Raw genomic sequence first — 70998 nt, 5'->3', positions numbered from 1 at the left:
TTGATGAACATATCCAGGACATACTTTATAAACGGTTAACATCTTCAAATTTTCGAATCCAGTTGGAAAATGAAGAAAAAGAATATATTTTTCATTATTTTATCCTTATTTTTGTCGAATTATAAGATTTTTTCATTTATTCAAAAAATACATAAATAATTTCCACATTCTATGAAATTTTCCATTTTATCATTTTTACAGCTCTATACATATCTGCTCTCTCTCAAAATATTTTAAAAGGATAAAAAATAACTAAAATAGATAAATTCTATATTAGAAAAAATAAGATTGAAGGTATAAAAATAAAAAAGAGGAATAAGATTTTATCCTTTAGGTTCACTCTTCTCGCGTCTCTCCTAAGGTATTATTTACACTATAATATTTATGGAATATCATCATACTATATGCATATATTTACACTAGAAAGAAATTTATTTGGCCTAACTTTTAGTCCAAACTAAAATTCAAGGACCAAAATTAAATTTATGAAAGGTTTAGAAAAAATTAAACCGTAAGCAAGAATAGTTTTAGTGACGTAACTTTGATTATCATAAATTTTGAATTTTCGTATAAATAGAACTGATTTATTCGTTATCAATAGTCTATTCAGTTGTCGGATGTTTCATCGAAGCTTTATCAGTCTTTCTGACGTCAATTTTGTATGGATCTGCACGTCGTTAGAACGTGTGTGGTTTAACCCTCAAAGGAAAATTGGTTAGGGATTTTCACCATCCACCATCTTGAATATGGGTTTTCGGTGTGAGAATAATGTGTGAGGCAATACTCGTAAATAAAAAATGAATCACATTTTTCTTTCCTTCTTGCTGTGATGTTGCGACAGGATTGCACTACACCGTCTCACGTTGTCCCATTCATGAGTATTATTGAATATTTTAAGAAAGATTACACCACGCTGTCAAGCTACCATTATGGAATCTTACATTGACTACAAGATGAGCTGTCAATACGTTTGTCATAAACACAAGGTTTCGAATGACATTTTGTTTTCGTGTATCTTTCTCATGTGATTTTCACGTCAAAATATCTCCATCATTTCTTTCATAGAAACTCTATTCTCCTTCAAACCAAACAACATTTTGCACTCTTGAATTTCTTATTTTTCTTCTTAGAATTTTTAGCCATTGCCGAACGAGCAGCCGTTTCAAATAAATCCATTACTCCTGCTTTTGTTAGCGCCGAGCATTCAACAAAAGAGACCGCATCGATCGCCCGCGCGGCTTGAATACCATCTTCAATTTGAACGGGAACTTGTTTATGTCCTTGTAACTTTAACTTAACATCTTCGTTATTCCTCAAGTCTTTTTTATTTCCGCATAAAATAATCGGTACTCCCGGACAGAAATGTTTGACTTCTGGAGCCCATTTTTCGACGACATTCATGAAACTGTCCGGACTATCAATGCTGTAACAGATAACGATAACGTCGGCATCCGGGTACATGAGTATACGGAGTTGGTCATATTCTTCTTGTCCCGCAGTGTCGAATAATGCAAGTTCAACCTATAAAGATAAAGAGAAAAATTGGAATCAGATATATAGAATTTTTTTTCATACAAAAATGTACTTGATATATATTTTTTATGATATTTCCCATGGTATTATAATAATTTTAGATTCAGTTATTTTTCCAGAGATATTTGAAATTTGTAACAAACAAATTAATTAAAATACTTCAAAACAATAATAAAACTGCAAAAAAACTTAAGCAAGGCTTCACTATCTTTTAACAAAATTGTCTCAATATAAAATGTCAAGATTTTTTGTAAAAGATAATGCATGAGTCACAGTTTGTTTGTTGAATATTATTGTTTTTTATAACTAGGGGTGTTTTGATTCCATTCGGAAATTCTTGTATTAGGGTTTTGCTACCGTTTTAATGCCTACTAGGTTCCTGTTTTTATTACTAAGAAAAATGTTGTTGTCTCTAACTGTCATTAACTAATAACGACATCGTATTCATAAGAGAGGAATATAGACAAAAGGATTGATTGCTTTTCAGCTCTTGTCAGATTTCTTTTCTAGACATTTCCATCGGAATGTCAGGAATTTCAATTTTTCGACTTCTTTCTCAGGTCTGTGTTTTTGATGTGGTACAGTAAGTAGTATTTTTTAATTGTCAGTTAAAGATTTTTTGAGAAACCTTTTTCTCAATTTTGTATGATTGTCTGATTTTTATTTGTTTTTATAACTTTAAAAATATAAACTGCTAGGTCATGACATTTCAAAATTTCTAATATTTATTTCTGTTGTCAAGTAATTTTCTCACGTTTGACTTTTTCTGTTTGAAATTTCTTCTTAAAATTTGTTTCGAATAAGGTCAGTGGGTTGCCAAAATATCAGTTCATTAGAAAACTCTCTATCTACCCTGTCTCTTTTAGTTTGAGGGCTGTGGTATTGAAACGTATGTTGCGAAAGGTCAACACAGCACTTTTGACAAAAAATAAGACTCTTGCTCAATCAACTTTAGGGGTTGCTCTTTAAAACCAAACCACCCAAAAACATATAAATACAAAACATAGTCTAGTTACCTGTTTGCCATTTTCAACTTCCATGTCAGCAACATAATTGTCAAAGATTGTTGGAACATAAGATGTTGGCATCTCATCTTTGGTGAAAACGTACAATAAACTTGTTTTACCACAAGCGCCGTCTCCTACCATAACCAACTTGCGTCGATGGACTGTAGGCTCTTTCACTAATTTTTGATCTTTACCCATTTCCAATGTATTCTTAAGTTATTCTTATTTGTAATTCACGTGGCTGTATATTTTATATGAGAATCACACAATTTGACTTGTTTCTCTCTCCGATGAACCGTTCGGTCAAAGTCGTACGCTAAATGATTTAGTTGGTTTTTGTTATCAAAGCTTTTAATCGATCGACGAAACGGAGTTGAATAAAACATTACATAATCTTCTCCTATTCATCTATTGAGAAAGGGGGATTCATTTTTCTTATAAGAAGATTTCAAAATTATATTTTTTTCAATAGAATTTTCAATTTTCCGAAATCAGATTCAGTGTTGTTCAAAATTTCGATGAAATTAAATATGATTTAGTGCGGCCTGAAAACAACATTAACAGAAAAAGGTAAAGTGGCGAAAACATAAAATTCCACCAATTTTCATACCTCTATTATAATAATTTTGTTTTTCTTATAAAAAAATAAATTGGGAGATCAATCAAAACATTGCTTAGCTCATGTCTCTTTTGAATATGTCTGGTTCGGTAAATTATTCATATTGATTGTCCAATCAGAAAGCGTGTTATTTTCGTAACAATAGTCGCTTTAAAAACACTTATCAAAGCATAGGAGACAAAATATTTCTCTGAAAGCCGACTTATCTAGTTGCCATGGTTACACGTTTCGAATTTCATGAAAGGAAAGAGGAGGAATTAAATATATTGTTGAGTTGGGAAAACACTCTGGCAAAGCAATTAAAAGCTAATTAAAACTAATTTCGCCAATATTTTGTAACATGTAGCATATTATTACTGTAGATGTGAATTTTCCCAAGGTGACGTCACATTATTTCCTTATTTTTGCTAATCAAGCTTTTTTCGGAGCTTTTGATTTTTTGCTGAATGTGGAAATGTGGGAAATCTCTCGCCGTCTAAAGTGACATCTTTTTATTTTCTCGGAAAGACAACATCAACTCCGAAAGAGGAAGAAAAACAACTTCTTAGAATGATATGAAATTTTATTTCCCAGTTTCCTTTTTGTATTGGGTTTTTTTACAAGAAAATAGAAATTGTCGAAGCTTTCGGTTGTCTTTAACCTTTCAAAGCCGCTAACTTTTTTGAAAAAGGCCAAAAATTTCATCATTTTTTTCTGGAAATTTATTCTTTCAAAGGCCATTTCTCGACCAGGACAAACGATTCAGGTATCAACTTTGGTATCGTTGGAAAGCCCTTTCTCTCAGCTACAAAAAATAGCCGATTTTTTTTCTCTAAATTTCAAGTGGTCAGGAGTTATGACCAAAAAACTGTGTATCGGTAAAATGGCCTTTTCAAAACGTATATATACGTATTCTGGCTTCTAAGGGTTAACATGGACTCAATTGTTTTTCATTTTTCATTTAAAATGCCTTTATCTACTTTCTCTTAGTACCAATAGTCATTTTAGACAGTTTGGACCAGTTTTAAGGATTTAAAAAATTCTTATTAAGCTTTCAAAGCCGCTAACTTTTTTGAAAACGGCCAAAAATTTCATCATTTTTTTCTGGAAATTTATTCTTTCAAAGGACATTTCTCGACCAGGACAAACGATTCAGGTATCAACTTTGGTATCGTTGGAAAGCCCTTTCTCTCAGCTACAAAAAATAGCCGATTTTTTTTCTCTGAATCTCAAGTGGTCAGGAGTTATGACCAAAAGACTGTGTATCGGTAAAATGGCCTTTTCAAAACGTATATATATACGTATTCTGGCTTCTAAGGGTTAATAACCTTTTGAATTTTAAGCCCTTTTAGGCCTAACAATGTTCTTCAGATACTATTTTCGCCATTTTGGAGTATTTGTGCGCATTAAATCGAATGTTTTAAATATTTAATTTGGTTATCAAAGCCTTGTGTTCTTATAAAGTTTACTGTTATAAAAAACGAAAAAAAACTTCTCATTAGAAGGATATATATAGATATAGACCTTAACATATATATAAATCACGATGGGGCCAGACCTACTGATCCAGACAATCTGTCTTTGATGTATAATTAAATGCAACAACGCTTTTTTGTTTTCGAAGAAATTGAGTCACATTGAAATGTCTGATTTACGAAATGCACTCTTAGCAAATTGTGTACAAAGCGGACCATAGCGGATAGTGTTCTGTAAAGTTTAGGTGCTTTGATTGCAGAAATTGATAAAATCCCGAAAAAAATAACAGGTTGACTTTACAGAACAGTCCTCCGAATAGTCAAGTAGATGGTCAGGTTAAATATATCAAAAAAATTCCGGACCGTCCCTTATTTTTCTAATTATTGCACATTTCAACTTTGCTCTTGCGAGTACTTCTTTATAGTTGAATTCGAGTTGATTGTCTGTTTTTTTAATCAAGCGGTTCTTATTGTCCTATGACCTTAACATCAACGTATGCCGGAGTACTTTGCAAATTGGAGGTATTTGCAATAAATTTCCAACTACTCAACTACTGTTGCCACTGCATATGTTGCAGATTTAGGGAAGGACTGAAAGAAGTCTCAATAAACAATCATTTATTTTCTCAAGGGTCATGATCACCATGGTAATTGTTTAAATACGAGGCAAGCGACGTTCGTGACGTAATTTAGAAAAAAAGTATTTGTGATAGAAATGCAAAGCCAAAGTTATCTCCAAACCAGACCCATTTTGAGCCTTTATAGATTGTAAAATTTTATCTTTGAAACTTTTTTGTTTGTATCACGTATCATTTCTAAATTAGGAGCTAAGAAGATACATTAAGTTAATCCTGGATTACTACTACGAATCAAACGGAATAAACCTCTGCTTCCTTTCCCTAATCTTCTCTACAACACGATATTGTATCGGTATTAACCAGAAATGGCTCCGGCGGAAGAAGAAGAGGCAGTTTGACGTCAAACTTGTATCACAGAATCCTGATTTTTGCAGTTGTTCGGATTGACTAATTGTCGAATGTCGCTTCTGTAGTGAAATATTACTGTACACTGTCCCTGTATCTCTCAACTTCTAAACTCAAACGAACATAGTTTCATTTTTACCATATTTTTAATCAATTTGTTTTCCAAGTAGGAGGACTGGTCTGTATCTGGAACGCTTCTATATACCTTATTGAAACACGCTGTGAAAGGCATCTTCTTAACCTTCACTTGTGAACTTTCGCAAAAATAATTTGGAATACGAATTAAAATTGAGACGACGAGCGTTAAATATTTGATTCGGTTCTTGGCATCTCTGTCGCCTTGGCAACATTATACACACATTTTAATAAACCGTGGTGATTTTAGTTTTAAACATCGATAAAAACGGTTCGTATACTTTATTAGTCACTTTCTTCATTTAATGGAAACTCGACTCATGGACATCTAGTCTAGAAACAATAATCAAATGCATGAGTAAACCTTGAAATAGCCATAGCATCAAAAGGGGTCACGACCAGTAGACATACCTGACGACTGAATAGAAAAAGCTTTGAAGATGGACCGCATGCGTCAAAATATACAACACATGCGTCAAGTATACAAATACTGCAGACAAACTTTATTCTGTTTTCTCAAGGTTCAAAAAGCTTCGTAAAGATCAATAGAAATAACGCCTACCTACCCAATACTAGGTACAGAAAGATGTAGTGGATTAGATCTTTTTCATTGTTGATTGCATTGATACTCCTACTAAATTCCCAGTGTGGTCTCAATTAAATCTTTAATGCATGCATTTTCTTGATTTGCGTAGTTATGATAATCTTTAGTTTCGTTTTCATCAATGGTCAGCAAACTTCTCTCTCCGATGGATGACTCACAAAATATGTAGCTCAAAACTCCTTCCTTTGTTATTGTTAGTTTTACTTGTTGTTTTTGAGTAACATGCATCTTCATGCTTTAACATGCATTGTTGCATTCACGACATATAACATTTTACTATTTGTGGGCTTCCGAGGGTAAAAAGTACCGAAATATCGGTAATTCTTTCGTAAAATACCGACGTACCGGTTTTATACTGTCTGTCGGGAGTTCCAAGCATAAAAACATATACCCAGAAGAAATTAGAATATAATGAGTGGCTAGAATTGACCAATTGACAGCTTTTCATCGAAAATGACACACTGCAAAAGAATTTGTAACGGTCCTTGTCTCTCTCTGTTCGGTTTCCCCCTAAAAAATCATCAATAAAAGAAAGGTTAAAAATGATGAGATAATCTAAAACGCTTTCATTTACTAAGTATTATTTCATTGAAGAGCTTGGCAATTTTGTTTTTTGGTGTCTTCAGATTTTACTGAACATAATACTAGCCAACAAAGAAAAATACCTCAACACTTAGTAATATCGTGGTGTAATACAGTTTTTCCTTCCCTATCATCAGAAAATTCACGATGTTTATTATTCTACTATGTGCCTCTGCACAATTTCCATCAAACGGCATTTACCGTTGAGGTTTCCCTTTCGCGTGTAGGTGTAGTGAATAATGTTTACACAAAAGATTTTCTAGCACGTAAAATTGCGTTGTTTCTTCTGCCGTTTTTCTACGTACTTCCATTACAACACGTTTTTTTATAAGAACAAAGGATATAAGAACATAAGGCTTCGATGGCCAAAATGTTAAGCACAAGTTGATAACATATATAAGGTTTGCGGGCTCTAGAACACCCAATTTCTTAGGAAAATGGACAGAAATACTCAAATGTTTCAATGGTGAAAATAAGACAATTTTTAGCTTAAAACTCAAAAAGCTCAGAGCATCCGAAGGCTTTACAAGATGTTCTTATAAAAAAAATGTGTATGCTTTGTTGTATGATACTTTGCATATTTCTTGGGATAAGGCTTTATAAGTGCGTCTCCAGCGCTTATGTGATTGGGAAGACTGCCTCTTTTTTGGCCCAGCGTTAGCGAACGGGCCTTTCAAAAGCAACTGTCTGTTTGTCCGTCCCACTTTCGTTTTCGTTTTCACAAAAACCGCGCTTCTTCTAAATTGTAGACTAGCAAGTATCCGTATTGCGTATTGTATTCAGTGAAGGGAGTGAGTCTGTTGCAAGCGGAGCTGCAGAGTGAAATACAACGATTAGTTACTAGTCTATCTAAGTTGTTGTTGTTGTAGATCTCGCGCTCTTTGCATTTTATAGCTCAAAATGGCGGATTAAGTGGAGACAAAGTTTTTTTCTCCTCCTGAAATATCAGACCAACTCTGACATTTTCAAACGCTGTTGTTTCATTGATTGTTGCTGTTTACAGATTTATTGATATACAATCGTTATTTTTCGTGATTATTCATCCTTTTACTGTGTTGTTTGCTGCTTGCTCATTTGTAAAACAAGAGGTATGTATTTTTTTTTGGAATAAAATTTTTCAGATCGAGTAGAATAGGCCACAAAACGTCTAATCCTGACCACCCCTTTCTAATCCCGACCTACCTCTAAAATAAACAATTTTTCCAAATTTAGATGGTATAGGGGACGACGCTTAATAGAGGGCGGTGCTTGATAGAGGGAATTCTGTGGTCGCGGCCTTGTCTGATCAAACACAATCAGTGTAGACCTAACTCTTCATACAAAAATTACGGGAAACGCATATTTGGACTTTGTACCCTATGCTGCACTCAAGCACTTGGGCCAAAATCCCGCAAAGGTGGGACAAAAATCAGTTTTTTGAAGTTTGCAAAAAAACGCCACATAGAAGATCTTTCAAATTCAGTATGTGAATAGAGCAGTAAAAAATACAACTTTTCTATTTTTCCTTTTTTTTGCAAAAGTTCTAGGAATGAAAATAAAGGGATAATAATGATTGAATACTATCCATTGATGATCCGCGGCACTATCGTAAAGCTAGAATCGCTTCGCGTACTTTTCGCTTGAGAAAATGATTGACAGATTGAAGTTTTTCATCCCCGCGGTGCGCGCCGCGCGGGAGCTCGGGCGCTCTGCGAGAGTTCTCGGCTCAATCCTCGGACCGCGCTAAAATGGTAGACTGAGCTGTGATAGATCATTTCGATGGAAGTTGTTGGAATGTTTACAAGGCTCTTGACAGAATATTGTTTGTTTTATTGTCAATGATGACAGTGCCGTTATGAATTTTGTTAGATCTGACAAATTGATGTTTGTAAGTGCACTTTATAGTTTTGATTCCCATTGAAGAATCATATTCTGGTTTTCATGTTATTAGATGTTGTTTTAAAGCTTTAGAGCTACACTGACAATCGAACATCATTGTCCATGAATCGAACGAATCAAACGTAATTGACAGTCAATCAAACCAATCATTAACGCACGTCCCTGGCAACCCCCAGAAATTTCCAGGGCGATATGGGGGTAGACATTAATTGCCCGGTTTTCCTCTTGCCTTTTCTTCTTATTACGATGATATGCATGATACAGTAATTATGCATCACAAGTGTTACGCGTAAGCCAAATCACGTATTACGAACAACCTCTAAATTGCCGAGTACAGGAGAAAAAAAATCGAAATTCAAAATGGCGGCCAAGGCCACGATGATAACTATCAAAAATCTTCGTTTTTCATTCAGCTATTGCAGCTCAATAAATCAATGAAATAATTTGAAATAAAAAGTAAACAAACCTTGAACCTTTCATGAATCCAAATAAATAAAAGTATTCATCTAAAGTGAAGATTACATTTCAAAATAAAACGATTTCCAAACCAACCTAAAGTAAGTCTCTGCCAACTAAAAACTTCTCTGCGGGGTCACTGACAAGGAGTTACGACTTCAGACTTTAGATTCCAATTCTTGTATAGGCTGCAACTACACTGCCAAATGATATGTATTACAAAGACTTCCAATTGGGTCCATAAGTTAAGAAAATGAGATTATCTTATAGCACGGGGGTTCTGTTTTTAAAAACAAACTTCAAAATAAAATTGTTAATGAGCTTGTTACTTAACATATCACTTAAACTTACATAATTCATTTATGATATAACACCCCTTTCTTAAATAAATGGCCTCTTAAAGTCTTTTATGTTTGCCGCAAGAAGGAAGAAAAATTTAACTTGACCCCCGGTTGTTTCTCTCGTTTTCTAGCCATTTCGCGCGTGTTAGTGTAGACACAACTTTAATCCGGGGAAATGAAGCGTTTTCATTGGTCTAAAATCACAGATGGTCACGTGACCAGAATTTTTATCCAGGGAAATGCCGTGGCCGCAATGTTTTGCTTTAGTGAGATTGACCATTTTGTTGTTTAGATTTGAGCGGGCGAAATTTCTGTACAAACCAAAATATGGCTTCGTTGGAATACCGGTTGAAACACTTGTGGCATGGCTTTATCATTGTTTTTATGGCTGGACTACATAATTATTCAACAGGACGTCCTCTTTGAAAAAAGGTCTATTCTCTTTTACATCTTTGGGGTCTTTGACGAAAGATTTTCGAATTTTTTATTGGCATTTGGCCGATTAGGGGGGGGGAGGAGTTCCAACTACGTGCCGATAAAAACGCAAGTATTGTGACGAAAATCTTTTTAGCCAATTTCTTTCTGATTTCGTCCACAAACTTCACTGAAAGCATACAATTTCACCTTTCACCTTTGCGCACAAATTCGCAACTTTAAAAGTACAGTTTTGAATTAGCTTTGATAAAAAAACTCTTTTTTTCATTGGCCAGCGCACTGCCTTTTCTTACAAAATGTTGGGAATTCATTGCGTCTTTTTTAAAACTTTTGGAACTAATTTTCACGGTTTTTCTCAAAAATTATTATTGTAATTTTTATGTGTTACACTTATATACGTTTCATAATAATTATGTTCCTTTTGTTCAAGTCAAAATCAACTGTTTTTTTTAATTTCCAAAATGTATATCTGCCATTTTTATGGATGGGAATACTTTAAAAGGTACAAGGCGTCTCAAAGGAGATTGTAGTATATTTGCTATGGTATTCAATTAAATTGTTACAAACGTTCCTTTCTGTGTTTCATTTAAGGACTCTATGATTCCTTTTTTACTAGAAATCGAAAGAAAATAAACGGTCCTTTGAGAGCATCTAATGAGGTCGTTTTCGTTCCTCTAAAAGTTATTGTCATTTATAAGAAAATCTTTGAATAAGAGTATTTTACCTAACGTTACTCCGTTTATGTCGAGTGAGCATTTTACTGACCGAAAAGGGGACGAATTAAGACTGTTTTGAAATATGTTCTTCTAAAAAACTTCATTTTATCTTTTACACCCTGGATGTTTTAATAGCCTCATATTAAAAGCTTGATTGCTTGAAAGAATTAGGGGGTTTTAGTTGACTTTGTAGTTCCCATTTATCTATAAGAAATTTCCCATCAAGTACCTCCGTTTTAAAAAGCTGAAACTAGTAATTCAAGCTGGAATTTTCGAAATTCAAGGGGGTCTCCTTTTTAAGAAAACATTTTCGTTCTTATAATTTCTTTCTAAAGAAAGCCCGGGGGTACAACCAACCGACTCGTTTACTGGATAGAGATTGGTTCAAATTTAAATTTTGCTAAATTATGCTAATTCATATTCAAAATTAATAAGCGATTGACTCTGACTGACTATCCCCGGAATTTCTTTGTTTTGAATACAAATCAGGGTGTTTTTGCTACGCTTTGAAACTTTATGCAATTTTCTTTTCAAACGGATGGATTCGGTCGACATTGGTTTTATTTGTATATTGTGCGTGGAAAAGGAATGCCAAAGAAACTGTTATTAAAGAAAATTTGGAAAGATGCTGTAGGAGCTGCGTCCAAGCCAAAACGCTTGAGTTTGGTTCCAGATAAAGATGGGTTATTTAATTGTCCTGTAAAAAGTTGTGACAGTGAATCGTACCAAACACAACGAGGTTGCAGGAAGCATGTTTATCAGAGACATGGGTGGTTTTATTTTTTTGACGCAAAGCCAAATGTAGAGGATGTTTTACCGAAACAGGTTGTGATATCTAGAACCCTAACAAGAACGAAGCGCAGCAGGACTACCGATATACCATCTTTTAATCGAGACTGTTCATTTGACATTTCCTTTAAATCCTGGCTGTGTAGTGCCGTCGGTGGCTCAAAAAGCTATAAACAGTCAAGTCAAGTTAGTTGCAGAGTTTTGAAATTCTTGAAATTTTGCTGTCAAGATTGCTACCCTGAGTGGGATATACCACTAACCATCGTAGATTATTGTGTCGGTTCAATTTCTTCTATCTCAGACTTTATTGAATACTTAAAAAAGGATTGGTATGTTGGCTATGCTGGTTTAATAGGATATATGAACTCGTTGTCACATGTTTTAGATTTTAGGAGAATGAACAGCACAGCACTTAACGAAACATATGTGGTATCAGAGATTTATATTGACCGTGTTAAAAAAACGCTGGCTCGAAAAATGCGATGTGAATGGAACATTTTACTTAGTGTCGATTATTTGTCTAAGATAGATTGCTGGGCAAGCCTAGAAGATATGCAATCAGTTATTCCTCATCATGCCGAAAGATTTACTCAAATTTTACTTAGTACTTCCACTAAAGACTTTCGTCCATCGTCACACGATCTGTCATTTTGTACTGGGTTTCTCACTGCAGTTCTGTTCCTTATGGTAAAAGCTACTAGACCTATGACATTTCAATATCTGACTGTAGAAATGATAGAGAATGTTGACCAAAATGGAATGATCGACCAAACAGTTTTCAAAACTATGGAAAAATACGGATTTGACACTTTAATTTTTACAAAACAAGTCTTAGATATTGTAAATGGATACATCAAATGTATTAGACCAAGGATGAATCCGACATGTGACTATCTTCTAGTTACAAGAAACGGAACGCAACTTTCACGTCTTAGTGACGTCTTTGGAAGGTTAGTTTTTCAAGCTATTGGAAAGTACATCAATCCAACTAGATACCGACAGATCATTGAAACGGAAAGCGCAGCGAAATTAACAGTCGAAGAACAGCATGTTCTTTCCCAGGACCAAAAACATACTTCATTTGTAGCGCGGGTCCACTATCAAAAGCTTCAATCTAGAGATGTTGCATCAAAAGGCAGAAAAGTAATGGAGAAATTAACGGACGAGACTCCATCAATTAATGCTCTCTCTAAAATTACAGAAACATTGGATATATCGAAGTTCCCAAGCCCCATTTTCAATATTGAACAGTCAGGATCAATAGCGCAAAAGACTCAAAAACGCCAGAAAAAAGTTGCATTTTCTTCAGCCGAAGATAACTTTTTAAAACTAGGAATTCAAAAATACGGTTGTGCATGGTCAAAAATTTTGGCTGATCCTGAGTTCAAATTTCATTCCTCAAGACAGGGGGCAACATTATGTCGTAGGGCCCAGACTTGTAAATTGACCTAACTTAAGAGAACTTAACTTGTGTTTATTATTTAGAATATATTATTGGAAATATATGAGAGCATACAGAAAATTGAAGCCCTTTCACTTTTATTTTGGATCTTTTTGAAATTGAGAAGAAGACATAAGAAAACGGATTTTCTTAAAGAATAGGAATGAGTTCAGGGACAACGAAAACATCCTTTTTGTTTTATTTTAAAGTTTTCTTTTTCTTTTTCTTTGAAAAAATATCTTCAATTTCTATCTTCACTTCGATTATTCTCTTGGAAACCTTTCTTTTAACGAACGTTTCTTCTTTGCCGCTATATCTTTCAGTTTCATCGTCCGAAGAAATGACAATCACCTCAGGTTCTAAAATTAAAAAAAACATAGATATTAGTAAAATGTTGGTCGAAATTTGATACAGAAACATAGGGAAATACTTCTATATCAAAATCGCATCAATAGACCCTGAATGCGTCAAATATTCAAAATTACCTTTTTTTTTCGCTCCGTATAGCTTCTCCATAGTGTACTGGCTAAAACATGTGCAATTTTTGTCGAACATTTCCTCTTCTTTTTGACGTTTCAAATCTGCCATCTCTACCAAAAGGAAAGTTTTCAATAATTCTGGAGAGTGTCCTCCTGCTAAACTGTGACAAAACGTTATGGTCCGAATTTACAAAAAATCCATTATATACCAAGTAAAACGCTAAAATTCTTAAAAATCAAAGCAGCGGATAATTTTTTTCAAAACTTCCAAGTCTCAATTTTAGAATATTGTGTCCTGAAAGTGAAGACCATACTGTAGACCGTTGGACCATATAGAAGACCGTTGATTTTATGAGAGTTTCTATAGAGTAGACCGTCAGACCGTCCGATTTGAGATCATAGGGCTAAGAGAAAATGAAAAACTTTTCGAAACATCCAAAGTCTATACTCAGAATCTTTTAATTAATTTCATTCGAAAGTGAAGACCATACTGTAGACCGTTAAACCATATAGAAGACCGTTGATTTTATGAGAGTTTCTATAGAGTAGACCGTCAGACCGTCCGATTTGAGATCATAGGGCTAAGAGAAAATGAAAAACTTTTCGAAACATCCAAGTCTCTGCTCAGAATCTTTTAATTAATTTCATTCGAAAGTGAAGACCATACTGTAGACCGTTAAACCATATAGAAGACCGTTGATTTTATGAGAGTTTCTATAGAGTAGACCGTCAGACCGTCCGATTTGAGATCATAGGGCTAAGAGAAAATGAAAAACTTTTCGAAACATCCAAAGTCTCTGCTCAGAATCTTTTAATTAATTTCATTCGAAAGTGAAGACCATACTGTAGACCGTTAGACCATATAGAAGACCGTTGATTTTATGAGAGTTTCTATAGAGTAGACCGTCAGACCGTCCGATTTGAGATCACAGTGATAATAGAAAATGAAAAAGTTTCCGAAACATCCAAAGTCTCTACTCAGATTCTTTTAACTAATTTAATTCGAAAGTGAAGACCATACTGTAGACCGTTAAACCATATAGAAGACCGTTAATTTTATGAGAGTTTCTATAGAGTAGACCGTCAGACCGTCCGATTTGAGATCATAGGGCTAAGAGAAAATGAAAAACTTTTCCAAACATCCAAAGTCTCTGCTCAGAATTTTTTAAATTAATTTTGTTCGAAAGTGAAGGCCATACTCTAGACCGTTAGACCATATAGAAGACCGTTGATTTTATGAGAGTTTCTATAGAGTAGACCGTCAGACCGTCCGATTTGAGATCATAGGGCTAAGAGAAAATGAAAAACTTTTCGAAACATCCAAAGTCTCTGCTCAGAATCTTTTAATTAATTTCATTCGAAAGTGAAGACCATACTGTAGACCGTTAGACCATATAGAAGACCGTTGATTTTATGAGAGTTTCTATAGAGTAGACCGTCAGACCGTCCGATTTGAGATCACAGTGATAATAGAAAATGAAAAAGTTTCCGAAACATCCAAAGTCTCTACTCAGATTCTTTTAACTAATTTAATTCGAAAGTGAAGACCATACTCTAGACCGTTAGACCATATAGAAGACCGTTGATTTTATGAGAGTTTCTATAGAGTAGACCGTCAGACCGTCCGATTTGAGATCATAGGGCTAAGAGAAAATGAAAAACTTTTCGAAACATCCAAAGTCTCTGCTCAGAATCTTTTAATTAATTTCATTCGAAAGTGAAGACCATACTGTAGACCGTTAGACCATATAGAAGACCGTTGATTTTATGAGAGTTTCTATAGAGTAGACCGTCAGACCGTCCGATTTGAGATCACAGGGCTAAGAGAAAATGAAAAAGTTTCCGAAACATCCAAAGTCTCTACTCAGATTCTTTTAACTAATTTAATTCGAAAGTGAAGACCATACTGTAGACCAATAAACCATATAGAAGACCGTTAATTTTATGAGAGTTTCTATAGAGTAGACCGTCAGACCGTCCGATTTGAGATCATAGGGCTAAGAGAAAATGAAAAAGTTTTCCAAACATCCAAAGTCTCTGCTCAGAATTTTTTAAATCATTTTCATTCGAAAGTGAAGACCATACTCTAGACCGTTAGACCATATAGAAGACCGTTGATTTTATGAGAGTTTCTATAGAGTAGACCGTCAGACCGTCCGATTTGAGATCATAGGGCTAAGAGAAAATGAAAAACTTTTCGAAACATCCAAACTCTCTACTCAGAATCTTTTAATTAATTTCATTCGAAAGTGAAGACCATACTGTAGACCGTTAGACCATATAGAAGACCGTTGATTTTATGAGAGTTTCTATAGAGTAGACCGTCAGACCGTCAGATTTTAGAGTTGAAAAGGATATGATGAATTTTCAAAGTCTGATATTCTTGAGATAAGTTTGAAATTGTCCAGAAGAAAAATATGTGATAAAATTTGTATATCAAAATTTTAAAGATAAAAAGAACTCAAATGAAGACTACCCTAAGGACCATTAGACCATGTAGAAGACCAATAAATTGTTAAGCGTTTTGTACCAAGTAGACCAGTAGACCGTTGAAATCACCAATACTTATCCAAATTTCATAAAAAAATCATCAGTAAAAAAGGCACAGATTTGATTCTTGTAAGAGCTACTCCAGTGAAGACAGTTAGTGAAAAATATATATGAAAAAATTTACAAAATAGAAGCATTGAATTTCACGCCAATTTTCTTGCGTATTTGTTTGATGGTTTCGACGCATGACGGATACTTTTTCAAGAATCCAGGTAGATCAAAATTTGGACGTAGTTTGTTAACTACAATCAAAGAGGCGTCGATCTTTGGATCAGCCGTCGTTGGTGGTCTCGGGCTGTTCATCGAGGCTTGAAATTTGTCATAGGTTTGAAACAACGAAAAAGCCACGGCGTCGTTCAACGTTCTAAACCCAAGGTTGTATTCAAGATAGGCACGTACCAGTTGCCAATACTGGGCTCCATTGACGAGATCAAGCTGGAAACGCTGTGGATATTTAATTGAAGTCTTCTCCTTGACTGGACTCTCGCTGGCTGAAATAGGGAAAATACCTTATGTCAATTTTCCATACCACAAGTGCTTATGCTTTGCTTTAACTCGTTTATATGACGCTCACTATATTCAGAATAGAAAAATGACATGAACTTACCGTGTAGCTTAGAGCATTGACTATCCATTGACTTTGACGTCGACATCATTTCTGATGGCTGGACGTCTCCTAAAAAAGAAATTGATAAGTTTTCGTTTTATTTTGAAATAAACAAGTAGAATAAGCTAAAAGCAAGCTGAATTTCCTTATTGCAAAGTCTAATCTGTGTCTTCAAGGCACAATAAAGAATTAAGATTGCTGAGAAAATGGAACATAAATAGAGAAAACTCTCACCATTTTTTTCAATTTCGACAACTCTCTCAACGATTGAATACAACACAGTCTTCGCGACTGTGTATGTACTTGGCATTTGTACAGGGCTTCTGATTGTGTTTCCACGTGCCCGTTTTCGTGGGGGCTCAATATCTGATTCAAAGTCTGTTGTTGATGATACATAACCAATAAGTTTCTCGACATCAAGCTCGTCTAAATGAAAAAAGAAGTATTTCTGAGACATACATAACCAATTACATTTGAAGTATCTTCGAAGATTTTGGTCCAAACTATATTTGAAAACTTGACATAATTCCAAAACAAATTTTAAAAGAAGGCATACCTTTAGACACTGAATGATCAGGAGATGTTAAAATAGAAATTCCTTCGTCGTGAGTTTCGCTCGGTTCTAGAGTTAAAAGAATATTTTATAGGATCATTTCTTGCAATCTACGTATCACATGTCATTGCATAGATACTGCAACTCTACTGGTTATTTTTCCGACGAAAAATGAATGAAATCTATGCTTACCATCTTCCAATACCATGTCTTCTTCTCCAACCACACGAAACACTTCCAACTCGTCATTCGTTTGATCGGCCAAAGGGACGGACTCATCTGGATCAACGACACAGTTCTTAATTCGCTCAAGAGATTCTTCGTCGACGTCATCCTTTGGGACGGTTTTCTCACATTTGACGTCCGTTGGAAGCGTGTAGGTCAACTCAGCGGGCTCAATCACATTCAAGTTGTTGTTGATCAGATTGATCAAGTAGGTCAAACAATGCATCGCGTTCTCCATTATCCAGGATGGAGCCTCAGGGATTTCTTCTTCAAGTTTGCGACATTTCACTTTAGAGATTCGCCGTTTGACAGATTTTCGTTGTTTTCGAGGGAATTTAGGGATGTGATTGCAGGTCACAAACACTCCTGCGTTCATTTCTTGCATAAGAGGGCTGCCATATTTTATGGATTGAGGAAATGAACCACCTTGAAACAACATCTTCACCATGTCTGCTGATGCCATCTCTTTGCTCCATTCGTCAATGAATAGCAGCTCTGTGTCTGGGCGGACCATCTGCAAACCAAAGACACCTTCTTTGGTGATAATGGCAATTTTGGATCTTGGAATCAACCCAAAGAACAAATTGACCACCGAGGTTTTACCACAATCAATGTCACCTGTTAAAACAAGCCTTTTGGTTTTGTAAGGCACCTGATAGGTTAATAAACAAAGGTAGATCTTATGGGCAAGCTTCGCCTGTGATTCAAGTGTAGGGCACCATCGTTCCATTGCAGACGCCAGATACCCACCATGACAATTTGTTCGATGTGCGTCGAAATCTTGGAAACTTCTCGGAGTTATTTTTCCGAAATCTTCTCCTGTAAAGGGACATTCCACATACGCTCGACTTGACAGCTTAAGATAAACGTTGTTTCGAACCTCGATGTAGTCGTAGTCAATTTTGATGTTCGGAAAATGCTAAAGAAAAAGAAATAAACATTCAAAAACTTATATAAAATTTAAAAAATCAACAGTCTAACGATTCACACAGTACAATTGCTTAAAGAAAGGGACGTAAAGCTTTACAAAAGTGAATAAAGTGTCAGTCTAAAACCTAAAAATCTCAAAAGTTTAATGAGTAAAAGCAATTTTTCATAGAATCGACGGGCCAACGGTCTTCTCAGTACAAAAGTCTCATAAAAACGACGGTCTACGTCTTGGGCTACTGGTCTTCAAATGGTCTTCTTTCAAAATGATAGAAATTTCTCTTTAAAGTCTCAAAGTGTCAATAAAATTAAAGTGACTTCCCCTAGTATTGAGGGGCCAACGGTCTTTTCAGTACAAAAGTCTCATAAAAACGACGGTCTACGTCTTGGGCTACTGGTCTTCAAATGGTCTTCTTTCAAAATGATAGAAATTTCTCTTTAAAGTCTCAAAGTCTCAATAAAATTAAAGCAACTTCCCCTAGTATCGACGGGCCAACGGTCTTTTCAGTACAAAAGTCTCATAAAAACGACGGTCTACGTCTTGGGCTACTGGTCTTCAAATGGTCTTCTTTCAAAATGATAGAAATTTATTTAAAGTCTCAAAAGTTCAACAAGTCAAAGCGACTTCCCCTAGTATCGACGGGCCAACGGTCTTTTCAGTACAAAAGTCTCATAAAAACGACGGTCTACGTCTTGGACTACTGGTCTTCAAATGGTCTTCTTTCAAAATGATAGAAATTTCTCTTTAAAGTCTCAAAGTGTCAATATAAAATTCAAGCGACTTCCCCTAGTATCGACGGGCCAACGGTCTTTTCAGTACAAAAGTCTCATAAAAACGACGGTCTACGTCTTGGGCTAATGGTCTTCAAATGGTCTTCTTTCAAAATGATAGAAATTTATTTAAAGTCTCAAAGTGTCAATAAAATTAAAGTGACTTCCCCTAGTATCGACGGACCAACGGTCTTTTCAGTACAAAAGTCTCATAAAAACGACGGTCTACGTCTTGGGCTACTGGTCTTCAAATGGTCTTCTTTCAAAATGATAGAAATTTCTCTTTAAAGTCTCAAAGTGTCAATATAAAATTCAAGCGACTTCCCCTAGTATCGACGGGCCAACGGTCTTTTCAGTACAAAAGTCTCATAAAAACGACGGTCTACGTCTTGGGCTAATGGTCTTCAAATGGTCTTCTTTCAAAATGATAGAAATTTATTTAAAGTCTCAAAGTGTCAATAAAATTAAAGTGACTTCCCCTAGTATCGACGGGCCAACGGTCTTTTCAGTACAAAAGTCTCATAAAAACGACGGTCTACGTCTTGGGCTACTGGTCTTCAAATGGTCTTCTTTCAAAATGATAGAAATTTCTCTTTAAAGTCTCAAAGTGTCAATATAAAATTCAAGCGACTTCCCCTAGTATCGACGGGCCAACGGTCTTTTCAGTACAAAAGTCTCATAAAAACGACGGTCTACGTCTTGGGCTAATGGTCTTCAAATGGTCTTCTTTCAAAATGATAGAAATTTATTTAAAGTCTCAAAGTGTCAATAAAATTAAAGTGACTTCCCCTAGTATTGACGGGCCAACGGTCTTTTCAGTACCAAAGTCTCATAAAAACGACGGTCTTCGTCTTGGGCTACTGGTCTTCAAATGGTCTTCTTTCAAAATGATAGAAATTTCTCTTTAAAGTCTCAAAGTGTCAATAAAATTAAAGCGACTTCCCCTAGTATTAACGGGCCAACGGTCTTTTCAGTACAAAAGTCTCATAAAAACGACGGTCTACGTCTTGGGCTACTGGTCTTCAAATGGTCTTCTTTGAAAAGGAAAAAAAATAAAATTTTCTTAAAAGTAAGTAAGTCAAAATACATACCACTGTATGTTCGTTGGACATTGTTTGTTTAAGTTTAGTTTCATGGATCATGATAGATTCTCGCAAAGCAGGGTTTAGTTGTAGTTTCGAAAGATAAGCATTGACATCAAGGAACAGCGTAAAGGTGAATCGAGCTGAAAGAAAATCAAACCCAAATTTTGAGTTGCATAAATTTGATTGAAAAATATCAAATTTTTAATTTAAATCTCAAAAAGAAAAGATTCTTTAATAAATAAAGATTTACAAATAAAGAATAGACTTATCCCTTTGAAAAATTTAATGCAATGTGAATCAGTGGTATCAATCAACAACTCGAAAAGTATTCCAAACCTTTTTTGTGCAATTGATAAATATTGCCATGAAAAAGCCGATGATTGAGTTCCATCATGGTCGATGCAATCTTGTCAATCACTTTAGAAATTGTTGTTTTTGATTCAGACACTGAAGGTGAGATTTCGTCTGACGTATCATTAACATGTACCAGTCCATCTGTCAACAAATTTCTGCTGGCGTTCGTAAAACTTCTCATTATGTTTCCATCCCCACAGTAGAGACGGCAAGGTTTCATTATATTGTTTTGACATAACTCTAAAGCATCTTCTTCCTTCATCAAAGGGTTGGCCGTCTTAAAGCAATGCAACATACTTTGGAAGATCAGGTCTTTGATGCACTTTTGGTTATGGTCCTGATCAAATAGAATTATAAAATAAATGAAATATGCGCTACAAAAAATGTTGGACTTTTTGTAACTAGTCATTACTTCTACTTGAAATTTCCTAAATTTTTTCGGCTAAAAGTATGTAACATTTTTAAGGGTTCAGCACTAAAAGAGAGAAAAATTGTTAAAACCCAAACAAAAGCGAAATGAAATAAAGATTTTAAACCTTCACGATCTGTTTCAAGTGGACAGATAGGGTCATTTCTTCTGCACTTTTCTTCTCGGTGTCTTTGTGTTTACTGTTTGATCTCAAAGGTTTGATCTCAAAGTTTATTTTGGAGGTGTTATGGAATTGCTGCTTAATTTTGTTTAGATTAAGTTTACTTCCATGGACAATGAAATATGAGATAGATGCTCGGAAATTAGGTTTGACTGGCTGTTCTTCGACTGGTTTCTTTGCATTCGACTCCGTCCCGGAAACACAAGAAATGAAAAATTTGATTTCCATATTTGCCAATGCATCGTCCAACCTATGTCTTATATCAGTAACCAGAAGCCTGTTATCATCCGTCAGCATCACACGACATGCAGTAACAGTATCCGTCTTTTTTATCTAAAATGGAGAGAGTATGTTTTAGGATATAGTTTTGAGAACCATGGATAAGATTAGGAATTTATGAAACGAAAAATAAAAAAAATAAAGCTACTCATAAATTAATTGTTACTCACCAATGGAAGGATATTACATTCTAGAGAACGGGCGATTGTCTGGTCGTTCAGTTGTCGAGCTGGATTTGCCATTATTTTGTCAGTAGAAAAAAATATAACCGTGTTCTACAGTTTACACATAAGTTTACTTTATGTGTGTGTGTTTCGGAACAGAAATTTTCACTACCTTAGACTGGAGTCGTTTATAATGCATGTAATACTAATAATACCAATACTACTAATAATAATAACAATAATAATAATAATACGGGATTTAGTTTGTATAAAAGACTGGAAGAATCCGGTGTTCCAGCCTTATAGATACAGGGGCTAGCTACGCAGAAACTTGCGTAGCGAGAAAACAATTTATCAAGCAATAACAAACTCTCTAAACAAAATCAACTCAAATGAAAAATTTTCAATACACAAATCCACATACATGTTTTTCTCAAGAATTATTTTGAGCGGGAAAAAGAATTATAATTGCAAATATTGACACTTTTCTTTTGTTTGGAGTTAGTGCACAAAGGTTTCTAGACGACTAAAATTGTTCCCTTTATTTCTTTTTGCTTTATTTCTACTATGTATGAATTAGTCGTCTAGCTTGCTAGACTAGTGTTACACCAGGATCAACTGTGAAAATTTTAGAATTGAACTAACCGCAAAAATTAATTCCCGCAAAATGCAATTTTTCTGATTTTTTCACGGACCAAAATTAGTTCCCTTTAAGGTACATAGAATAAACATAGCAGAAATATTATTAGAACAACCTTTCATCTGCTTCAAAATGGTTATAAAATTGGTAAATTTTCAAATTCTTTGATGTTAAATTAATATTTCTTCTTTTCAGCTTGAAAACCAACTTCGCGGACAACTCCTGACCAGTTGTCATCTCTGTCTTACCCATCATTATGACTGATTTATTCAGGTTGGTACTTACTGAGATAGAGGGGGAATCGAAAGCATAGGTCTAACTTGACATCATTTTTCATCATTCATTGCTTGCAGCAGGAACATGTAATAGCAAAGCTGGATGATGAACAAGAACTCTTAGGAAACTGCATCTTTGTCTTTTCTATTGTTAACTGTTCATAATAGAAACCATCTCTGTACCCTTTAAGTGTTCTATTTTTATAAGAAAAAAAGGCCAGGAAAACTTTTCATACAGTAATTCTGCTCAGATTTTAACTGTTTTCATGGAAAAAAGATTCCCAGTAAGTAAATAGTCAAGAGCTTTCTCGTAAATGAAATTTATTTTTATCAGCATGTGCCATGAATTTGACTGGCTTTTTGTGATTTTTTCACGGACCAAAATTAGTTCCCTTTAAGGTACATAGAATAAACATAGCAGAAATATTATTAGAACAACCTTTCATCTGCTTCAAAATGGTTATAAAATTGGTAAATTTTCAAATTCTTTGATGTTAAATTAATATTTCTTCTTTTCAGCTTGAAAACCAACTTCGCGGACAACTCCTGACCAGTTGTCATCTCTGTCTTACCCATCATTATGACTGATTTATTCAGGTTGGTACTTACTGAGATAGAGGGGGAATCGAAAGCATAGGTCTAACTTGACATCATTTTTCATCATTCATTGCTTGCAGCAGGAACATGTAATAGCAAAGCTGGATGATGAACAAGAACTCTTAGGAAACTGCATCTTTGTCTTTTCTATTGTTAACTGTTCATAATAGAAACCATCTCTGTACCCTTTAAGTGTTCTATTTTTATAAGAAAAAAAGGCCAGGAAAACTTTTCATACAGTAATTCTGCTCAGATTTTAACTGTTTTCATGGAAAAAAGATTCCCAGTAAGTAAATAGTCAAGAGCTTTCTCGTAAATGAAATTTATTTTTATCAGCATGTGCCATGAATTTGACTGGCTTTTTGTGATTTTTCTTGAATAACTTTGCATGTAAATAATTTTCTTTGACTTATTAATTTCCAATTGATATGATGATGAATAGTATACATCTTTCTAAATTCCTTTTTTATTTCTTTTTACAGATTTCAAGACCAAAGGGTTACTAAACCCCTACTGAAGGGTTAAACCCTTCAACCAACCTACCTCAGATTACTTGGCATCACCAGATTACCTGGAACAACCGCAGATTACTCGGCATTACTAGATTACTCGGCATTACTAGATTACTCGGCTAATCAAAACTTGCGACATTATCAGATTACTCAGCTTACGAAATCGACTCAGCTTACTTAACTTACTCTTCATATTCAGCTCAGTTAATATTTATCTACTAGTATCGAAATTTAAATAAAGAAATTTGAATTAAAAACCAAACTTTATTTTACATTGGAAAAACAAACTTTATTTTATATATAATAGGAAAAACAAACTCTATTTTGCATAGGAAAAACTAAACTTTATTTTACATAGGAAATTTTTTTTTTTAATTTTTTTGTAAATTAATGTACCAAGAGAATTTAATTGGCTTTCTTTTGCAGATGACAATAAGAATTTTGCACTTCACTTAGAGGCTTTTTGAAAACACGCTTCACACAAAATCTCTCTAAACGTAACAAACACTACTATCGTCAGCTACATAAAGAAGTAGGGTTTGGTACAGGCTAAGGAAAAACCAAACTTTATTTTACATTGGAAAAACCATATACACAAAAAACCGTTATATTTAAAGGTTATGTACTATAGGTTATATACTAACATAAGTATTCCCGTTTCATGTTGAGCACATATTTCGTATCAGACCAGATATCGACTTATTGTTCTTTTTTGCTGAGATAAACAAATATTTTGGATTGCTCTCTGTTTTCTATCAAAAATTGCTTCACATTTGTATCTATTCAATACGAAAGAGCTTGTAATCTAAAAAAGCTGAGTTAGCAAACGAAATCATTATACCTAACTTTATACTTTGCATAGGAAAAACTAAACTTTATTTTACAAAAACCAAACGTTATTTTATAAAAGAAAAACTATTGAACAAAAAATTATACTCTGTTGTTGCATTTGATATATAGGTGATGCGCATCGTCTCGTTTATTGTTGCCCCAGCTAACCCCCGTCTTTGTATTTTCTTTTTTGATTATGCAACATTGTAGAGCATTGTACGATGACCCCTAACACGTTTTTACTACTTTTCGCTTTTGCTGGGCCTTCACGCCCAACGGGCTACTTGTTGTAATTCAAAAGATTCAATATTTTGAAATTTCATTAACTGAGGCCAATATTGGTTTTGCTTAGATAATGCATATGGGCCATATAGGTTCCATTAGTAATTTTGATCTAAAACCATGATTTCCACTATGGGAGACAGTATTGTTTTGACTATATTTCGTGACTTAGCAAGTCTACCACTGTACGTGTGTACAAAAAGAGTGATTGTAAAGAATTCAAAAGACCTGTGAAACACGTATTCACAACATTACAGAAATGCGATTTGATATTTACGTGTTAGGCCTATGAAGCGCGAATGGAAAAAAATGTATGTATTGTAAGAGAAATATGTTATCGCGCGAGGAGTGATGAAATTTACGTTGTTCATTTAAGCCCATGACGTATCGTTAGCTCTTTGCCCTTGATGTTAAAACTTACTAAAAACGTAGTGTAGATGATTATAAATGTTACTCAGCTTCGATATTTTTACTTCTTTGCGATTCACTAACTGACACCTAGCCAGCATCTCTGAAATGTATTTATTTTTGAATACAAACAATTTCCGTAAAAACGCCAAATAGCCATTAAATGTTCCTTAGATGCTCTTAGTTTCAGCATTTTATTAGTAGTTCTATTTTGGTCCAATTTACTAGACATAAATTGCACATTTCAAGGGCTTGAAACATTAGAATTTTAGAATGTTCAGCGTCAAAGCCTTGTTTACTCTGTTTTTATAAAAAAATGTGTACCATGCTTCTCAGAAACCTTTTAATTTACACAAGTCAGAATTAATACGTGCTGTAATTCCTTCCTCTTTAACCTCTGCAGTTCGAACTCGGTGCCGCTATTTTCGCACACGTCATAAAACCAATTAAACTTAATTAAACCATCGCTTGTTTTATAAATCCTAATTCTTCACAATGATAATATACTTTTAATTGTCCTCAGATGTTTGGAACTGACCATGAATAGAAAAGGTATACAATACAATATGTTGAATAATCCTAGATAGAGGATTATGGTAAATTATATATACACTTTAACATTTAATGTAAAACAAGTTCCCGTCTGAATTGCATGACACCCAAGCTAATCTGGCGACGAGTTCTACGAGGCTTCTCCAGTGGTAATTCTGATCACGATATCACACAAATATTTGTCTTTAGCCACGATCACGCCAGCTTTGATAATCACGCTTCCCTTTGAAAAAAGTTCAGATAACGCATCACGACTCAAAAACGTTTCAAATCACAATCACGTTTTGACCTCTGAGCACGCAATCATGAAAAAAAATCCCAAATCACGCTAGGAAAAAATCTAAACCACGGCATCACGCAAACCGCTTGGGGGAGGGGTCTTTTACATGCAATCTGGTCAGTTCTATGTAAACCATGCAGTACACTCATTTTGGATGACAGCTCCACCCCCTTTATAAGCGTTAAAACTTAAAACCCAATGGTAGAGCCTACCTGATACTTTATGTCTTGTCTACGTGCTATCCTAATAAGAACCTGTACATTTTGGCTGAAGCTCCGCTGTTCTTATTTTCAGTGATTTTCAGGCTTAAATGTTTTTAAAATGTTTTGTGCTTATACGTTCTTTTATAAGAATATACTTTATGAGAATATTTCATGATGAGATTGGCCAAAATAAGAATATCATATCATGACTATCTAACTATCTATCATTGAATTTGGCAACTGAACCTGTAGTCCCGCTGCTGAGGTCGATAAATGTTTCATTTCGTGACACACATCTTAGAACTAACTTTTTTTGGTGGAAACTCGCGAATTAGTATATTTAGAAGACCCCCCAAAAATCATTCAGGCCTTGCAATTTTGCCTGGAAACGCAAAAAATCGCCAATTACTCGTTACTTGCACGATAATATCGTGGAAACTTTTTGATTTTGGAATCTACATATACTAATTCGTGAGCTTCCACCAAAAAAAGTTAGTTCTAAGATGTGTGTCACGAAAATCGTTTTCTAGCCACTTTTTTCGATCTCAGCAGCGGGACTACTGAGAATGCCATTTTAACTGTCAATTCTAAATCATCCCTCAGTTAAGTTCAAAATCAAAGAATAAGTAAGAATATTTTTCCAAAAACTATTTTCCCCAAAAAGTTAAGAATATCCATGATGAAATGAAAAACACCATCATTTTTATAAAAAGCGTGTATTTTCATTGACTTGCTCGTTTACTCTGTATCGGAAAATTTCATTAACAAAATACAAACATTAAGGTCCTGAATAGTAGGGGAAGGTCCAATAAAATGGGGAGAGGGGTTTGAGTAAAAGGGTGGTTCGAAATTGCACAAAAAAAAAACCCAAAATAAGTCTATTAGAGCAATCGAGAATTGGACGTTTATTTGGGAGTAATACGGTATGTTGTCAACCCACTCTATGTCGAGACATTCTACAATTAGTTGAATGCTAGCATTTAATAATTTGCGTAAATGACAGCCATTAAGATAAATTAAAAAGCTATTGTAGGTTTAGCAAATTTAAATTGCCATTGCCATTTTATGCGACTATATTGCGTCTTTACTGGTCGAATTCAAATCATTTTGGACGGTTGTAAAAAACTAATGGGGATATGTCATTTTTTAATTCGTTTTGAAGTGTGGCTTTACGAAAGCTGCCAATATTTATATCAACCAATTAGACAAAGTACGTCAATGTTGTTTTCGTCGCTTTTTATCCTTTTATGGCGTCTTTTTTATAAAATGGTACCTCGTGATCATCGCTTGATTTAAATTATTTTCCAGTTGACTGGATGAAGGAAAATTTATTGTGAAGGTTTTTGAAAGTAGTGACATTGCAAGTTTATTTTAAGCAATTTTTCAGTTTCATACACAACAATGTTGAAATATTTAAATGATCCCTCAAAGCATGGAATATGAGGTTCACTCTGATATGAGTATACAAAGAAATGTAGACTTGTATTTTTGGAGCACGCCTCTGTGAAGTTTGCCAAGTGCCCCTTGCAGTTTTATGTGATAGGGGTTATATTACTAGTTGCAAAATGACGGCAAAGATTCGTCCGTGATTGGGTTTCTATTTCTAATGCTTATGTAATGCTCTCAATAGAACTTAATACTGGCATTGAGGAGCCTCTATGTTTTATATCCTTATATGAAGTTCATTTTCGTCATACACTCTTCTAGGAAGGAAATCACTTGTTTAGCCGCCAACCTCTAATTAATTGAAATAATCAATATCATTCTATCAAAGAGATTCTAAACTTCCTGAAAACGTGTGCTTGTGTGGGTCGTCTTGTTTCCTACCCTCGTTTAATTCAAGAAACAATTATTATATGATATGACATCATCCACTATCGTTCACCTTATTAGGGAAAAGGATCATGACTGATATACCCTCGTATTGATAAACTCTAAATGCTCCGTATGAAGTCTAAGATGTTCACTGTTTCAAAATTATATCGTAACAAATAGCTTCTTCAGGCTATACACCTGCAGATTAATTTTCGCAAATTAAGAATCTAAAATTCTTGCGTGGATTAAATTCTTATTTCTTCGTGTACTGCCACTAAGGCTGTGGTTGTATCAACTCAGTGCACCACAGATAAGTCATAAGTTTAACAAAATTTTCCTTGGATTGTAAAAGAAATTCGTATTACATACAATCACCCTCTTCAAATTTTTCTTATAAACTTCCGAATTAAACTTAGTAGGTGCCAAATGGGTGGTAAATAAAATTGTAGTGACCATATAAAGGAAAATATTTATCACGCATGCATTCAGCAACAACACTTCAAAATGTATTTGAGAAGCTGAAAGAAACTCTTGTTGTCGATTTATTTTTGACAAGCTGATGACATTCTTTAATCATGATAAGAAATTCCAAAACGACTTGTCATCTTTGCAGTGTAGCTTATTCCTGACAATCCTATCAATAGATATACCAAGTGGACCAAAAAAACGCAACATGATTTATTTTTGACGTATCTTTAAAAGTAATTAAGTTTACTTTACAATTAACACGGGAATTTTTACTTACCTGGTTTCCATTGTCTCCTGAAAATGTAAAGTTTATAAAACTTGATTACAAAAGGAATTATCGTTGTTTCAGTGCGAGTCCTTTTTTTCAAGTTGTTACAAAATCGACGTTCTACTATTCGATACACTCCATTATTCGATTAAAATCCAAATCCCATTGAAGATCGAATTAAAGAGCGTCAACTGTAGTCTTTTTAACTAAACTCGCTATACTTTGTTCCTTTTTACGAATGTCATTAGCCGTTGCACTTTTAGACTTCTTCTTTGTTTTGAAACATTAGTAGCAAAAATGCAAAATCAAAACACTGATAACCTGATGTGCTTCTAGTTGATCCTGCTCATTACTCAGCACATAGAATTAGAACGTATTGTTGAAGGAATTGGCAGGAGCTTCAGCATCTAGAACGACGAGAGACAAAACGTTATATCGAATCTTGAAAAATTCACTTTTCATTGTATTTTATGGTCTACTTCATCTTTTAAGTTAAGTCACCCTTGCAAATGGTAAAGGCTCGAATAAAGGTCCCTGATAACCTATTTTGTCTTCAATCAAGATTACGTAAAACAGCACAAAAGGTTGGATAATCACGCATTCCTTTAAAAAGTCCAAATCACGCAACATGGCTAAAAAGTCTTTCAAATCACGATCACGTTTTGACCTCTGATCATACAATCACAAAATAATATCTTTCAAATCTCGTAATCGCGCTAGAAAAAGGTCCCTATCACGCCATCACGAAAACCGCTTGGGAGGGGGGCTTATAACCCCATTACTCCAAAAAAGTTTTATCGATCACCTACGTATCACGCTTTATTTTGAAATCGTAAATCATACCATCCAAGAACAAGGCGCAATCACACCATCACACAAACCACTAGGGGGGCTCATATGCATTGGTGGATGGAAATCTGAAAGAATTTTGTAATGCAAACTTACCAACGAGCATTGTTTATTGTTATTGGTGTATCAATCTTGACAGAGCTCTTAGTAATGAAAATTACCAGCAGATAGGTTTCCAGCACCAGGACAAAATAACGGAAACCTTAAAGGTTTTGATTTTAAATAAGAGTGATATCGTTTGCTTATTCATCAAATTTAATTTATAAGCTTTTTCGCATTAGATTGACACGGATGTGGAGCAAGATTGGTCAGAAAGAGGAAAAGAAAAATATTTTTTTGCTTATATCAGCATAACATAACAATAGGAAGACACTGTCCTGATATGAAACAGAAACACTTATGTAAAAACAAAACCTTTAACCTGTCATATTCAGGTCAAGATTACATACTTAGATTCATAACAAACAACGTATTTTTCAGACTGATAGATTCAAAATATTATCTAACCGTTGCAAAACTTTTTGTTATAAATGTAGAGGACATCCTTTTAAAATACAATTACGCAAGGTACCAACATAATATGCATTGCATTTTTTTCTTTCTATCTAAATATATAGGCTAGGCTAATTAAGTATCCTAGATTAAGTAATTAGCGATATATAATATCTGGAAATTGTTGAATGCTAAGAATTTCAACACTTTCTTTTTGAAGTGTGTAGGATGTATACATTTTACTTGGTAATAATGCTATACAAATATGGTACAGCGAGTAAATTAATAAATTAATTAATTAGGTTTTTCAATTCAATATACAGTAATTGACTTTTGAAACTAATTAGCAAAGCTAATTGTGAATATCAAGGGTTGGAAACTTGACATATTTCAAAATTCATTCTTTGTATTTTCCAGCTTTTTTCACAAGTTTGTGCTTAACTGGCTTGTCCTGTGTAGCAACATAAAATACCTACACTTGTTTCTTGAACAAACTTCATATAAGGGGGGGGGGGGCTTCAAGGGGTACCCGATTCTGCATTTCCACTAATTTTTCCTCAGTTTCCGTCTAACCACCTAAAAATGAACAAAATTCCTTTGAAATTCAGCAAAACTTTTTGCTAAATTCCGTTTTTCCAGCAGGGAAATTACCCAATTTTCTGTCTACGACACTGGGCCCAATTTCCGAAATTCCACCACTCCGTTCGATAAAAAAGTCGATTGTGCCCCCCCCCCTCATATAAGGCTTCGGTGACCAACATGTTAAAAATGAATTAAGTACATTTTAAGGCTCTATAACTCTGTGAACTCTAAACTACCAGACTCACTGACTTCATTCATGATTCACTAATCTATTTCAGTCTTCCTAAGGTTTCAAAAAATATTGAAAATCAAAATTATTTGCTGATATCGATTCGATTATTCTTTACAGAAAAATGAATTTATTAAAATACAGTATCCTATTGAATGAGATCATAATTGCGGAAAAAGAGGCGTGCCCGAAATTGCGCAAACATTGAAGTCCGTTATACACTCGTAGTTTGAGTCGCATTCTTGGATACAATCAGCATTTGTCTGACAAGTCACTCGCAGTAATAAACATTGAATTGTAGACGACCTCTTGACAACTGTTTTGATTGGAGATGTTGGATCCATGTCTTGCGTCTGAAGAAACAATTTGAAATACAGTGAAGTCGCTTGAATTCGAACTTCTAAAATTCGAATGCCTACTTAACTCGAACTTCTAAAACTCGAATGCCTACTTAGCTCGAACTTCTAAAACTCGAATGTCTTTTTAACTCGAACTTCTAAAACTCGAATGCCTACTTAACTCGAACTTGTTAAACTCGAATGTCTACTTAACTCGAACTTCTAAAACTCGAATGCCTACTTAACTCAAACTTCTAAAACTCGAATGTCTATTTAACTCGAACTTCTAAAACTCGAATGCCTACTTAACTCAAACTTCTAAAACTCGAATGTCTACTTAACTCGAACTTCTAAAACTCGAATGTCTATTTAACTCGAACTTCTAAAACTCGAATGTCTACTTAACTCGAACTTCTAAAAATCGAATGTCTACTTAACTCAAACTTCTAAAACTCGAATGTCTATTTAACTCGAACTTCTAAAACTCGAATGCCTACTTAACTCAAACTTCTAAAACTCGAATGTCTACTTAACTCGAACTTCTAAAACTCGAATGTCTATTTAACTCGAACTTCTAAAACTCGAATGTCTACTTAACTCGAACTTCTAAAACTCGAATGTCTATTTAACTCGAACTTCTAAAACTCGAATGTCTACTTAACTCGAACTTCTAAAAATCGAATGTCTACTTAACTCGAACAAGTTTTATGGATCATTCAGATAAGAATGCCTTATAAACCTAACTCCATAACCCGGGGGCACTTAGGCAAAATTGGGTACGGGAATGTGCCGCTGGTCAGGGTCCCTTTTTATGGCTCTGAAGTTATCTAAGAGACAAGGCAATTTACTGATTTCAAAATGTACATCTGACAGGGTCAACTTTTGCTTATTTTGGATAACTTTGAAAGTGAAAATTAGATTATTTTTTAATTTTTCGTCTAATTTTAATCATTTTTACAACTTTTCAGGGTAAAAGATAGAAAATGACAGAGCCCACTTTTCAGACTCTTGTTGCAACTCCCCGTTGGCTTTCAAGGTCAATGCCCCCCCCCCTCGGGGGCTACATAAATAAACTTACTTTAACTCAAAAATATGTGTGTTTTCCGTACGGGTTCGAGTTATAATGTGCAAAATGATAAAAGAAACTTGTACTTAAACTTCCAAAGACTTATGATTAGAAATATTTTTAGCAAGCTAGCTCATCATTTCTATAGCAAAGGTTTTCCGCTATGAATTTTGATCTAATAGTAATGAAATGAAGAACCTAAATGTTTATTGTGTTTATTGGCACTTTTACAGCTTAAAAGATTCTACCGGTAATTCTTATCAATTCAATAGAGTTGCCGGTTAGAATAATGCCTCAGTGTTGCTTTAAAAACAAAGGGATGAGATGGAAATGAAAGAATTTAGGTAGGGTCCCCCGAGTCCCAAGAGTAGGGTCCCACGGGATACAAGCCCGTAATATTACCAAAAATGAAGATGTGACGAATGGAAATTAATTACCTTTTCTAACAATGCTTTGGAATTTCCCATGTTGAACATTCCGAATATCACCAGAAGAACTATCAAGCCAAGCCAAACTCTCATCTTTATATAGTTATCTTCTTCACGAACGGTTTCAAGAGGATTGTTCAAATGGAAAATCGATACAATTACATTATAAAAAGTCAGATGTTAAATTATCTTCACTAGCAAATTCATATCAAGATATTGTGCTCCTTTGTTTGACTTATTCAGATTCGATGAATAATTATCCTCCTATTTCCTTCACTTCTACTCTAACTTGAAACCTTTTTTTCTTAAATTTATCAATAAATATAGAGATATCATTATTTGGTCGATATCAGCTCTCAGCTTGTAAAACTATATTCCGTGCAGAGAGAGATTTTAGGATAATCAGCAAAATAGAATTATTTGGAAATCGGAAATAACTCGGCGGAATAACTAGAAATTGGCCATTTGGATAAAACACTTCATTTGTTCTTCTTAAATCTTAGAACGTATTTCAAGCTGTCGATTGGAAAGCAAGAAACGTTGTTCAAAGACGGTTTGGACATGCGATCCTATAAACACACTAACAGTCTAAATCCGGCGGGAGGGGGCACTGATATGGTCTGACCCACAGATATCTAAGCCCGAAGGGCTAGATAGGCAACTTTAAGCTTTCTCCAGCAAAAAAAAGTGAAGCTAAAATTTGACTTTTTAAATTTCGTAACGATGGATAGGATCTAGCATTTTGATTGTTTTCGGAGCGCGAGATCAAAAAAATTAGGCGGCAAACGCTATTTCACACCTCTCAAACCGGTGAAATTGCATATTTTTGTCACGTGACTCTGGTAGGAAATCCTTCCAAAGATGAGCTTCACTTTTTGAACAAAGCTGCAAATCTAGCCCTTCGGGCTTTATAGATATCTGTGGTCTGACCCACGGCATGTGCCGCCCTTAAGGGTAGGTTTTTGGAGTCCCTCGAAATGCTGTCGTTTAGAAATCGAGTGCCCCCCCCCTGGGTCTAGATAAAACAAAACACAGTTTGAGAGTTGGATGGGCGGGAAGTGGAAGCTCATATTTTTCACCATACTAGCGGTTTTATGTTTTCAAGATAAATCGCATAAGGCGGTATGAAGATAAGTACACATGTCACCAAAATTGCCGTCCACTCTACTCAACGACGGTAAAAACACCAAAATACCGTCGTCTGTTTAGGTGAGCAAAGGCAATATATAGCCTTACATCAACTATCGACTTTGGTTTGCGACCAATTACCGTCGCCCTCGATAACCTCCGATACAGAAACTCAATATTATTGGATAAATTACAATCTGCTCAAAGAAAGTTCATGGAGGTCAAATAACGAAGATATACTTTTGTATTACATGTATTCATTAATTCATTCAATAAAAAAAGTATTGAATTTTAAAATTTACATCAAAATAATAAAGAATATTAATATTAACAAATTTACATACTGTACTTGTATACACCCCTGTGTCACCAAGCCGTTTGGACCCAGCCCCACTGGAAAGTTCGGCCAAAATTTCGCCCAGCTGGAAAATTGACATTTTAAACTCAATGAAAATTGGCTTTACGCATGAATTGATTCGACAAAGTACGCATGCGCTGTATTTTAATAATAGAATCACTTTATTTAGGAAGACCAGGCGGTAAAAAAGAAACAAAATGTAAACAAGCAACATGCTGAATGGTACGGAAGCCGAGAAGGGACATCCAAACTTTCTTTTTTGTCGACTTTTTTTCTTTTTTTGCTGACTTTTTTTCTTTTTTTGCCGACTTTTTTTCTTTTTTGTCGACTTTTTTTCTTTTTTTGCTGACTTCTTTTCTTTTTTGCCGACTTTTTTTCTTTTTTTGATTTGAAGACTTTTTCCTTTTTTTTTGTCAACGTTTCTTCTGTTTTTGAAAACTTTTTTTCATTTTTCATCAACTTTTTTTATTTTTTTGAAAACTTTTTTTCTTTTTTTTGTGGACTTTTTTTTCTTTTTTTCAAAAAACCCCTAGGTTTAAAAATGGTATGTTTTAGTGTCTAGATCTCGAGATAATTCATATCTAAGGTGTATATATACTGAAAAACTGCTGACTCAGCGGAAAATATCGATAATTTTCAATACTTAAACTAAAATATCTGTCGAGATCTAAGTTCATGTCGAAAGTTAACAAACAATACCAACTATGGATACTAATAAATTAGAGCTATCCAGCCGCCAGCTGTGAGAAAGATTTTTCCTTTTAAAATATGCTCCTAGAAAAATGCTCACGTCATCGGAAAACGCCAAAAATGTCCATTTTCGCCTTCAAAATACCATTTCTCGGGACCAGATGGTCGAAACTTAACAAATAAGCCCATTTTCTTTATCTACTTTTCACATTGAATCCGTTGGTAGCCTCAAATATTTGATTTTAGACCTCGAAAAAAATTTTTTTTTCTTGTCAATTCTTTTTTGTCAGTTCTACACTCACAGATAAAAAAATTCACTCCATTAAGAATTAGTGAATAAGTTGTTCTTTCAGACTTAAACCTAAAAATAGGGTGTGGTGGCCACCTGAACCGGCATCACAAGGTCCGTTAGCCACCACACCCAGAAGAAGAGGAACAACACAATATGGATATGACAAACATCTAGCACAGAAGAAGGAGACGTCCTTTTCATCAGACTTCGAGTTAACGCGAATCACACTGGTTTCCACTCTAGTAGAATTGGACTTTTAATCTCCGCTGTTCCTCCAGGCCTCGCAAGCTTGGAAGGCAGTAATGGCAAAAGTAAGAAACAGACATATTATCAGGACAGTCAAAATATTATCTCAAAACGTTCGGGGTATGAAAAATGATACTCGTATCGAAATTTTGTTAAATGTAATGAAGGAAAGAAACGCTATTGCAATGTGTGTCCAAGAAACATGGCGAAGCGGAAACGAATTGTTGGAGCACGGCTTCTTTAAAATTGTCTCGTCCGGTCTTGACGAAAGTACACAGCGCGGTAAAAGAGGTTCCCAAGGAGTTTCAATCGTCTTAAACGCAGATGGTGACGCTGCGTGGAAAGCAGGAGGTTACGAAAAGCACACGAACTTTGGTGCAAGAGTAGTAGCGATTCGACTTCTTTTAACTGACCATCAAAAGAAAGATGTTGGAGTATTTCTTGTTTCAGCATACGCTCCCGTCGGAAATGCACCTGAAGGTGAATGGGACCTATTCTTTGACCAACTCACCTCTTGTATATCCAAAAAACAACAACATGACATACTTCTGGTTGGTTCAGACACGAACTCGAGTATGGGTACCTCGTCCGAAACAGAGGATCCTATCGGTAATTTTGGTATTTCTCACATCAACGAATCGGGTAAGCGTTTTCGATCTTATCTTTCTACCAATAACCTTACTGCCATGACAAGCTGCTTCGAAAAGAAAGAATATGCCACATGGGTTCACCCACGTAGTAAGAAAAAGCACCAAATCGACCATTTTATTGTCAACAGTGATATGAGTCACCGAGTACGAGATGCTGGAATTACTGCCAGCCTTCTTGACAGTGATCACATGGCACTTTTCATCAAACTTAAGCTTATGAAACGATTAAAAAAGAAATCTGAACCACGCCAAAAAATGACCAACCTCGACCTCTCTGTGCTTTCAAATGTGACTAAACAGAATGATTTTTGTGGAAATGTAGCACAAAAACTGAACTTTTCTACTTCTCCTGGATACGAAATGTTCTCAAGCACAATTAAAAAGGTATGCGAAGAAACGCTCCCAAAGAAAAACAAAAGTCAACCCGGCTGGTTCGAAGCTAATTCTTCAAAGCTCCTTTCGTTAATTCACTCCCGAAATCAAGCTATGAAGGACGTTTTAAAACGATCGACGCGATCTTCTACTAATCGTCTCCGTCTAGCTAGAAAAAATCTAAAAGCCATGATAATTAAATCAAAGAACGATTGGATACTTAACCATTGTGTCACTGTGAACCGTTATCAAGGTACTAAGAAAGCTTGGGAATCCCTCAAGATCCTCAAATGTGGGCTTTCAAAACCTAAACCTTCAGTATCAAGACATATGAAAAAGCCAGACGGTACCTTATGTGCAACACCACAAGAAAATGCATCAGTCTTTTACGAACACTTTAATCATCTCTACAATAGGGAGGCAAATTTCGACCAATCTGTCCTTGACACAATTCCCCACCATGATATTGTCCATGGATGTGACCATGAACCTACCGATGATGAAATAAAGAAATCCGTTCAGAAGCTAAACAACACTTCACCTGGTGACTCCGGTATCCAGCCACAGATCTGGAAATGCCTAATCGACAACCCATCAACCCAAAAAATGCTCACCAATCTCATTCGTTCAATCTGGCAAACTGAGAAAGTGCCAGATGACTGGAACACTGGAAGACTTACAATTCTCCCAAAGAAAGGCGACCTCGGGTTGCCAAAGAACTATCGTGGTATAATGCTACTCGAAACCGCCTACAAGATAATCGCCATCATCCTACACTCCCGTCTTCTACCAATGAAAGTCTTGATCACGAGCAGCAATGTGGTTTTAGACCTGAGCGTGGCTGTATCGATGCAATTTTCACAGTCAAAATGGCCATCCGAAAGCGACGAGAGCATTCAAAAGAGTCATGGGTATTTTTCCTCGATCTAGTTAAAGCATTCGATCGCGTACCAAGGGAACTACTTTGGTTGATTTTACAGAAATTCGGAGTACCACCGAAACTGATCAGCTTGCTTAAATCACTTCATGAAAAATTCGAAGTGAAATTTACCGTAGATGATGTTACGTATACGATGACCTGTACCATCGGGGTAAAGCAAGGGGACATTCTAGGTCCCATTTTGTTCACTTTCTTCCTTGCGGCAGTAATGATAACATGGAGAGCTACAACCCACCTGCCACTTTGTATTTTTTTCTGTTCCAAGCCGCCTTGTTTGTATGAAGACCCGTCTACCTTTGATCAAGTCGACCTATCAAACATAGAATTCGGTAACCAATTCATTCCCATCGTACAGGAATTCACATATCTTGGAAGTGTTATCAGTTGTGACTCTTCAGATAACCTTGATGTTGATCGCAGAATACAAAAGGCTAGCAAATGCGTTCGGCATGATCAGAAATTCTTTGTTCTCCTCTTCAAAAATAAACGTTCGAGTAAAAGCAAATGTTTATCAAACGTTCATATTGCCCATCTTGTTATATGGTGTTGAATGTTGGTGTTTGACCGAGAAACTTTTGAATAAGCTCAGAACGTTTCATCGACGATGTATTCGAAATATATGTCGTGTGTCCCTCCGTGATCATAAACGCACTTCAGAGTTGTTAGAAAGGCTCTCGTTGGAGTCTATCGATACCTATATTTGTCGTCAACAACTTAGATGGGCTGGTCATGTTATACGAATGCCCTGGAATCGTCTTCCAAGGAAAATGTTATCATGTTGGGTTCGTGCGAAACGTCCTCGTGGTGCTCCGAGGTACACCTACGGTCGATCTTTGAATAAATGTATGAAAAAATCTGGAATAGATCCTAATGTTTGGCATGATTTAGCTATGAATAAATTGGAATGGAGAAAGTTGATTTATTCTGTGAAAATTGCCCCTTGATTGTTTACATTGATGATATTATTTTCGACTAGTATTTTCCACTAGGACTTTACTATATTATTTATTTTTGATAGTATAGTATTTTCATTAGTATTTGAATTTAATTTATGCGCTGTGATCCTCATAGCTATGAGGCCTATGCCTTTTTTTTGGGTAGGTTTAGTCTCTCTCTCTCTCAGTTCTACACTTTATTAGGAGCATAATATCAAAAATTTGCCCTCATCAACTAAAAGAAAGCAGTCTCGAAAAGAAAAGTTAAATTAAAAAAAAACCTGAAAAAAAGAAAAAAAAGTCCGCAAAATAAGAAAAAAAGTTCTCAAAAAAAGAAAAAAAGTTGACAAAAAAGAAAAAAAGTCAACAAAAAAAGAAAAAAAGTCGGCAAAAAACCCTATTTTTAAGCAGTTTTTGGCCTAAATTTGTCAAAATATACTTTTTTTCGAAAATTGGGCTCTGTCACATTTTAGGCATTGTCATTTTGCATCATTGTGCTAAAAATCAGAAAAAAATAAAGAGTCAACATTGAGAAAAGCTATATTTTCTTATTTGGTTAAAGGGAATTTCCCCAATATACGAAAATCCGTTTTTTAAGGCGAATAAGAATTTTCCGTCTACTCAATCAATTTGCTGCTACTGCCACACTTTAGTTTTCTTGCAAAGAACTTCAATAAGACACTACAATACAGAGAACTTCAATAAAACTACAAAAAAAATGGAAAATCTCGAAAAATGAAAGTGCCAGCTCACAATTCCCCTTTGCGAGCTAACTTTTGAAACAGCTCTTCCAAGCATTTGTCGACGTTGCCAGTTCTCCCATTGGTCAAAGATTGAGCAAAGATGCCAGTAGTTTTATCAAAACAGATACCATGATACTTCAAACGTGGGAGATATTTCTCGAAACGCATCGTTTCTTTATACGAAAAGGTTACCATTTTACCACCTCCTCGATCAAACTGTAAACAGAATCAAAAAAAGGTCAACTCACGCATGCATGCCGTCATTTTTTCATCTAGATAAGATGTATGGAAATTTTGCATGCATGTTTTTTAAAGTAAACTTGTAGAATTTTACAAGAATATTCATGATGTAAAACGGCAAAAAAATGCTAAGAATATCACCATCTTTGAATATGAACAATTGCCATTATTCGAGCATTTCAAGTAAATTAATTGTAATTACTTTCCACAAGGAATGTTCAAAAATTTCACAAAATTGCCCTATCTTGGCTTGTTAAGTTTATGTTATATTTCGACCCTAACCTAGGAGGAATGCTAACATTCGTATCTATCACCACCTATAAAAGATTTAACTATAACTACACACTCATTTCAGTGATCTGGTGAGAAAGTTTCAGTGATGGGGGTGGGTAAGGGTTTCAAATTTCAATGTTTACAACACCAAAATGTTATTATAGAAGTTCTAGTTATATATAGTGTCATACCTAGTGACAAAAACCATAAAATAGCAATTAAGACTCTGACAGGGTCCCAAATTTACGAAACATCAAGGGAAAAGGCTCTTAAAGTGTCGCGTAAAAACGCAAAATAACTTGTTAAAAATCACGAGTCTTATTATTTAAATTTATGTAAAACTATACTATGGTATAGTATGAAGGTAGCTAGACATGACCTTTTGAAAAATGCTTCCTTCATGCACGGGCCATCCCTTTCATATTGTAGTTTTAAAATTACTTGTAAGATTTTGAAACGCGTAATCAATCAGTAATTAAGTTTATGAATACATTGTGTCCCGAAAAAAAGCGTAAAACAGCCATTATTGCTCGGTCAATCGATATTCTAATCCGAATTAACTAGAAAAGGTTTTTGAAAATGATTGAAATTAGCATTGTAAGTCACTTTTCTTGCGGGCACACTGTATTAAACATTGTTACTGTATTAAACCGAATGATACTAACCTCCCCATTGTCCCTCAACCCTCCAAGCACGCGTAAACCGTCAAGTGCTTTCTTCCAATCGAAAGCATCTGATTGGCCTAAAATGAAAACAAAATGCTTTCAAGGAAATCAGCCTCCAAAAGCAAGCATTTTTTCTACAGAAATCTATTTTAGAAATTTTCCTTTTTCAATTTTTACATCATTACCTCGGTTAATGTTCGGAATAGATGATCCTTGATCGAAAAATTCTTCAATTTTTGATTTCAAAACATCGTGAAATATTCCTAATAGAAAAATGATAAATCGGCCACGGTAACTTTTAGCGCGAAGTAAATGGTAGACTGCGCACATCCCTATGTTAACAAAGCAGAGAATTCTTCGAGAAAAATAGAATGATATAAAAATAAGAGTGCTCTTCGCCCCAAAGATTTAATGAAAAGTAGTACCCTATTAACCCCAACCTTTTTTGGTTTTTGTAGCCCCAGGGGGTAGAATCTACCACCCTCGATTATTTTTGATCTAGAAGAGCTATGGCCATGAAAATTGGTACAGATGTTCTCCATCATGACACAATCCAGGAAGAAATAGAATTTTGATAACGGCATTCAAAAAGCGATGACGTCATCACAAAATTTCCACCTGTCGGAAAAAAGCCAAAATGTATGGTTTACAAAAATGTCTTTCACAGTCGAAGCAATAAAGATATTTAGATTCTGTTTAAAGATTCTGAAAGATAAAAGGTTGTTCTTTAACATAACTGCCGGTTTTGACGTCATCAATTTCAACATTTTTTTTAATGTTTTTTTAAATCACATTGTTATTACCTATAACCTGTCAAATTTTGAATATGATTGGATCAAAACTTCAGAAGTTATCGCAATTTTAGAATTTTAAGTTTTAAGCGATTTTAGCTTTGTTTTATGTCATGTTTCACAATAAAGTCATAAAGCCTGACCTAGAGGATCTATGACCCTAAAAATTTGCATAAGTACTCTTAATAAGATTTTATTAAAAGTCAGAAAGTTTCAATTCGTTTCAAAAATTTTTCTCTGTGATATACACAAAAGAACACCAGCGTGGTAGATTCTACCCCCCCCCCCCCTGGGGCTAATAGGGTTAATTTGCACTCGTGTGTTTCGTGTGTTTTTGTAAGATTTAATCTTGCGATAAAAAGCCTGACTTCACAAGTACATTACAAGAAAAGATAGAATTTTTTTCAAGGTTTCTGGGGATGAAAATTAGTTTTCCTTTGTTTAAAGATGCTGAGTAAGCAAATGGTAACAGATACGTTAAATGATTCAAAATCTATCAAACAAAAACGAAACAAAATAACTAACCTGATAAAATGGCCGAAATCAAGCAAAAAGCAAAAGCTGCCAAACAGCCCTTCATCCTCCTCAGAAGCTAAGAAACTTTGATTTGTGATATACCAGGTAGTTGGTTAAGATAGGTACTTCTAACCTCCGTAAAGCTTTTATTTAGTTTCTTGAAGTGTTTTCTTTCAGTATGTCGCCACCATATACAACTCGGTAAATAATTTGCTTTGATTTCGGCTTTACTTTCATACCCCTTTTATACTTTTCATGAACGTTCAAAGATTCCCTACACCTATTCAGATACATTTTCGGGGAATTGTTAGTTTTACAATCTACAGATCAATAATTTACTATTCCTATATTATGGTTTTTCATGAACTCAGCATGCGATGGCCCTTAGAAGTCAGTTTCATCACAACTTTTCAGTGTTTCCTCACAACTTTCATTGTTTTATTACAGAATCTCTTCATGATAAATTTTAGTTTCAAATAGAATAAATAGTCGACTTATTACAGAAGGAGAATTTCGATCGATCCTGCTTACTCTTGACGTTTTATACTGAAAACTGATCTGATCTTAAAATTATCCTCTTCGCATGAATAAATGTAGCGTGTGTGACGATTCGTCCAATTTAACTGAAGCTTAATGAAAATATAAAATCTAAATTTCGATAGACATCTTTTTAGTTTGGCCGAATTAATAACTTTATGTTAAATCTTCATCACCCAGACGGCACACAACGTCAAAACAACGTCCATCTAACGTTCCTAACGTCCAAATAACGTTATTTAAACGTTAAAACAACGTTGTGTGCCAGCTGGGCAGCCTTTTCGTGGTCTTAAAGTTTGAGCGGGTTTGAGTCGTTTATGGAAAGCAAATTCTTTCCGATGACAACCGAATCAAAAAAGTCGTTTCATTTTGAAAGATTTTGTGAAATAACACTGACATATGAGGGCCACCGTACTCCGTCAGCATTTTTATGTATTTGTCGTGAATAATTTACTAGTTTTACCATTTTCTCGATGAGCCCATTTAGGGGAGTTTTTAGATTTACAATACTAGAGATGAATAATTAACTGCTTTTCTTCTGAATAACATGAAGTTGACATTTTTATTTATCTGTCGTGAATTATTTACTATTTCTTCAATGACGTAGTATAAACTGAGCGGTCGTGTTCTATAACCTGAGTATTAGCCTGGGAATCCAAGCGTTAAACTTTTTTCACAGTCTAGTTTATGATATTTTTGCTGCTGGTTTAACGCTTGGTGCAGGTAACTCGCCTGCAGGGACATTTTTCCCTGCAATGCAGGTTCGGCCTGATTGGCCAGCTTTCGGCGTATTACTTAGCAGTACTTTCGCGCGCATTTTGATAATTTCGATGCGCGCGCATAATTTATGGAAAAAGCTGACTTTGCAGAAAAAAGGAAAACAAATGAAAATGAAAACATAGATTCATTTAGAAACAAAATGGCTGTTGACTGGAAGTCTAAATACATGTGGCTGATGTTTTGATGTGGTTTTTAGTAGTTTTGAAAGTCTTTAGGGCGTGTGAAAAAGTTTTTATGGTAAGTTGATTATGTGTGTTTGCCTGGGTTTCCAAAGTTCAGAAAGTCTGTCAACAAGGGTTCACACACAGACTGTTTATAGCATTCTGTGTCAGACTAATCTATCTAATAATTTTAGAACTTTGTGAGGTGAGGTATTTTTTGTTTTTTCTAAAATTATGAGCTTGGATTCCCAGGCTACCTGAGTATCAGAGGTTAAGTTTTCAAAGAATATATTAACCTCTGAAGCCCAATAATAGAAATTTTATCGCGCATGTGTCAATCTGATCACTGTAGAAAGAATCAAAGATGAAGAGCAAATATTACCTTATTAATGTCTAGCAGACTGTATCAGTATGCCGTTTACTATTTACGAATTCCCCAGAAACCTCCAAGTGTAATTGAAGTGAGTTTCTTTCGAAAGAAGTCTTTTACATGATCCCCAAATGTATAACAGTAATTACTAAACTATTAACTATTGAAATGTAACTTTAATTGAATCGAAATAATAGACAGACTTTATGTTATGATTCTCTATCGCTGACTCTTTTTAAAAAGCATTGATGATATTTTCAGTTGTGTTTTCAACGACGGGAATAAAAATATCAACTTTGAACTTCATCCAAGATCTTGGATGGTCGTCATGGTTACTTTTGTCTTCGTTGATTGCGCGCATAATAGAATCTCGATTCGTCCGCACTTTGTCGATATATGATTTCGACCTGTGCTTTTCACGGTACGTGTTCTGACCTAGGTTTATGGTAATTGGTCGATACCCATAAAGCTAACCCTATTAAATTCTACCGTGAGTAGCACAGCAAACCAAGTCGCAATATGGTTTTTACTGATCCATGTATATCCCTTATCCCAACTCGAGAAGACCGTACAACTAATTATATCTCCTACCATCTTTTGTATTAATATTACATCATGCTGTTAAAACGAATACCGATTTCTATTCAAATCGTTTTTCGGGGCACTGATTGGTCAATTTGGCTCGATTGGATAGATATAGGCGTAAGTACTGTGTATGTAACGAGTATTTGAATGGAAGTATTCAATACTAGATGTACCCATGATATTCATCTTATGGATATTACGCATGTTATGTATATAGGAACCCCGTCACAAGGCTCTATTTTATACACCATGTACTTTGTCCACATGGTAATATTATCTTTGAATATCTTCTGCATCAAGATGTACCCTACTGTGTAGGTTCGAATATTTCAAGAACCACATGTTAATTGGCAACTGTCTTTTATGAAATCTGTTATGTTAATCTTAATCTTTGTGAGAAGCGCCTAAGAGAGTAATTTTTGGTTGTTACTATAACGAGGAACAAGAAGTAACAAGAAGTAACGAGAAGTAACGAATAGGTAACGAGAAGTAACGACAAGCAAAAAGAAGTAACAAGAGGTAACGAGAAGTAACGAGTAGGTAACGAGAAGTAACGGCAAGCAACAAGAAGTAACGTGACATCTTGACAATAATGCATTGAAATTAATCCAATTAATCTAATTAGATTTTGCCAATTTTGGTGATGACCTCATCATTTGGGCCCTTTTTGGTACTTAAATCCGGACACCTATATCTCATGATTGGCTTGTCCGTTTCCTTTTAAATTTGTAATGTGGACCCTTGACAATAATGCCTTGAATTTAACCTAATTAGTTATCTACACTTGTTTTTTAGTTGTCCCACACTAAATATCTAAATCAATATAAAATATGATAAAGTAAATTGTTACCCCCCTAAAATCTCAAACCTCCCATTTTATTTGGAAAATTTCCTATCCCCAAAATAAAGAATTTTTGTAAAAGTTGGATCCCCCTCTTAAAATAGGGGGCGGGTTCACACCATTGAGTTTCAAGCCGAAGGCTAGAGGTCAATCTCTAACCTTTCTCAGGCAAGAAAAATTGAAGCCTTAAAATATGCGCCGTATTTTTGATGACGGACTGAATCTAGCAATTCCTTTGTTTTCGAGTGATATATTTTTCAAAATGAAGCGGTAAATTTTAGTTTCAATCTGTCATTTGTGTAAAAACCAGGCGGGTCGCTCAAGGCCGCGCAACTTTGGTAGGATTTGTTGGCTTCAAATCCTACCAAGGAGATTGACCTCTAGCCTTCGGCTTGAAACTCAATGGTTCACACTATGCGGGTCCTTTTAGGTACGCGAATCTACAATCAATGCCATAACATATTGGCAATTTTGGCAATTTTACCATTGAAGTTCGAGCGAGAATTTCAGTTTCAGTTTCGGGCCTTCAACTTGATTTCATCGAATTGTATTTCGATTTGGGAGGGATTTATTCGTTTCTAGGCTATATTTCAAGTCCTACCGGACCATTTTTGAATTTTTGGATTCTCAGATCCTAAGGTTATCCTAATTTAGAGTGCTTCCAAATTGTTAGTAGTTATAAAATTTCGTGGGGAATTTTCCTTTTGTGCAAAATATTTTGGTACCCGAATCTAGACACGTTTATTTCGTTTCTTTTATTCTTTGTAAAGTTCGTCTTATATAGCCATAAGTTTTCTCTAAAAGGGTTCAAAAAATCACGAAAATCTAAAATCTTCCTTTCACAGCCAAATTCGATTGACTTCAAAATTTGCCAATTTTGCCCTGATTCCCAATTATTTTGCATTCGTTTGACAAAAATTTGGCAAATGTTGCAAAATTTGAGCGCCATAAATGCCAAATAAAAAAGAAGTGGTGAATCTGGCATTCTTGGCATTTTTGGAACTTACTTCCATACAAAACACTGTCCCCGCGAGACCTGTGTTCTTTTCGCTTTACAAATGCCAATTTTAGCACTTTTGCCAAAGATTTTGAAAAATAGAAGACTTTTCAATGCTAAAGCAAAACAATGCCGATCGGTAATTTGATTGGTTAAAATAATCTTCCACGCGTATAAACACTTCGCGCTCTACAAACGCCAACAGAAAACTGCTGACGAAGCATCACAAAACGGAAATCATAATGGCGTTGTAGCAATGTACAAATTTGCCATGAAGCTATGATCTTTGACAGTGAAATTGTGGATTTGGCAAAGTTGGTGAGTATGGCAAATATTGAAGTCAATCGAATCGGCTGTCAGATTCGACTAAAATTCGGAGAAAATCCAAGGGTCCAAGGAATCCAACGGCCCAAAATTATCACGTTTTTTCATTTCATCTCATTTCATTCTCAAAGTGCCCATTTTCAATTTTTGGCTCGCACATATTCGTCAAGTTGTGAACTTTTAGTTCTGTAAGAGTTGTAAAAGTAGAAACATTTCAAGCTGCTTCCCAGCCGGCACACAACGTCAAAACAACGTCCATGTGACATTCATAACGTCCAAATAACGTTATTGTGCCAGCTGGGTTAGAATTACATTATCTTTTGTCTCAACATTTTTGTCCATGATTGCATGTTGAGATTAGCAGCACATTGTTTGGGTTACCTGGGCATCCGATGTGATAAAATAAATATTAAATCAATGCAAACAATCTGAAGAAATAAGATAATAGATCTACTTATGATGCCACAAGCAAATACTAAGCAACAAAAAATTAAAAAAAAACGGAAAAATACTCAAAAGTACAACTAGTGTAGACTTTATACACTTTAGTTTTAAAGCATTAATTCTCATTTAACGAAGATGAAGTGTTGCAAGATCTTGCATGTCTTATTACTGCTGAACTCCATTGTTCAAGGCCACAACAATAGAAAGACAAACACGAGAAAGAGGCGTATCAAAAATGGTAGCAAAGTTGCGGAGAAAATAGATTTGGTCTTCATTATCGACGAAAGTGAGGGAATGTCAGAGAAGGATCTTCAAACAGCTGTCAAAACAACATTCAAACTTTTGAAACATTTCAGTATTTCTCCTGGTACGACCCGTGTTGGCTTATATACTGTTGGTGAAAATTTCAAGAAACATTTCCAGTTCCGAGATCACGTCAACCGGGAATGCGTCATGAAAAATATCCGTAAACTTGTCTTAAAGACGAGCCAAAGGAACGAGAATTTTACAGAAAACTTACGTACAGGAATTGACGAGATCAAAGAGAAACATACAGATATTGAAGGGCAGCGTCGTATCTACCTGTACATAACAAATAAAGCAGAAGACATCAAACTTATAGAAAGTGAACTTGGAACTAAATTGGATCGTGCAAGTGAAGTCATAGTTCTTTTGTTAAAGAAAAAACATCATAAAAGCAATGATATGTTGAAAAAAAATCTGTTCATTGATAGACGTCTTCGATCGGGAGGTAAAATTCAAGTGGTTAACCTACCTACAGAAACTGAACACATTTTGAACAAAATGAACGTAAAGAATAAACAGTACGGTATTTGTGAGCATAAAAAAGATGGTAGCCCGGTCATGGACGAATGCAATCGTCATTGCACATGCGTGAACCAAAAATTGACCAATTGTTATCGATTACGTAAAGAATTTACGTCAATGACGTCAGAAGAACGACGACGTTATTTAAAAGCGTATAAAACTCTCACCACAAAATCACCTTACAAACAGACATACGAACCCTTTATATTCATGCATTATAAATATTTTTGTATGGGAATCCATGACTACCGTTTGTTATTACCTTGGCATCGATGGTACCTATCCATGATGGAAGATTTGCTGCGACAGATAGATTGCGGTGTTACAATTCCGTATTGGGATTGGTCATATGTCAGTCATGATCCCTGGAATCGAACCAATCTTTGGAGATCTTCAAACGATGGGTTAGGTAAGAAATTTAAAGTTTTGCCTACGTACATTCCTTCAATTGTTTGGAGAATTAACATTTTTTCCAAAGTCGAGATATTAAAGTTACAAGTTTTTGGCTTTAAGCAAGAAAAAAAAAGAATTTTGCCATAAGAACCGTATGTAAGAATCCATTTTTACAGATTTGAAATTGTCATTTTCTCAACTTTGGAAAAAAGTTAGATAGAACGATTGGGAGGTTCTGCTTAGGACCGTGGAAGGGAATCTACAGGTTAAAGATGTCAAACCATTCGTCTCATAATCACAGGTAAAGTTTAATACAATAATGACCGGTTAGTGAGGGCTGTACTGAGAAATATTGCCCGAGGTCAAGTAACAACCGAAATTGCAAGGTTGTTGTGTTGACCGAGGGCAATATTTCACAGTACAGCCAGAAAAAACCGGTCATTATTGTATTTGTTAACCGGTTCCTTCAGCTTCAATCGATTTTAGCGCTTTGTCCAGTAAAAATAGCGAAATAAAGTGAAAAAACAAGCGAAAAGAGATCAAAAATTGTTATAATTTCTGACGTCAGAAATAAAATATGGGAGAGATGATGTGAACGCTTTGTTCATTTTCCTTTGAAAAAGTGACGTCACAATGAATTTTCCTGACGACGGGCAACTCTGGGCACTGTAGGCCCGTTGTCATACGAAAAGAACCAATTGCATTGCGGAAAAAGCCGTGTACTGGTTAACAAATTGAAATATCGAATACATAAATCAACATTTAAAAGCCTAGGGCAACTTCCAGACAACCATCATCAGCAACAGTCCGTAATTTAATGTGCACTACTCGTATAATTGTCGTGAATGATTTCATCTTTTCATTTTTTAAGTATTTTAACGTCAAAATTGAGGATTTTAAGAAAACAATCGGTTTTTGTATTTTTCTTTAATAAACTTTCAAAATGTTCTCAGCCCTTTAGATTGACAAACATAATTGCCAGTTTTTCCAGGAACACCACCTACTCTTCATTCGTTTGACAAAAAAAAAAACGGCATTTTGGGCATTTTTATCAAAACATGAATGCGGATTTAAAAACTGCTGGTGAAGGTGATATTCTTTGCATTCTAATTCCAGAAAACACTCCTGCACGAGACCTGTGATTTGTTGACAATTTGAACGCCACTATGGCCAGTTTGAAAACTATGACGTATTTTATTGTTATTAGTATGCATAATTAAGATAAATTATGCCCGTACGAATCAAAACACAGTTGGCCTAGATTATTATCTTAGTGGAGAAAAAAATCCGTATATTTGATTTTAGTTTGATGATTGCCATTCCCGACGGATGTTGTGGATTCCTGATAGTGGCAGAATTTAAAGAATATTTATTTAGAATTGAAGTCAAACTTTCATCCCCATATAATATAAAAAAGCCGACATAAAAAAGGAGGGTTAAATGGATGAAAAAAAATGCTTAGGGTCTGAAGTTTGTGTGGATGCAAAATCCTTGTCCGATTATTTGAGCTGATCAAAGATTCTCTCCCTCCCGGACAACCTGATGAGTAGATAATGTTTTATCATTAGAGGCCTTTTTTCATAATATTCATTACGTCATCTTTTCTACATTACCATTAGCTGGCAAATTTTAAACAATTGTTTTCTAGTATAAATTTGCCACTACTTGCAAAAAACCCGGAGTGTTTCAGTGAAAAATGAATATCGTGAATGAGGACAGTTTAAATAAAAAACATCTCTTTATTATCTTCATAGGACCGAATGGCGATCAATCAAAAGGTTATTGTGTACAAGAAGGGTTATTCCGTGAATCTCAGTGGAAAACCCCGTACTGGGAAGATCCACTTAATATCATTATGAAATCAGGTCAAAAGTTGGGCGGAAAACTCGAAGAGCAAAGAGAACATTTAGCTTACTGCTTGCGAAGGGGGTTCCATGGCTATGCGCCCAGCTATATCAGTGTACAACGGGCGTTATTGTTACCGCCCAGCCATTTCCCAGATTTTCTTCTGTATTTGCGCTATAATTATCACGATCGTATGCACGACTCCATAGGAGGCACCATGTCCTCTGATTACGCCGGAAGTACGCCTGAATTCTTTTTTCACCATGGCTTCTTGGATAAGATTTGGTTCAAATGGCAATCCATCAGCCCTGATCATAAATGGCTTTATTTTTTAAATAAAAATCACACCAAAATGCTGGGTTCAGAATATACACAGTCTGAGTACATAGATTGTGATAATCTACCACGTTGTATTAAAGTCAAATACGAAGACTTTCCAACTACGAAAGAAAATTATAAAGGACACAGGCAGAGAAGATCTTCTATAGAAATAGATTCAATGGGACGAATGCCGGATGAGTATTGGCAGAGTTACTTGGAAGAGGCATGGAGAAAAGGTGTTTTTGATTGTACATGCAACAAAACTCAAGAGAAACGAGTCGACTTTTTACAGGCTATCCTTGACGGCCCTGGAAAGGTTCAAGGTAAATTTACTTTAAAGGATTTAGAAGGATATCCACAAGATTTTACCTGAATATTCATTTGCGTAACAACATACAGTGTATCCGGAGAAAGCGGGACAGATTTTATGTAAAGCGAAATCCTCAAAATCTTTATCTCACTGCAGATTTGAAATTGTTTGTTCGATTAAAAGAAATTCGATTACCAGGATAATGAACGTGGGATTCTGAAATTAAATTAAGTAATTCATGATATGCACCATTAGACCCAACAGCTGATTGGTTGTAAGTGACGGAAAGTCAGTCAATACGTCACTTGCAACCAATCAACTGTTGGGTCCGTGATGTAATGTTAAAAGACATTGCAATGGTGCAAACCATGAATTAGCCTATAAAGGTCGATAGAGAGATTTTTAAGGATTTTTGTTTTTGTAAATTCATCTCCATTTTTTTCCAAACACACTGTATTAACAGGGGTTTTGTAGTAGCAGTAAAGAAGTATAATATATACACACCTGTCTCACAGCCCCGGTGGAAGTTTTTCCTCAGTGGGGATAAAAGAGGCCCCCCAGCGGACCATTAATTCACGCAATCACGCAATTTTTTTTTCCCAAATTCAAGTATTCATGCAATGTTTTTTTTGCAATTCACGCAATTTTTGTTCATGCAAAGCTTTGTAATTCACGCTAGTGAAAAAGCCCATTCACGCATTCATGCAAACCGCTGGGGGCCATAAAAATTCATAAAAAGATGGAAATTTTATTGTTCCGAGGTTGAAAAATCCAGTGGGGATGGTTTTGAAGTAAACATTAAATTTCGAATGGGGATGAAATTAAAGGCAAATTCCGAAATTTTTGCCAAATTTTCAACTGGGGCTGGGGTGTATATATAGAAAAACTTATACAATAATTAATTGACACATTTATTTCTACATCCTTTAATTGAAATATTAGTACTCAAATAATAATGAAAAAGTAAAATAAGGTTCCAATTCTCGTTATTAAGTGACCTTTTTATAGATTATTCAATACGCACTTTCCTCTTTTAAACGCCCTTCCTCCTCGAATAAACACTTCTCGCTAAAATCCAATAGATTTACTTCCTCAGTCGTCTAATTTTTTGACTAGTTTCTAACCCGACCCAAAAATGTGTCGTTCTTCGTTGTTCTTTAGTAGGGCGCCAAGCCTAGGGTTCCGTGACATCTTTTTTACGACCTAACCATTTTTAGTTTATTCCAAAGAACAGTATATTACAAGATATCACGGGACCCCAGGCTTGGCGCCCTACTAAAGAACAATGAAGAACTTTCTATCATTTGTCGTTCTTTTTAAAAGGCCTGGAAACGTTTCGGTCTCGAAACAGTCTCCAAATCGAGGATAAAATGAACTGAAGGTTTTATTTTACTGATATTTTTTTGTTCAGCAACAAAAGATTTGTTGTGATATTTTTGTCAGATAGTTTGCACGACTGGATGTAAACCAACCATTTGTATTTGAAACCCATTACAATCTCCTGCATCAATTTTATTTAGCTTTTATGTTAAACTAACTTTTGTAATTTTTGTGTTGAATGAAAAATCTTACATTTACCGAACCAAAATGCAAAATATGGTGCCTTTTTTTACGCTTATTAAGTCCCGAAATCTCGGGGCCTGGAAATACCAAGCTATTTTTCTCTCGGAAAGATAGCTCGAATAAAAAAAGCTTGGGAAAAAATAACTCAAGAATGGCCTTTCACATATGACTTAAAGCTCGATCACTTTTAGGATAAGCATAATTTCGAAAATTATTACAATACGTCATCATTATCGTACCACGTGACCAGAGAAAGAATGGCCTACGAAGCATTAAGTTTTTATGCACCCTTGTTCTTATGAATTAACGTGTATCCTCAAGCTCTGAACTGACTGAACTACCAAGTTCACATAACTGCCAAATTCACTGCGAAAATGCCATACGTACTTATCAACTTTACTCTTAGGTTCCTAATAAACACCCCCCCCCTGCTTGCTAATTTTTCGAAAATTTTTAACCCCCTCCCCGGATCTTATTAGCAAGCAAGCAAGCAGCAAGCAAGCAATTTTGAGCTGTCAAAGAGAAGGCCACTTATTTTGCTCTAAATAGCCTGATTTTAGCCTATATTTACTTTACTTTGGGTTTCCAGAAGTACAATTTACAACCCCCCCCGGCAATTAGGTCCACCAAAAATTTCCCAACCCTCCCCCGTTTATTCGAGCCCCCCCCCCCGTTTATTTGGAACGTAAGAGTATAAGAGACAGTTAATATTTGTCGAGGCTCTTTCGCTATTCTTATTATTCTCGTTTTATTTTATCTAGGTTGAAGCGAGCTTTAAGCTTGATTATTACTACATTTTAAACAGGCCATCCACTCTGCGCATACCACGCTCTGCTGGCGAATGTGACTATCTGAGCTGGTTGTTAAGTCAAAACAATAAAAACCGTGTTGCTTTTTGCACGAAAACGAAAGCTAATTAGAACCCTCTAATGTTTATGTTTGCGATTGTTTTGCTTTAGCCAATCAGCGCGCTTACTTTTAGGTTCTAACCCCCACCAGACATTTCTAGGACCCCTGGTTTATAAATTTAGAGAAAAAATATTTTCAGCTGTCAAAGAGAAGGCCCCTTATTTTGCTCTAAATAGCCTATATTTACCTTAATAAGTACAATTTCCAACCCCCTTCCCCGGCAATTTGGTTCACCCCTCCCCCCGTCTATTCATCCCAAATCTGGATGAAAAAGATCAAAGCGGTGCGAAAACCTGGGCACATTGTCTTACGAAGCCATGGTCTTTAGATTGAATACGTGTCACGTGTCATGCGCAGAGTATCGGAATCTGCTCGGACATTACTCAATCAGGACCCTCAAAAATCAGTTTTTTTATTCTGAGGGTTGTATTTAATTAGGTTTATCTATTTATTTTTTTTGCCGTTTTGGAGTAAAACTGCAAGTACAGTCGACGCTCTCTAATTCGACGTTCTACTATTCGATAGGCTCCCATATTCGATGAAATTTTAAGTCCCCGTCAACGAGAAACTCTCATAAACGATGCTCCCTTAATTCCCCTCAATTCCCCTTGAAGATCGAATTAGAGAGCGTCAGCTGTATTTGTTTTCTTCCTTGTTTCTTCCAATTAAGAACAAAATTAAATATCTGAATTGCATCGGGATTCAGGATAATTATCCACTTTGCTCTGATGATGTTTTTTTTTTCACCGATTACATTTTTTATGACAAAAGAATGAAAGGTTCAAAAACGACTTTTACAGTTAACGGTGAGTGAAAATTAAAATCTTACTGTAGCGCAACATCTCCATTTCTTTGACTTGACGCCCAGGGGGGGGGTAATAGGGTTGGTGGATAAGGGGTATGTTCGGGTGTGACCTCCGAAAACCGAAAAGCAACCCTTAGAGAGATTGATTTTAGCTGAACTGTCGATCCTTAACTTAGAGAGACTCTTTGACAAAATTTCTTCTATTTTTGAAAAAAGTCCTACCCTTAGAGAATTTTTTTTACAATTTTTTCTCTCGAAATAAAAAAAATTCCTTAGAGAGACTAACTCAAAACTTTCCGATTTTTCCGACCCTTTAAACATACCCAGCACCCGTTTTTGCCTAAGTTGTTGGTATTTTTAACACGTAAAAAAGTTGAATGATAGATATATTTTTTTATTTCATCACCTGTGTATCTAGGTCGATAGAATCGATGAATCAAAGTATTCCGATATCAACATAAATAACATTGACACCTACAAAACTGAATCAAATAGTTTGGTAATTTCATCATGTCGCAAACCCATCTCAAAATGGCTCCAATGACCTATGCAGAGGTATGTCTTGGATCTATTGGTGCATTATTGAACTCAATTCAAATCATCTACATTTTGTGCAAGAAGAGGAAAAGCAATGTGGAAAGGTTTTTACTCAGCATATCGGTGGCTGATATCCTGACATGTGCGACATCATTAATCGCTGTCGTTTTGAGCCTCAAACTCAAGAACAGTCATATTATCACATCAAGTATCGATGAAGTCAATTTTTCTCTAGCTGCCATTTCTGGCATGAACGTGACAAGCTTAACATTGGATAAATATTTCGCTATATTTCATCCGTTTAAACACCGTGTAGTCGTATCTGGGAAACGCATTACCAAGTTTTTAATACTACTCTGGATTTTTGGTTTGGCCCTGGGATTGACTGGATTTTCATTATGGTGGGAGGAAGTTTTAGTTCGTTTCAATATTTACTTTTTGTATGCTGCTGTAATACTGGCGTGTGTGACATGTATTTTCGTTTATGGTTCGATTATGACCAAGATGTGCAGGTGTGGTGCCGTGAAATCCAGAGCCGATCCGTCTCACCAACGAAAAAAGTCATTCAGAACGTTAATTATATGTTTTATCACAAGTTTTTTATTCCTTGGGATTTCAGGACCAATATTATACGATATGAATGGTAATGGAAGCCCAATTATCTTCACATTTCTTGATTGTAATGCTATCGCAAACTCTTTAGCTTATTTCGTTTTTCTACTGGTGAACTTTCTATGTAGCTCGAGTACGTCGACAACGGAAGGCCGCTGCAGAGCTGCCACTACGGAAACTACACAGTAGCCCTTACAGTCTGTTTGTTATGCAATTCAATAACATTGATAACTGACTAAAAACTGGTCTTTTGGACAAATTCTAAAACAACCACGTAGGCCATTCCACCCAAAATCATCTTTTCAACGACGTAGTACTTTCAGTAATAATTTTCCCATTAAGAGCAATGTATAAAAAAGTGCGGAGTATCACCAATTTTTTAGAAATGGTTTTAAATTCACAGGGCTTGCACGAAACAACAGCGTTGACTGGGGTTATCAGGAGTCACTGAATAGAACTTCAAATAAGTCTGATAAACTCTTAACTTTGATATGATGTCGGTCCAATCTCTCATTATGGATTTGGATTTTAGATAATGTTGACGTCATCAAAATCAACATGGCATCAATGTCAAGTCAGTCATGGTTTTGTAATATGACCTATGCTTTATTTTTGCTTGTACATACCCATACAATGAAAACATAACATGTAATTCTTTCAACAGATCATTTTTATAGAAACTTATGCATGTTGTTATATCAAGGAGTTGAAGATATTTAAGTCAGAAAGAATATTGAAGAGATTGTTCAAAAAGGTAAAGAAAATTTCAATTCACTTTGGAAATCAAATGTTTCAAGACATTGATCAGTACAAAATTTCTGCTCAAAATTTAACAACGCGAAAGAAAGGAAAAACAGATTTTTACAGGAGAAATTTACCAAAAAGATTGTAACAAAAGAAATATGTTTGGACGTCGAAAGGAATATTTCACGAAGCAGTATAGAAGACGAGCACTTTGCACGATCATTTTGTATTATGTGACTTTTCTGAGTGCGTTCAGAGATGATGAATTGAGTCGTACGCTTTTTGCAGGTAAGCTCTTCTTTTTTGTTTGTGTTTGTATTCATAGCTTTCCCCCTTCTAGTATATATAGCACGATTGAATAATGAACCCTATTAGGAGCTGATTTTGACAAAGTTTTCCCGTGAGTTAATATATATTCGTCTTGTCAGTATCAAAACGCCAGAATTGTTGAATTTATTTTCAATAAGATGCTAAAGTAAAATCAGCCACATCAGTTCAAAAGATAACAAAGCATCAAAGCTTTCTTTCATTCTCGAAATCTGGGTTGCTTTTAACGAAGTTAATAAAAAAGAGCTTTATATAGACCCTGGGGTCAGATTCTCAACCCCAGCTAAGAAAAATATATTTTGATCGAAGTTTTTTTAACAGTGGTACCCGCATCGAAAACGCTAGATCTATTTCATCCACACACAAGTGATGTAGCGCCACTTGTTGTTAGGCAAAGTTTTAACACTACAATAGCTTCTTTGCAGATATCACTTTCAAAAAAACTCCGATCAAATATGGCGGATATAACTTGGTCCAGTTTATATAAAGGTCAGTGGTTTTGGCTTTTCTACTACTTGTCAATGACAAAGGTGACTTGATCAAGAGACGTAAACACGCACTACCTAGGTGACCCCAGAAATTAGTCCATGGTTATCTGTCTCTTCATTATTCCTATTCGGTTCAAACTTTCCTAACTCTATAAACTGATGTACTATCAGTATGCCAAACCTACTCAGAAATAAATGCTTTCTTTTTACGCATTGAAAACTGAGATTAATCTACGTCAACGTGACAAATGGCTTGTTGATTTTTGCGGCAGAGAATCGACACGGGTGCTAAAGTGGCTTGAAAGTTGTTACATTTTTACCAATAAAAAAAAGCTAAGTAAAGTTATTCCACTTTCTCTTGCGAAAGTAACAATTTCTAGTACCCAAAAGTCTGACGGGTTTGCAAGATAGTTTAGTCGTTAGAGCATTCGCCTTGCAATGCAAGGGTTGTGGGTTTGATCCCCGGTTATCACCAAATAAGCGAATGAGTATATTAAAAGTTACAGTCATTTTTGTCTCCCATACGACTGTTTCAATAGTTTCCACTTTCGCGGAATTTTCTAGAATTTGAGTCATTTGACGTCAGCAAAATAACTGTTCAGTCTCCGTTAATAGTATCCAAAGATCAACCCGCCAGAACATGAATCGTGTGCGTGTGCTAGGATATTTTATTCTTGGATTAGCCATTTCAGTTTGGCTTTGCAACAATGTAAATTCCATCCAAATCACGTCAACAGGGTTCAAAATGATCGGAAATGTAAATAAACATTTAAAGATGGTGGTTGTGCAACAAGTGTTGAGCTCGTTCCCAGTCTCAATTCGCTGCTGTGTGAAACTATCGCGATAAAGGGAAGAATAAAGGAAATAACTACTTGCTAGAAAAAAAATTTTGGGGAAAAAAGCCAGTCATTGACTCTTGCTAAATTCGAGTTTATATTATTCGTCCCTACCAAGGAGAACCCCTCATATTACAAATATATCGAAAATCTAGACTCCCAGTTCGAGTTCCAGTTAAAAAGAGCATGGGGCCTCAGTCGTGTACGCTGACATGTTCACATGCGAAAAGATTGATTAGATGAGACAAAGGTCAAGGTGCGACGAGGAGCCGCCTTTTTTTCAACACAGCAGAATCTGAAACTTATCATTGTTTAATAAAAGTTCAAATTTCATCTTTCCAAAAACAGTTGATCGAAGGATTCGCTTCACTTGGTTTAAAAATACACTTGTATGACGTCAGAAGTTACAAAGTTGCGGAGTAATTTGAAGCGATGCCCGAAAATCTCTATCTAGTATTATATTCGATTTGATGAAAATCTGAAGTACAAATAATATAGGGTTTCATCATGATACGGTTTTGTAGTGTACACACAGTCTTATATTTCAAATGCAGCAAAAGTCCAAAGTCCAAATAATTTTTTAGGAGGAAGTAGACACTTTTAATCTTTACTATCGAATACATACTGCTGTGTTTGGCTGTGAAATCGTACCATTATCAGTATCCCCACTGACTTAAAGGAATAACAAGAATCGAGATTTGACGAGATTCTTACTTGATTTTTACGTAAAAAAACTTGAATACCTTCGGACTAAATTTTGATTAATGAATAAACTGATTATGGATTGGCCAAACTCGAAAAATGTCTCACTCTACTATATCATTACTTACCTAGTAAACCAGAGTCTACTCCTGACGAAACTTTACTTTCCGATAATTTTTGATTACGCTGAGTCCAATGAAGTAGACTACTTTCGAAACACTTTCAAAAAACAACTAGAATCTACCTAAGTAAAAGCTCAAAATTGTGAACTAGCCACTTAATCGCATCATCCAGTCTATAAAAGCATTAAGTGGACCCGGGCTATTAGGCGTTGTCCACGATTTCCCTGAATTTAAAAAATCATACTTTTATGATTCAAATGTAAATTAAAAACTCGTGAAATAATTGTAAGCTTGTATATTTTTCAGAAAGCAACATCCCACGACTTGGCGATTACCGACCATTCGCGCCACATGCTCAAGTCATCAGTCGAAACGAGATCAAAATAAAATGGCTGCCAGCAAGATTAAATCACAACGACCTTGTTATTGTGTATGAACTTTACAGCAATCAAGATCTTGAATACTTCGGACAAGATTTGGTCCACGTTGCAAAGCGTCTCCAGCATGGTAGAGAATATAAGTTTCAATTGAGAATCTGCAATGCAATGTTACCGAATGACTGTTCTCAATTCTCTTTCCCAAGATATCAGAAGTTGACAGGTAAATTTTTTGATTGTCCAGGAATATTGAGTAGTAAAACTTCATTAAAACGTTAAAAAAATTCGACAAAAGTGTTTCCAATGCCCCATAAAATACCGATGCTTGACCACCAGGATACAGTATATAAACACTTAAAACTCTTGGAACTTTGCCAAAGTCAAGCCTCTGTTTTAACCTTACATAATGATTTAAAGGTATTTAAAAGTGTTATCCACGAAAACAAGGCTCGCAAGACAAACAAGGAAAAACAAAAACAAAAAACAGAAAACAGAAATATCATATAAACAAAACTAACACAGAGTACTATGGCATTCAACTTTCAAGCCAAAGTTGAAGCTCGTGAACTGATCAGACATGTTGAATATGTTTTGGCGTACTAAAGATAATTTTGAATATAAATAGTCCAAGTGAGCTAGCTCCGACATATAAGATAGTAGAGTTTTCAATGAGAGGAGGTTTGGAGGTGTCACTAAAGTTTGGTTGAGATTAATTTGTGATCGAATTGCGATCAACCAATAATGAGCTATTTACCAGAAATCCCCGTAACTGACTTCAAAGGTAGATATCGATACAGGGGTTAATGCATCTGAAATAGTAGTATAGATATCAAGCAGGGAAATTCTATTACACGCTTATGTTTCAGTAGCATAGACAAAGGGGGCATAAAATTTGTGTAGGAGAGCAGATTTTTATGTCACTGTAATTATCTATCCATATGAAAATATATATGTGTCATAAAAATCTGCTCTCCTACAAATATATTCTATTCTCAAAAATATTTTATACCATAGACATGGAGTTAATAGAGGAAGGCGAAATGATGAATTATCAGAAGAATCCGATGAAAGAACACTATATCCTCATATTGCTCCTTTCAATGTTTTTCACAACCGTTCTACTTGTTGGATTGATGGTATTAAAGTAAGACTTTTTTCTTCTCGTATATTACCTTCTGAACTCAATAACATCTCTGGAAGATGTGTGAAAATGCTTAAACTTGAAAGAAAACCCGGGGTATCTAGCCACGTGGTACTGGTGCTGGTATGCCACGCTTAAGAGTGCTTTTTTGGGACTTGTCGCAAATATCCTAAAACCTTATTTAGTCACTCTAAGGGTTTCAAAAATGATAAAAAGGGGGAGGAATCTCAACTTTACCCAAGGTTTGAAATAAAAGGAAGATGGATGTATGTCCAAGGGTTTTGCAAGGGCATATACATGTCAGAATTAGTAAGCATAAACCAATTGAACAGGTTAGACATTACGTAAATAATGGTTCGGTTCGAAATGGCTTCAAACAAGTAGACACTGACAGTAATGATTTTCGGCTAGTCATTGATAACGAAACCTACATAAATTGTGTGGGACTCGTGATGTCGGCACTTTCATCAGATATCAACAATCCAACTACAGTGCACCCGTCATTCGAATGTCCAATGAACGCTCATTAAAACAGCTTATGTTTAACGATGACACTTCGAGAAAACGTGGTCGTCCAATAAAAATGCTCTTGGAGCAAGTCATATCAGATAGAAATTAAACTATTGATCAGCTTTGTAAAAAATCTATTTCAGATAATGTGTGAGATTGCCAAAAGGGATTATAATAATACAGACAAGCAAGGTTGTTAGGTATTCTTTGAAGCTCTGTGGCCAATCCAATCCTTATATAAACTGTATAAACTTTTATTATTATCATATTATTTCAAATTTATACTTCACCATTAAAGTGTTTTTGTTAGATTCCCTCCAGCAACGGTGTAGGCTATTTCGAAACGGCTTGTTTGCTGCACAAGAACAACTTGTTGGTTTTTAGTTAGATTGACGTAAATCATTTTCGTTGAACCCGACTCTTGAAAATCATTTTGGGGGTCAGGAATTTTACCTCTAATATCAGTTTTATGGCTATAAATATTTTTGCCAGGTAGGGCTAATCAAGATTTGCAGGCCCCTTCTCAAAAGAATTCAAAATTTTATCTTCTTTTGAACACATGCACATATAGTGGCTGCACCCAAAGAAAGAATGCTACTGAACTGAACCGAATATTACCCCCTACAATAAATCTACTATTAGAACGCCATGACGTAGACATTAAACCATTAAACGCAATTAAACCCGTTAACCAACAAAAACTATTCCGTTCTTCCATAGGTATCTCAGTTACTCATTTGATGGAATTACTTTCGAACTATCGACCAATCAAATTCCCGCTCGCAAAGATCATCCATACATCTTTCTTACCAATAAAAACACAAAACAAAAAAACTCGATACCGACCATTCGAAACCAACTGAAAAGTTCCAAAACGACCGTCTATGTAAAGAACAATCTACACGACGACAAAGAAGAGCAAATATCAGTAGCTGCGAGAAAAAACAGTGCAGAATTAGTAGAAGAGGGTCGTAGTGCGAAATCAACGTCACCGAATGTCGAGATCGTGAACGAGAACGTGAGCACAAAAGATCACAAATCATCCTTTGAATCAAATAATGGCGAAGGTTGGATAACAGCGTCCCCTAAACATCACACGAGAAAACATCAACGGAAGAGAAATCGAACTTTAAGTTCAGGTGACAATCAAGGAAGCAAAACCGCACCTACTATTTGCGACAGTCTTCCTAACGCTGGACTAGAAAAACATCAATTGTCACACAGTAGATCCAATTCGTTCTCTGGAGGAACTGAAGATACCAACTTTCCGAAAACGGAAAGAAACTTTGTTTCAGATTCTATTGTTGTGGTAGTTGACAATAGCAACGTCTTTATCGGCGCACGTGAAACAGTTTGTATTGCACATGCGCAGCAAATAAAACCAAAACATGTTAAATTGCGTCTTCAACAATTACTGAGTGTAGCAGAGAGCGGACGAAAGGTGACGCGCGGTTTCACGGCGGGCTCGTCACCACCGGCTTCTGAACAAGTATGGGATGTGTACAGGTAAGTTGTTACAGTCTATCCATGAAACGACGCGTTCTTCTTACCATAGAACGAGGAAACCACTTACGAGGGAATTAGATATAGTTGTCACACGAGAGCTCAAGAAAATGCTCGTTCAGCGGGAACAGACTTTGATTTTGACTCTCTTGGTTCTGAGTTTAAGCTTTAAATCTAATCTCGATTTGGTCAGTTTGACCGAAGAAATTTCAGTACGGTCTCACAGGAAAATATTTAACGTATGAAACCCCGAACCGAATCTCCCTCTAGGACCATACATAGCATAACATCCACAAAGCGCTAGATAAACTAAGCAAAGTTTAATGCTGGGTACGAGCAGTGTACTTGAAAGGTTAAGAAATAAAAGGGCATACCTGCAGCCAATCCAATTTTGTTACTGAAATAATCTTCGTTCTTATTTCTTTAGACGCCATGGTTACTCAGTCGATCTGGAAGAGAGACGAGGCAAAGATGAACAAAGAGTGGACGAGCAATTGCACCTGGCCATTTACAAGGTAGAACATCAGTGAGCTAAAGTTGACGCTCTCTAATTCGATCTTCAAGGGGAATTGGATTTTTATCGAATAAGGGAGCTTATCGAAAAAGGGAGCGCCGTTTATGAGAGTTTCTTGTTGAGGGGGACTTAAAATTTCATCGAATAAGGGAGCATATCGAATAGTAGAATGTCGAATTAGAGAGGGTCAACTGTATATACAAACTGTAGGACAGTCGTTATTTCATATTCACAAATGGGGAAAATAAGTCGAAACGGGGGAATATTGATTAAAATCAGACGAAAACGCAAGATGACCAGTAGCGTAGACAAGAGGGGCTCACAATTTGTGTAGGAGAGCAGGTTTTTATGACACTGTAATTATCCATTCCTAACATAAAAAGATAATTACTGTCTCATAAAAACCTGCTCTCCTAAACAAATTTTTCGCCCTTTAAGCTACAGCGTCATTCTTAGGCGACTATTTCAATAGTCAAGTTCGGTACAACGTTTATTGTCTGTAGTTTGCCGTTCTAAAACTAGCCTGTAATTTGCTGTGCTAAAACTACTTGTCATCTACAAACTGCTCTGCTCTTGGTCCTTTTGAAAAACCTTTGAAATAAGATGCAGAACTGAAAAGCGAGGAAAAGAAACAAATAGTTGAATTTTTTGAGTAACTTCTTCTTTCTCAGGCACTTGTTGATCTAAAACCACAGACACTTGTACTCGTAACGGGAGACGGACACAAAGGAAAATCACGAGGCGATACAAGTTTTATCAATTGTGCTGTGAAAGCTGTACAACTAGGATGGAACGTTGAAGTTTTGTCGTGGAAACACAGCCTTAGTACGGAATGGATGAAGGTAGCATCAAAACATTTAAATAAGTTCAAAATCATTAATCTAGACGAGTAAGTTATTTTCTTGAGGTCATGAAAATCAACCTGGTAAACAGGTTTTAAAGAATGTGCCTGATACCTGCTCTAAGATACTGAATGACATGTTTTCGGACCGAGATTCAAACTTGGAAGTAAGAGTGGGTGGTAAAGGGGAATCAAGGTTGCCTGGATGATCCTTAGATCACTTTTTTTCCGCCCTTTCCCCTTTTCAGCCCTATGAAATCAGTTGAAAATATTGAAATAGCGAAATGAATCTAGGCTTAATATTTTTTTCAAAGTTTTTCTTATTGAGGAAGTGGTAGAATACATTTCTTATTTATGCCTCCTCCTCCTCGCCTATCTATGTAAGATAGATGTAATCGACTTGGATTTACTCATACATCTCATCCGATTCTTTCTAGCTACGTTGAAGTGTTGACACAAATCGAACGTCGTCATTCCAAAAAGAGGATAGATATTCGCACAGGCTAGTTCCAATGAAGAGATGTCTACACTTAAGCCCTCTCTCGTGTAAATAGTGTATATAGATATAATATAAGGCAGGGTTCATTTTTATTGGGGCTGTTATTTAATTGGTTTCTTTGAAATAAATATTCTTAAACGATATCTCGAAGTCGGAAAATCTTCAGTATCTTCTTAGCTTGTCAGTTTCTGTTTGTATCTACACTTTTGAGGGTGGCTGAAACTATCACATGGAACAACCCGCAGCTTTGAACGGTAATTTATAGGGCGGTAAAAGTGCTGATTTACCGTCGTCTTCAGTCAATCAGAATATAGGCAAATCAAACGCTAACTGCCCCCATCGTAGAAAAACACGGCTTCTAAAATTGATCTCAGAAAGACAAGAACTTGAAGCATAGTATTTCTTTTGAATGATGTATTGAAAATAACACAAAATTAGTTTAAAAAATACAAAAATATTTACTAAAAATTGTAAAACATAAAAAAAATGATTAAATTTCGACCGGGGAAGGGTCGCCAGCCGTTATCCTTCATTCGGCAAATCCTCAAACAACAGTTGGGTCATAGTAACAATGTCCAGAGTTCTGTTTACACCACAGTGGTTGCAAAGCATCAGCCCGTATTCCACGATTAACAAGACGCTGACGATGGTACACTAGCCTGTATTCTGCTTTACGCCAATTGTGTTCGGGATTGGTCCATAGACGTTCGGCTAAAGCGGCAGCACGGGGCCAGATTTTTGCTTCGGAAACACTCTCGTCAGCCTGATTGAAAAGAAAATGTTCTTTTATTTTTTTAAGCATCCAGATATTCTTATTTTCACCCATTTTGTGAGTATTTATGTTCATTTTCCTAAGATATCTGGTGTTGCATAAGCCTTAAAATGTTCATAATTTGTTATTGATATTTCAGTGATCGAAGCCTTATAAAGTTTGTTCTTATATGTAATAAATTGTATTTATTGAATCTTGAAACGTTTTACTTATGATTACCGTGATCTAAAGGGAAGCATCTCCTCAGATTGATGCTTAATCGTGAAGGTTGATGTTTATTTTCAACCTAGAGATTTTAGAAGTTCCTAACACAATTATCTTTCCTAACTTCAATGACATCTGAAAATAAGTGATTTGGACAATACCTGTTCCGACCAAAGTGGTGCTTCTTGTCCCAAAATATTCTTTCGGATTTGTGCGGTGACGTTAACATTGAGATCTTTCAAGATTTTGATTGGATCGTTATCATAAAGTTGTTTCCAGTCTTTGTACGGTGAGCACCAATTGTTACCCTGGTAACAAGATAATAATTGTGAGAAATCCAACACGTGCAGTCTCTCAGTTTTCTGGAAAATGTTTCAATTGATTTTGGGACACCTGATAATATTAGCCACAGAGTGTGTAACAAATTACTTCATTATCTTTTAAAACGGAAAGCTAATTTTTCACAAACTTTAAGAAGAGAAAACCACAAATGAATCGCTGTTTATGCGTACAGGATGTCATTGATAGTTTTGTATATATAAATGATAGTGACAAGGAAATCATGAAATGACGCAAACTTTATGTGCTCATTAATCTGTTAGTTTTGACTAAATTTACCGAAATCATGAATTTATGTCAGTCATTTTCCAATGACAACGTCAAATTGCTCTTTCCTTGACCACCATATATCATATTCCACACTGAATATCAAAGGTTGCAGCTACTTTCAGTGTTTAACCACCTTCCCAGCTGGCACAAAACGTTGTTTAAACGTTAATAGAACGTTATATGGACGCAGTGAACGTTAGATAGACGTTTAAACAGCGTTGTGTGTCTGCTGGGTTCCCCCGGGAGGTCTGGCAATAAAGACTGAATAACTGAGACAATATAAAATTTATTTCATACCTCGCCTACCCAGCTTCCGACTCCACAATCCAAATACAATGTGTTCCAATTGGTAAAGATAGTTTTGAAACCATTGTTCACAATATCAACAATACCTGGAGAAAGAGACACCGTTTATGATTCATCTATTTTGTTATTTCCAAACTATTTTAGTAATTTTCCCAGAAAAAACGGGATTGGAAAGTCATGCTCAATGGTTGCAAAGAAATACTTTAAGAAAATTGCTTGGGATTCGACGACATGGAAATTTTACATTTAGTCCTTGTCTTGACTTCTCGACCTCTAACGTCTCTCCATTAAATTTACCTTTATTTTTTTGTGGATGTCCATATCTGGATGATGTGTTGCTTTGGGTTTAAGAATCGATTTAAATATTTGATGCTTGTCATTTTACTGGTCCATAAGATGAGAGGGATTTCTTTGCCATCATTTGCTTCGTAAATCTTTTTAGATGATTTCTGAAAAAGCAACAAAGAATAGAATTATAGCTCTGGATTTAAAACATCAGCGAGTGTGATATTACGCAATCTATAACCTCCATAAGAAACATTTACGTTGTTAGAATAAGCCTACGCATTCCAAAACCAATCATAAACCCCGTTCCCCGCTCCTGCTTATTTCCTGTATGTCTTTACAGCGTGACAGGACAATTGCTCCCGTGACAATTCCCCCCCCCCCGTGAAAATTGCCCCCCGGATAATTCCCCCCCGGACAATTTCCCCGGAAAATTGCCCCTAGACAATTGCCCCCCAGACAATTCCCCCCAGGACAATTACCCCCCAGACAATTGCCCCCGGGACAATTGGCCCCCTGACAATTGCCCCCAGGACAATTACCTGTCGGACAATTCCCCCATGGACAATTGCCCCCCCCCCAAAAAAAAAAAAAAAAGAAATTCAGACAATCACCGTTGAGTCAATTCTTGATCGGGTGATCGTTAGTCTTTTTGACTATTTTTCTTGTTAGACTTGAAAAGTGCATTCAAGAATGCTATGCTGTATGATTTTTCCAAGAGAGACTTTTTGACGATTACAGAGAAAATAGTCTGCATAATATACCCACCGTAAAACAATCATGTGTGACCAAAAACAAATAAATAGAAAAAATCAACAAAAGAAGATATGAGGCCGGCTTACTGGAAAAGTGGGACGTGGGACGGTGGCTCAGGTGGGACGCTTAAGTGGGACGATGCTGGGACGCTCAGGTGGAACGCTCAAGTGGGACGATGGTGGAACGCTCAGGTGGGACGATGGTTGGGCGCTCTTTCATGTTCTCGCTTTAATATTCTTGGCTCCGAGAAAACCCAGGTGCGATTTATTTATTCATTCATTCATTCATTCATGAAACTTCAAAAAAATTCAGGATATTTCAAAGATGAGGTTTTTTATAAGAACATTAAGGCTAAAATCGAGTTACTCGATCACCATACATTTTGACATTTTTTTTACTTTTGACATCTGGGGGGCAATTGTCCGGGGGGCAATTGTCTGGGTTGCAATTGTCCAGGGGGCGATTGTACGGGGGCAACTGTCCCGGGGCAATTATCCGGGGGGTAATTATCCGGGGGGCAGTCACGGGGGGAAATTACCCTAGAACCCTTTACAGATAGTCGTAAATGAACTTTTGTTAGAAGAGAAGCCTAAGCCCGCTCCCCGCTCTTTGCTTGTCTTGTTCAGTTTCTAGATTGTCTATCCAGATATCGTAGTCCCAAAAAAGCAAACGAAAGAGTTTCTTAGTTATATGTAGAAATACGGAATATAGTAGTCCTCCGGATTTTCTGTGCCCCTGTTAGGAATAGGTCAGTAGAAAACAACTCAACCTTTGAGGCGTTGACCTAATTTTCAAAGAGGAAAATCTTCCCCGATTCGATAAGCAATTATAATCGCGATTCTTTATTATACCTCTAAGAAAAGGTTCCACATTCTCATCATTTCTTCTTCATTTCGGCCACCGTAATTTGTGTGTAGCCAATCAGTGATCTCCTTCGTTGTGTTCCAGCAATTGAAGTTGATTTCATCACCACCTGAAGAACAAAAGAAATCTTAACAAAACATCCAAAACTAATTAATTTGTATCTATCCCTCTGGGTGTTTTTCCACTGGCAACTAAAGCTAGCAGGATTAACGAAACGTCTAATAAAATGCTAAATAGCATAAAACTATCTATATAATTTGTTGATGAAAAGAAATGGTTACACGTTTATGTTTTCTTTTGAAAAAAGAATTTATTCGTTTCCCACAGCAAAATAGGAGAAAATCGAAAAATCTTTTATATTTCCTGATCCGTTTATCCTCGCTCTTTTGTTCTCTCCTACATGCCCTCGACCATGTATCTAGTGAATTAGAAAATGCGTGCAAAATACAAAAGATTTAACATTATTTTTACAGTCTAGTTTAGGCTAAAAAATCTTTATTGGTTGATGAAACCTTAAACAAAATATGCTTTAACAGAAAGTATCCTCACCAGCAAACTTCGCTTCCTTTTCTACTTATTTGATAAGTCTGGGAAATAGGTTTAGGAACCATTAGATATATTTAGCAATGCCAGTGATTTGAACTCAAAACGATAACCATACCTAAAGAGACGTAGGATTTAATAATATTATATCAGAACTTACCAGCATGAAACAAATCCGGATCGAAGAGATCAAAATACTCCTTGTAAATCTTGGATAAAATATGATAGAGATTCTGATTGATTGGATTCAACTGTCCGCATGGTGGTTCCAAACAGAACTTCTGCCATGGTTCTTTGTTAACACACACTGCCAATTTACCTAGTCCTTCTTTTTCACCGAATTGCCAACCTTCGCCTGTATGTGCAGGCTGGTCAAACTCCGGAAGGACCCGAACGCCATGTTGACGTCCGTATTCGGCGATTTGCTTGACTTGTCGTGGAGTGTAAACTCTGGTGTTTGAGTAAGCTCCGTATTGTGTTAATTGTGGTACGGCTTTGATGAAGATTGGGAAACTGTGTGTATCGGTGATGTGCCAATGAAATGTATTGAGCTTGTTGTATGACATTGTTTTGATCAATCTCCTAAAGTAAGTCAAAAACAAAACAATTTTGAAACGGTGCTAAAGCTGAATGGTTGAAGATATTAACGCTGCTATCCAGGGGTTCTCGGTTCAAAAAAAAGGCTGTCTAAAAGTCCATGATTACTAAGTTATCCTGTAGAGTTGTTTATGATCGATACCCTGAGTATCAGAGGTTAAGTTTTCAAAGAAAATAGTAACCTCTGAAGACAAATAATATAAATTTTATCGCGCATGTGTCAATCTAATCACTGTAGAAAAAATCTAAGATGAAGAGCAAATATTACCATATTAATGTCTAGCAGACTGTATCAGTATGCAGTTTACTATTTACGAATTCCCCAGAAACCTCCAAGTGTAGTTGAAATGAGTTTATTTCGAAAGAAATCTTTTACATGATCTCCAAATGTATAACAGTAATTACTAAACTTTTAATTATGGAAATGTCACTTTAATTGAATCGAAATAATAGACAGACTTATGTTATGATTCTCTATCACTGACTCTTTTTACAAAGCATTGATGACTTTTTGTAAGTTGTGTTTTCAACGACGGGAATAAAAATATCGACTATGACGCTCATCCAAGATCTTGGATGGTCGTCATGGTTACTTTTGTCTTCGCTGATTGCGCGATGAATAGAATCTCGATTCGTCGGCACAGCGTAAATATATGATTTTGAGCTGTGCTTTTCACGGTATATGATCGATGTGTACAATTACGGGATAGAATTAGTTTATAGATTTCTCTCACTCTCAAATTTGTGGGAAAGAAAATCACATTTACCTTATACTTGGCACGGAGTAGAAATTACGGCTTGTGTCCAATAAAACACCACGGTATGGGTAAGCTGGCTTGTCATAAATATCAGCATAATCAATGATTTGCAATGAGTTATGGCCTTGATGATAAGCTGTCAGCTGTGACAATGTTTCTAAAGCGTGTCGTGCTCCAAAGAAATTGTTAGCTTTGATTGTGACTGATATGAGACGGTTGTTGGTGTTCACTTTAAGACTGTAACTTTCGTCTGTGTATAAAGTCAGTTTCTCAGCATTTGTTTCCAAAATGATCGAGATTTCCATACTTCTTTTAGAGGATTCTATTGTACGGCCTTGTAAGTTCCACCCTCTGTATGCTTGTTGGCGGTAAACGCCCTGATGGAGGGTGCGTTTGAAGGAACCGAATGCGAATCGGATTAATTGGTTGACACGACGTGTGAATTTTCCGTTTTTCGATAATTTCAGTGTCGACAATTTGACACGGTATGGTGCGAAGGGGACAACTTTTTTGCTCAATTTTGTTTTTCCTGAAAAGTAAGAAAGTATTAGTTGAGGCTTTCAAAATCATTCAATAGCTTAAACACCCTTCTAGCAATACTGTCGGAAACATTGCAAACAAATCTTATTAATTTTTACCTCACGATTTATAGAGGCAAAGTTTACTTATCAAGTAAAGGAGAGACTCTTCGAAAGAATTTGTACCAAATAATTAAACCATACCTGAGGGCTTTGGGAAGAGCATTGATGCTTCACCACAAGTTAATTTACAGGTACTCAATTCTGTTGCTTTTGAACTAGCCTCACTTCGGTGAACTTTTTTACATCTTGGTATGACGGTTAAATTTCGAATAGCCTCGTGACTACATTCCCATTTCCACACGTTGTCAGGAGCGTTCTGATTCGAGTGGCCACCATTCCTATAGTTTCTATAAACAATCGAAAGACACGAATTACTATTGGATACCTCTTTGCAGTTCACTAGATTTGTACATGACCTCGGATGTTCCAATAAGACATTTGGTATAAGCTTTTAAGAGAGAATTGCTAAAAGTGAACGGCTCCAGAGAGACTATAGCCTATAAATACAGTATCTTCTTTGTTTAAGTTCTTTAAGCAGCGAAAGATAACTCTGCAACTAATCAGTAAAGATTCAAATAGCGAACTTTTATCATCTCTCCCCTCCTAAAATAATAAAGTTTCAAAACGATGACTAAATGTATCAAAGATTTAAGTACCTGGTCCATGCAGAAACAGCGCCAAAGGCTGCAATGAAAATCAACAAGTTGTTGAACGAAAACCGTGTCATCATCTTGTTGTCGACCATTCAAAAAAAGAAATGATCTCTGTGTTTGATTTCCAACCCATCATTACTTGCTCTTTTATATCCGTTAAACCAACACAAAACTAGTGCCCAGGCCTCCGAAACTTTCATTTTCTACATACATTGCAACACACGGCATATATACAATGACACAATGTACCTTTAATTACATCCGAAGCCAAGAAACAATATATAATGAAAAGACGTTACGCCCTCCTTAATGATCTTATGCGACGCATTATCGATAATTAAGCAAAATATTAAGAAACAACAAATTTACATTAAAGTAATTAACAAAAAGCTAATTAAATATTGTGATGATAATGCACAAGTTTTACATTTCCCTGCTACCATTTTTCACTGTAATCCTAACAAATATTCTTCCAATAAATCTCAGTTAGTCCTATTTATCTAGCCTATAAGCCCCACTGCCCGCACTCCTTGATATTAGCCACCAGCAGATGAATAGCGTGGTGGGTCGAAAATTACACCTAGAATCGTGATTGCTGAATTTTCCAGCAACCCAGTTTTAACAGTAGTGTGTGCCTATAGCCCCCACAACAGTGCTCCCGAGGAAGATGTCGAGGAGTTTTATTCGTCACTTAAAAACTTGCTTAGCCATATTCCAAGGCATAATTTTCTCTCCATAGCCGGTGATTTTAATGCCAAACTTGCCTACCCTGATGTTCCTTTTTCATTTGACA

General features: G+C 35.7%; 7 protein-coding genes and 2 long non-coding RNA genes across 10 annotated transcripts; 3 read left to right on the top strand and 6 right to left on the bottom strand.

The window, feature by feature from the left end:
* Nucleotides 1-85: 85 nt before the first annotated feature.
* On the bottom strand, nt 86-2868 carry LOC136817208 (ras-like GTP-binding protein RHO). Its single transcript, XM_067073549.1, has 2 exons — nt 2550-2868; nt 86-1521 (listed from the first exon to the last, which is right to left on the bottom strand). The coding sequence occupies exons 1-2, from the start codon at nt 2736-2738 to the stop codon at nt 1081-1083; spliced, it is 630 nt and encodes a 209-aa protein (XP_066929650.1). The 5' UTR covers nt 2739-2868; the 3' UTR covers nt 86-1080.
* Nucleotides 2869-16061: 13193 nt separating this feature from the next.
* On the bottom strand, nt 16062-16673 carry LOC136817230 (uncharacterized). Its single transcript, XR_010848054.1, has 2 exons — nt 16610-16673; nt 16062-16493 (listed from the first exon to the last, which is right to left on the bottom strand). It is a non-coding gene; the product is annotated as an uncharacterized lncRNA (long non-coding RNA).
* Nucleotides 16674-16767: 94 nt separating this feature from the next.
* Nucleotides 16768-18273, bottom strand: LOC136817241 (uncharacterized). The gene is made up of 4 exons (XM_067073576.1): nt 17355-18273; nt 17166-17231; nt 16844-17035; nt 16768-16778 (listed from the first exon to the last, which is right to left on the bottom strand). Exons 1-4 carry the CDS (start codon nt 18115-18117, stop codon nt 16768-16770), a joined length of 1032 nt encoding a protein of 343 aa, XP_066929677.1. The 5' UTR covers nt 18118-18273.
* A 1909-nt stretch (nt 18274-20182) lies between these two features.
* Nucleotides 20183-21155, bottom strand: LOC136817229 (uncharacterized). The gene is made up of 3 exons (XR_010848053.1): nt 21061-21155; nt 20507-20861; nt 20183-20310 (listed from the first exon to the last, which is right to left on the bottom strand). It is a non-coding gene; the product is annotated as an uncharacterized lncRNA (long non-coding RNA).
* Nucleotides 21156-38908: 17753 nt separating this feature from the next.
* On the bottom strand, nt 38909-41793 carry LOC136817227 (uncharacterized). Of its 2 annotated transcripts, XM_067073565.1 has the most exons (4): nt 41521-41793; nt 40390-40467; nt 40205-40281; nt 38909-39242 (listed from the first exon to the last, which is right to left on the bottom strand). In XM_067073565.1, exons 1-4 carry the CDS (start codon nt 41573-41575, stop codon nt 39033-39035), a joined length of 420 nt encoding a protein of 139 aa, XP_066929666.1. In that variant the 5' UTR covers nt 41576-41793; the 3' UTR covers nt 38909-39032. The 2 variants fall into 2 exon arrangements, with proteins under 2 accessions (XP_066929666.1, XP_066929667.1); XM_067073566.1 differs by lacking the exon at nt 40390-40467 and having other exon boundaries at nt 41521-41787.
* Nucleotides 41794-46650: 4857 nt separating this feature from the next.
* LOC136817225 (uncharacterized) lies at nt 46651-50392 on the top strand. Its single transcript, XM_067073563.1, has 2 exons — nt 46651-47787; nt 49526-50392. Exons 1-2 carry the CDS (start codon nt 46686-46688, stop codon nt 50308-50310), a joined length of 1887 nt encoding a protein of 628 aa, XP_066929664.1. The 5' UTR covers nt 46651-46685; the 3' UTR covers nt 50311-50392.
* A 3101-nt stretch (nt 50393-53493) lies between these two features.
* On the top strand, nt 53494-63418 carry LOC136817204 (uncharacterized). The gene is made up of 8 exons (XM_067073544.1): nt 53494-53525; nt 53943-55705; nt 58199-58492; nt 59284-59413; nt 60641-61426; nt 61851-61938; nt 62609-62826; nt 63216-63418. Exons 2-8 carry the CDS (start codon nt 55576-55578, stop codon nt 63283-63285), a joined length of 1716 nt encoding a protein of 571 aa, XP_066929645.1. The 5' UTR covers nt 53494-53525; nt 53943-55575; the 3' UTR covers nt 63286-63418.
* LOC136817267 (melanopsin-like) lies at nt 54056-54862 on the top strand. Its single transcript, XM_067073600.1, has one exon. The coding sequence runs from the start codon at nt 54056-54058 to the stop codon at nt 54860-54862; it is 807 nt and encodes a 268-aa protein (XP_066929701.1).
* A 258-nt stretch (nt 63419-63676) lies between the features above and the next one.
* On the bottom strand, nt 63677-70694 carry LOC136817266 (chitooligosaccharidolytic beta-N-acetylglucosaminidase-like). Its single transcript, XM_067073599.1, has 9 exons — nt 70209-70694; nt 69694-69899; nt 68981-69500; nt 67777-68198; nt 67061-67182; nt 65473-65617; nt 65160-65254; nt 64415-64561; nt 63677-64040 (listed from the first exon to the last, which is right to left on the bottom strand). Exons 1-9 carry the CDS (start codon nt 70295-70297, stop codon nt 63822-63824), a joined length of 1965 nt encoding a protein of 654 aa, XP_066929700.1. The 5' UTR covers nt 70298-70694; the 3' UTR covers nt 63677-63821.
* Between the last annotated feature and the right edge of the window lie 304 nt (nt 70695-70998).

This window comes from Clytia hemisphaerica, unplaced genomic scaffold, assembly GCF_902728285.1.
Source record: "Clytia hemisphaerica strain Z4C2 unplaced genomic scaffold, Clytia hemisphaerica genome assembly, whole genome shotgun sequence".
In the NCBI taxonomy this organism is placed as follows: domain Eukaryota; kingdom Metazoa; phylum Cnidaria; class Hydrozoa; order Leptothecata; family Clytiidae; genus Clytia; species Clytia hemisphaerica.
This window is presented reverse-complemented; position numbering and strand designations above follow the sequence as displayed.

Coding starts and splice junctions, on each gene's coding strand:
- LOC136817208 (XM_067073549.1), bottom strand. CDS start 2,738: ATGGGTAAAGATCAAAAATTAGTGAAAGAGCCTACAGTCCATCGACGC. Junction 1,522..2,549: donor AAGTTGAAAATGGCAAACAG/GTAACTAGACTA, acceptor TTATCTTTATAG/GTTGAACTTGCATTATTCGA.
- LOC136817241 (XM_067073576.1), bottom strand. CDS start 18,117: ATGGAACGATGGTGCCCTACACTTGAATCACAGGCGAAGCTTGCCCAT. Junction 17,232..17,354: donor AGACATGGTATTGGAAGATG/GTAAGCATAGAT, acceptor TTTTAACTCTAG/AACCGAGCGAAACTCACGAC. Junction 17,036..17,165: donor TGATCATTCAGTGTCTAAAG/GTATGCCTTCTT, acceptor TTTTTCATTTAG/ACGAGCTTGATGTCGAGAAA.
- LOC136817227 (XM_067073565.1), bottom strand. CDS start 41,575: ATGAAGGGCTGTTTGGCAGCTTTTGCTTTTTGCTTGATTTCGGCCATT. Junction 40,282..40,389: donor TATTCCGAACATTAACCGAG/GTAATGATGTAA, acceptor TTTTCATTTTAG/GCCAATCAGATGCTTTCGAT. Junction 39,243..40,204: donor GGTTGAGGGACAATGGGGAG/GTTAGTATCATT, acceptor TTCTGTTTACAG/TTTGATCGAGGAGGTGGTAA.
- LOC136817225 (XM_067073563.1), top strand. CDS start 46,686: ATGAAGTGTTGCAAGATCTTGCATGTCTTATTACTGCTGAACTCCATT. Junction 47,788..49,525: donor ATCTTCAAACGATGGGTTAG/GTAAGAAATTTA, acceptor TTATCTTCATAG/GACCGAATGGCGATCAATCA.
- LOC136817267 (XM_067073600.1), top strand. CDS start 54,056: ATGGCTCCAATGACCTATGCAGAGGTATGTCTTGGATCTATTGGTGCA.
- LOC136817204 (XM_067073544.1), top strand. CDS start 55,576: ATGTTTGGACGTCGAAAGGAATATTTCACGAAGCAGTATAGAAGACGA. Junction 55,706..58,198: donor GAGTCGTACGCTTTTTGCAG/GTAAGCTCTTCT, acceptor TATATTTTTCAG/AAAGCAACATCCCACGACTT. Junction 58,493..59,283: donor AAGATATCAGAAGTTGACAG/GTAAATTTTTTG, acceptor TTTATACCATAG/ACATGGAGTTAATAGAGGAA.
- LOC136817266 (XM_067073599.1), bottom strand. CDS start 70,297: ATGGTCGACAACAAGATGATGACACGGTTTTCGTTCAACAACTTGTTG. Junction 69,900..70,208: donor GCTGTTTCTGCATGGACCAG/GTACTTAAATCT, acceptor GATTGTTTATAG/AAACTATAGGAATGGTGGCC. Junction 64,041..64,414: donor CACCACTTTGGTCGGAACAG/GTATTGTCCAAA, acceptor CTTTTCAATCAG/GCTGACGAGAGTGTTTCCGA.